Here is a 65,033-nt window from a genome sequence, read left to right on the forward strand (position 1 = left end):
TTTTAAAATCTTAATTTATTTGGGATTTTCTTTTAATTAAATATTTTAATTAAAATTGTCATAATTTTGAATCATAAACTATATTTAAAATATATGCCTAACTTATTTAAAAAAGAAACGGATTCTTAATTTTTGAGCCATGAAGGAAGATTGGATATAGAATTAGAAATTTTGATTTCGAGAAAAAAAATAAATGTTTGTAAAATAATATTGTTCTTTTTAATTTTCTTTTATTTAATAATAAAAAAAAATTATTTAATAATTTTTAAATAAAATTTATTTAATAATAATAAAAAAGTTATTATATTTTATGATTTTATGTTTTACATTTTAGATATTGCAATAATATATACAATTATTTATAGAAAATTTATAGCTTATTTGAAGCAGAACTACAGAATTTGGTTGTGTGAAGATATATCAATTGTTATCACATTTGAATCATGTTATTAAAAAATAAAATTAATCTTTTAATGAAATATTTCATTTTTCTATAAAATGAAAAATAATCTCACTAATATTATTTATCTTTTAAGCTTTACATTAACAAAATTTAGAAATCAAAGTATAAACCAAAAATAATCATTATAGAAACAATAATAATTTAATAATCTAATAATAATCTACTAAAAATAATCTAATGATAATATTAATCTGATATTAATCTAATAATTATATAAATCATTAATAACATCAAACTTAATATAATTAATTAATCTTCTAATTAAAAATTATTATATATAGAAATTTGATTTCGGGTTAACATATGATTATATTTTAATGTCTTATTTAATGTCTATTTAAAATAAGCCTAATTTTTAAATTCAGCAAATACTGAAAAATATAATGATGTAAAATGTAAAAAAAAAAAATGTAAAAAATGAAATACAAAAGCAAAATTAAGAAATAGATATAATTTATACTTTTATATTATATTTAAATTATATTAAAATTATAATTTAAATTAAAATTATAATATTTAAATATATAATTTGTAGAAATATTATTATTGACTTATTATATTATTTATTTTTAATTTTTATTTTTAATTTTTACTTTTTTTTTATTTATTATTAATATGTTTATCTGATTTATAAATATGTATTATTGGCTTTAAATGATCGAAAAATATTTATTTACTTGGTATGTATTAAATTCTTATATGAAATCATATTTTCATATATTCCACTAAAATATTTAATAGATCACGCGAGGACAATAATTGAAAGTACGATTTAATTATATTCATCTTGAAAATATAATTTTTAGAACATGTACTTCCAGAATTTTATATTAAAAATGTTAGAATTGTTGAATGTTGAATGTTGAATGTTGAATGTTGAATGTAGAAATGTTGTCTTAAAAATGTTAGAACATCCGTAAACTAGAGATTTTTGAGATAATTTTAAAGCAATATTTTCCTTTGCAAAAATTTTGTTATTTTGTTGTCGTAAAAAAAACACTGGTCAATTATGAAGCGTGAGCCGAAACAGTAGCATTTTAATTATACCGATCACAAGTTCAACAACAAGTTCAAACAACATCTCAAAATATAATAAATATTGAATATAATAAATATAATATAATGAATATAATAAATATTTTTTTATCCATAAAAAATTATATCGAATTATATTACGAACAATGAATAAACTAATTAATTGTTATTGTGGTATAAAAAAATTGATAAATATAATATAGAAAATTTTTTATAAATGAATAAAAAATGAATCAAATTATCAATACATACATATCAATATATATTTGGATAAAAAAATAAATCGTGCATTACAGCCATTATATATTATTAAATTAAAATAAAATTCATTAATAGTAAAATAAAATATATAGATAGAATCAATTACTTACCAAAAATTTAACTTAAGCTTTGAAATATGAATCATCATCTTCTAAATATCTTTTCTTAATATTAATGGACGAATTATTTTTGAACAAATTTATATAGATATTAAATAGATTATAAATAGATTATATATTAAATAGATTATAAATAAAATATTATTAAAAAATAACATACATCATTGGATCAATATCTATCGTTCATTTCGTTGCTCTTATCATCAACATTGATCAGCTAATCACTTGTAATTCAGTAATTTCAGAAATGATTTTTAAATTATCTCTATGTTAAAAATTGTTGGTTCTGAAAAGGACTGATTTTCTTATGATGAATAAAATTTCATGTATCCTTTCTTTGCTATAACTTTGTTGCTTTTGTATTCTCTTTAAAAATGTGATATGTTATCATGCGATACTAAAACAAAATGATATTTATTATTAAACAAATATTTTTTAAATCAATCGATAATTAACTACATTATTTTATAATTTAAACTCATCTTCTACATAACTAATATTGTAAATGCTAATAATTTTCTTCTATATTATTAACGATCTATAATAACCATGCATCGCATGGATTTTCATAAAATAAATAATTAAAATATCCGTATAATACTAGTAGACAATGTCCAAATTCTTTCTTATATAATTATAATGTGATTATTGGAATTTAAATTTTTATGATCATTTTATTTTTTAGTTTTGAAAGATAAATCATGGATAGCTGAAAGTTTGATAAAGTCATAAAAAATCATAAAGTCCAAAAAATTAACAAAATACTTTCTAATGGAACTTTTGATCTGTCAATGGTTGATTCTCAGACCTAGATTTGACATATATTTTAAATTATGATGAAGTAATTGTAAGCGCTTTCAATAAGAACTTATATCTTTTCTAGCGTTAGCGTTCTAGTATTAGCATTCAGTTATTAGCTGATGTAACGCTTAGTAACATATTGTTATGCTGCAAAATCAAGTTTAAATAGTTTAATGAAATAATATATTTTGAATACATTTTTAAAATAAATAAAATTTTAAAAATATTTAAAATAAAGTTTAAATTAAATAATCTTTATATAAAATTAGTTTGTATAATAATAAATAATTAATTATTTTTTATAATTAATTATAAATAATTTTATTTAAAAAAATTAATATGAATAACGAAAAATATCACTAGTATACAATAGTAACATGAAAAAAAATGCAATAATTATATGATTTCTTTTTGGATATGTGGATATAAAATGTAATATTAATATAATATGATTAAAATATAGATATGAATTTAGATTATTATTGTTTTCTATTTAATAATCTCATTCCTGAAAAAAAATATTAAATTTAAATGAGATAGAGAGGTTTCTCAACCGTTGTATTAATCTCTAGAATTCAAATTGATTCAAATGTCATTAATGATTTTTTTGTATATAAAAATAAGCAAATTTATGTATAGAAAAATACATTTAATTTTTCTAATCTGAAATCTTATAGGAATGTATTTTGATTTGTTCTTATGAATTTCGATAAGTAGACAGATTGAGTATGATTCAATTATAGATTTATACGATTTATTTAATTGAATTAAAATAAATAAATATATAATTGGATTAAATTATTGGATTTCAATAAAATATTAATATATTATATATTACAATATAGTATTAATATTCTGGAATTTACTAAAATTTATTATAGATAAGTTTTTGTTAAATAAGGAGTTACATAATATGTATATTTTAAACACTGAAATTAAAAAATAATCATTTGTATATAAAATGTATAAAAATAATATTTTCATATAAAAGATTTTTATATCATTTTTATATAAAAGAATATTATTATATTTGCTTTCATTGAGATTCTGTTATGTAAAAGACATTGGAATATAGTATATGTGCATCCAGCTAAGTATTCTTGCTTTTCCGCGTTTTTTATTTTTATTCTAGTACAAACGTAAAATGCTCATAACTCGTTAATTAAATCTTATACATATATATATGTAAATTTTTTTTATTATTTTGATATCTAAAATTCACTCTTCATATTTTTTATTGTAATATATTTTATATATATATACATTTCATTTCAGAAAAACAACTAAAGAATTTTATTAAAGTACTTTAAATATTCTCCACTATTAATGAAAAAAAATTTTTTTTATATAATTACCATCTTGTCAAGAAATTATTGTCATATTCAATAATAATAAATAATAAATGTAACAAAAGTATATATTAGATTATAGATTATTAAATAAAGTGTTTGAAATGGAGATTATAATAAAAGCAAATTATACAAGATTTTCAGCTAATTTGATTAAATAATAATAAGTTTGAATAATTGTTAAATAATGAAAATATGGAGATAAGGAAGATATGGAATTTAAATAATTTTGAAAAGTATATCTAATAGGATATGTGTTTTTTTATAAATAGATTTTTCCGAGATTTCAAGATCATGATTTTTTTTAAATAAAATGATTTTTTGTATTGTAATTTGAGAATATCAAATTCTGAATAAAAATTTATTAGCTTAAATCTTAACTACTTAACAAATTTTTAATACCTATTTATCATTTAAAAGCTAAAATAGATACTTGAAATAATGTTTTTCACTTTCAATATAACGTATTCATGCTTGTTATGATTTTATCATAAATTTTTGCAACAAATAAATAAAATGATTAAATATTATATAGAAAAAATAATTCTTTTCAGCAAAATGTTATATTTGTATATAAGCCTATCTGTATTAATCATGAGCATATTAATTTAAAAATGTGTACATAGCATCAAAGCATTAAACAAAGTGAACACTAATGACAATATAATATCAAGGTATGATTTATATGTATTCAACAATAAGTGGATATTTCTCATTGATGGATATTTGACAAAACGAAAATATACAAATTTTTTTCATAAAAAAATTTTTTTATATTAATAAATTTTGTCATAAAAAAAATATTTGTTTATCAATGTAATTTCACTATGATGGTTATCCTATATATTATACAAAAGGATTATGATAAACATTGCAAAAACATTTTTTCAATAAATCAATCGTTGTGAAAAATTTTTATGATACTGCTATTTTCATCAGATTTTATTCAACTAAACTTTTTTTTTATAAAAATTATTAAAATATATTAAAAAATATATATTAAAAAATTATATAAAAAATATATATAAAAAATTAAAAAATATTATATTAAAAAATATAATAATCCATGACATAAGAAAATATCAAACAAAAAATTCAAAAAATATGTGATATATTTACTTTACAAAATTTAAAAATGTTGTTTTTTCATTAAGAAATAAATTATTATATTGAAATTGAAGGACATCAGTTAAATACTTACTTTAACTTTTAGATATAAATATATATTAATAAAATTATTTTGTTAATATCTCGTAATATTTGATTTAGAATAAGTATTAAATTTAATTCAGAATTTAATATTCTATTAATTTATGATATAAAAAATAAGTCATTCCATTTAAAAAAATTAAGATGATTTGAAAATCTCCAGAACATCTCTACTCACAAAAAAAAACATGTACTTTATAAAATATATATATTCCAAGTCATTTAAATTTCAAATTTTCATAAAGTTCTTATTCTTTAGCATTTATTTGAAATGATCAAATTAAATGAAATATTTTGTACTTGCATATTATTAAAAATAAATAATTTATTATGTTTAATTAATTATTAATTATTATAATGATAAAATTAATGTTTCGGAAAAATAGTTTCAATAATCTTAATTTTCATATATATTGTCAAATTCTAACAGAAAGATATAAAATAAATTTATTATTTAAATACACTGTCTTTTTCACAGTTTCAAAGAATTCGTATTTTGTTTATGATTTAAATCATTAGAATCATTAGAATATGATTTTAAAATCCGAATTAATTATGATTGAATTTATGCTCTTTAATTATTTATATTTAATCTCATTTTTCGTTAAATTTCAAAATAAAGCAATTTGCATGTATCAAAACATAATAATTTGCATGTATAAAAACATAATAAAATGCTGTTTTATCCAATACTTATATTTTAAATTTTAAAATCTCTTATATTTTAAAATGGTATATTCTTATTATTTTTATTGACATCTCATAACAAATTATTTATATTCATTCGATGTTATCTTCTACATGTTTCACAATAAATATGTTTTATAAATCTAGTTTGTTATCTAAAATATTATAAAATACTGTTTTATTTTACTCTATGTTTTAAATCAAAGAAATTTTATCTATATTTGTTTATTTTTAATTTTGTAATAGATAGATAATTTTAGTTTTATGTTAGACAAATAAATTTTATAAAATGTTATCTTTATACATTTTGTAATAAGCTATTTATATAAAGCGCTTTTTATTTGCTATTAGTTCTATTATTATTGTTTATATTACATAATGATTTTCTTATTTGATTTTATGTTAAATTATTTATACAAAATATTAATATAGTGGAATATTTTTAGAAAATTGATATTTGAAACATATATAATTCATCTATAATTCATTTATTTCTATCATTTTAATTAATTTTTATTACTACATTTTTATATACATTTTTATATATTATTATGCAATGCGCATATATTTTGCTTAAATCGCTACTAGATGAAAATAAATGACAATAAAATGATAATAAATAAATGATAATAAATAATAATAATTATATAATGTTTGAAGAATTATATACATATTATATATATATATATATAATATAATAGCATAAGTTATATATAATGTATATTATATATTATTTTATAAATGTGTTATATAATATTATAGTGTACATTTTTTCTGTTGCAGTCAAATTAATATAATGTCTTAAGAAATATTAAAAATAAAAAAAATAAATAAAATAATAAAATAAATAAAAATAATAATAAAAAATGAATAATAATTATTTACCATATTAAAAAAATATTAAAAATTATTTACCATATTAAAAAAAAAACTAATTATTATAAGAATTTAAATTTAAATTAATTTGAATTAATGAAATAAAAAAGTTCCAAAAATTAAATGAAATATTCCGATAAGGGGATTTTCGTGAGATTTTTTTAATGATATTATCATAATATTATATCATAATATCATAATACTATCATAATCATTTATTCAATGAAAGAAATTATTAGAAAAAAATTTATGATTATAGGAAAATTTAACAGAAAAAGATTATAATAATTTAAATGTTATATATTTTAAAAAAATAAAACTAAATTGAATTATAAAAGTAATAATGATTCTAATAATAAAAATATATAGGGTGTTCGAAAAATATTGAAATATCCATACTAAACTAAAAATTCTTAGAGTAATTTCAAGTAATATTTTTCTTTGTTAAAATTTTTGTTAACGAGTTATTAACAAAAAACATTAGCGTATTATTAGTAAAAAAACACGAAGCATATAGCCTAGTCGGGCTGCAACAAAAATTTTGGCTTGAATTGGCTAATGTTCCGCTAATTGAACACGAATAAATCAAAGCAACATTTCTCAAAGAAAACGAGTTTAACATTATGTTATTTTGAAATTATTTAGGAATCTTCAATTTACGGATGTTCCAACATTTTAGGAACATCCTGTATAATATTTTAATTTAATTTAAAAAAATAAATTAATATAATTAATAATGAATTTGATTGATTTCATAATAAAGTTCAAAATTGAATTTACGTAAAAAAATAGAATATAAATAAGAATATAATATAGATATAATATTACTAAAAGAATAAAGAAAAATTACTTATCTAAATAATATCAATTCTATTATTAAATATTAAATATTAGAAGAAAATTTAAAGAATCTAATTCAATTAAATTTTGAAAATTTATTAAATTTCTAATTTTTTTGTTTAATCAGGAAGAGTATGCACAATGAATTTAATTTTGATATTGGAAAGATTACAATTTTAATTAATTAAAATTTTTTTAATTCGATAAACTTAATTTCGTGAATTTAAAATTGTTAAATAAAAAAGGAAGAGTAAAATAAAAGTGAAATAAAATAAAAATTAATGAATTATAAACGAAATAAATTAATTCATAAAAAATATACATGAAAAAGATTAATATTCAAGTTCTCGAAATCAAAATGATAAAATAGTAAAGATTATGCTTTACTGCATTTATCTCACAAGGAAATTGATTGACAAAGATTATTTACCAAAGATATTTATTTTAAAGACAATATGTGATAGTTTTAATATATCAAAAAATATTGATATATTAACAAATTAAATCTTCTAGAAATTAAAAACGTAAATAAAAAAAAATTAAAAAAAAAAATTATCTCATGATATTTTAGACATGTTGATTATTAAATATTAACAATTAAATATAAAATATATTTTCGAAAGATGCACACGAAACATTTGCAGGTTTTACCTATTTGCAACTGTAGCAAACTATGAAGCAATGTGATTCGTATCAATGCATATTGAAATAAAAAACGAAATAAAATTAAATCTCTAATCATGCAGAATGTTAATTTTTGAAATGAAGAAATATTCACTAGTTCCATAAAAGTCAGAATTCTTTGAATATATAAAATATAAAGATGTAAAAATATAAAATAAAAATATAAAGATAAAATATGAAGATAAATACAGAATAACCGTGACAATAGCGTTGATGTGCCACCGATCGAACATAAACAAATGTAAATAATATTTGTCATAATGAATATAAGATATAATATATGAATTATATATTATATATATTTTATCGATAAAAAATTATATCTTATTATATCACGAAATATTCAATACATTTTCTTCGACATATGTACGTGACTAGGTTACGCATTCTATTGGCCAATATTTCTTGTTAATAATTCGTTAGCCGTTAACGAAAGTTTTTGCAAAATAAAATATTGTTTAAAATTACTTCAATCTCCAGTTTACGGATATTCCAATATTTTTGTAACACTCTGTACATTATTTACGATTTTTATATAATAAAAATCTGGTTATTTATTTCTGTAACAAGATATTGCAAATTGTAAAAATCAATGCATTAGTTAAAAAATCATGTTAAAAATTAAAGATCTATATAAAAATATTGTAATTGTTTATTTAAAATTTAGAATTATTTAAAATAGAAGATAAAAATAAATAAATTTTTCAAATATATTTAAATATATCTATGTAAAACCAGATATAAAACTTATATAAAAAATTATATATAGAAAAAATTTTTTACACCATTTTAAATTTTCAGAAAAAGTGATTTATTTTTAGAAAACTTAAAAGTTTGTTTAGGCCCATAATAAAAATAGTGTTAATGATGAATAGAAGCTCGATAACCTCTATAAAATAGATGTTCTATAGAATGATTTTTCATTGTCAGCTGAATATTTATAACAAATGAATTTCTCAATGATATATATTATATATGATTATATATTACAATGTCTATATGCTTCTTTATACGAAATCTGAATCTCTCGTAATATTATAATGAATTATAGTATCAGATAATGCATAAGTATAAAGAAAACTATTTATTAATCATATCTGACAATGTCTTTACAATGAAATATTAATTAATCTGATTTTTATTATTTTTTAATAAGAATACCCAAAATACTCAGAAATCTCTTTTACAGGTTAATAGAGTAATCGCGGTTTCTTAATAATAACAACCAATAGAGATCAGTTTATTATGTATTTGCAAATTTGAGAAAATATTTCAAACAAAGAATTGTACAAAAATACAATGATCATCAAGAATTAATTATATATTTATCATAAATTTTCTTGATCATAAGATAATATTGGTCGACATTGAATCAATCGTATCTGGAATATGTCATCCCTGGATATTGATATCAAATTGCTAATTTTTAATCAAATTAGAATATCTTAAAATATATATAAGTTCAAATATTATTTAAATATTTTCTCAAAAATATTCTATATTAGATATCAGATTATCAGATTCTTTGTTAAAGCCAATGACCGATAAAAATGAGAAAAGATTCCACATAAGAAATTTTTCTGAATAAAATCATAAATTTTATTACTCGCAAATAAAGTTATTTTTTGCTAATATATGTATATTAGAAAAACTGTGCTATATAATAAATAATATATATAATATTATTTTTGTTATATAATATTGTTTTATTAAAAAATTCAATAAATTGTCAATATAAAAATAAAATTTATTATTATTAAAATAATTGAATGATGAAAATTAATAAATAAAATATTATTATTACTAAAAATATAAATATATGATCATCATTATAGCTACCCTATCTCCGAAGAGGATCAATACAAATTCCATTTATTAAAATTATTATTGCACTTAATAACTAATCTGCGAATTTACTATGTATATGTGATTAAGATTTCTTAATTCGTTAATTTGTTAAATTATATGTACGTAATTTTTTTTTTATCTAACTCTACTTATCTTTCTTATGATGAATAACTTTCTCTACTCTTATATAACTCACAATTTTATTATTATTATATAACAGAAAAGAAGAAATAGTTTATTTCTTTAACAATTGATATGTAAAAAATTTTCGATAAAAAAATTTTAGATAAATTTTATAAATATTGTAATGGACGAATTTTAATTAACATCAATTAAAATTATTTTTATGAATTCGAGAAGAAATGTTCCACAATACTCAGCATTTATAATAATAAAATAATAAAATACATACAATAGTATAAAATCAATAATATGAATAAATGATATACGTTTCTAAGTAGTTCGTATTGCTAAAAAAGATAATACACAAGATTTCAAACATCAAAAAATCATTATTATCTCCGAATTCCACATTTAAATTAAAATTTGATGAAGGATTATCATAATAGATTATAGATAATCTTACAATAAAAATATAATAATAACTTATTCAGAATGTATATAATATACACAATAATAATTTTCATATTCGTTTTGACTTTTAGAATTGACTTTTTAAAGCTTATAATATATTAATATTTAATTCCCGATACATCAAACTCACAAGTAGCGAACACAAAAAGTAGCAAATGGTTAACATTAATTTTGATGAAATATTATAGATTTAAAAAATAATAAAGTAATATTTGCAATTATAATAAGAAATGAAATGAATTTCTAATTTGAGAGTTCTTTTAAGAGTTAATTCAGTGTATATTTGTGTAATTGTAATATTGGCATTATATTATATTTTTATGATTTTTTGCCACAAATGTAAGAGTTTTTATTCTCATTGTTTTTTTGATTAATAATCTTTTAAATGTTACACTAAAATAACAGAATTTCTACTATAACAATTCCTTCTCTACATATTTATCAAAAAACACAAATCATGGATTCAGTAAAACAAAAATTACTTTTTTAATTTCTTATTTTCAAATAATTTAAAAAATACACTTTCTAACTAAAGATCTTGGTACAATTAAATTATGACTTAAAAATACATTTTAGCATTTGTAAAATTAATTAGTCCCAGTAACATTCGATCAGAATCAAATTTTCTTATATTTAAGCAGCAAAAAAAATAATCTAATTGATGTTAAATTGACAATCATACCAAAGTAAATATTAAAACTCATGTTTGGAAAATAAGCCGCTTATATCAAAAACTAAATAATTCTTAATATCTTATGATTTTGCGTAATCATTATAGAATAACTCAGAAAAATCAATATCAACTTGATTTTTTCAATCATTTTTATTAAAACTAATATTATTAATCTGAAATTTATACACATTTATACACATTTAAGTTTCTGCAGACTAATTTATTCAATGTGAAAAAATAGAAAGATTTATGATTATTTACGACAATCATGAATATCTTAAAAAATTATCTATTAAAAAATTAATTTATTTTTTATATAAGGAAGAAAAGTTAAATATTGTAAGAATATTGAATCTTCTTTGCAAAATTCTTAATTGATAAAGTTCTATATCTCATTAAATTCTAACATCAATTCCAAAAATATTAATTAAGAAATGGCCATTTAAAAAAATGACTTGAATTAATTAATGCTTCTTCCTACAAAAAGAACTCTCCTGCAAAATTTATTTAACACCAACAAAAATTATAAATTCCAAAAAATATTGCAAAACTAATCAATATAAAAAATATTGTTTAAAAATAATAAAATCGGATATAGAAATAATTATCGACAAAATATCAATTTAATTTTTATCTACAAAATAAATAAGAATATCGAAAACTTAAAGATAAATAAAAAAAAATAAAATTTTCTATTAGATATAAATAACAGAATTATTAGATATAATTAAATATAAATTATCAAGTTCATATTCGCATCATTAAAATATACAAATAATCGCATTGAATTATATCTCAAACTTAACTATTATCAATATTATCACTATTATCAATATTAATTGAAATTACTATTAATAGAATAGCTAAAAAACCGCATACAGAATAAATAAATAATTGGAGAACTCCAATGCAAATAAATCTTCTATTAAATGCAAATGATCCAGCTCAAATGATATCTATTTAATTGTTTATAAAATTCTTTTTATCATAAATAGCAAATTAATTAATAAAGAAATATATTATAGTAATTAAAAGAAATTTTTACTATTTCAAATAATGTTGATATCTTTATTTATATATCATGTATTTTCCTAATAAGAATTTTCAATATTTTTCTGACTTTCAAAAAAGTTGTCATTCAAAAAAGATAGAACTTATTCAAGAAGAGAAGAAATTTTTATATTTATACAAAAGAAAATAGTTTATTGAGAAATTACAAATTTAACAACACCAAATGATTCAATGTTTTATATAAAATTAATGAAACAAACATAATAGGACATTATTTTCCGCAATATCACAATAAATAATAATTTTAATGCATATCTAGAATTAATAAAAATCTAGAAATTAAAAATTAATCTAGAATTAAAAAATTAGAATTCCATTTGAAGAAAAGATTTAAAAATTCCACTATGAAGAAAAGATTTAAAAATTCCATTAAAGTTCATAATTTTTTCTTACACAATGAATCAACAAAAAATCTAAGTTTCGTATTCTGAATTTCTCTTAGTTAAATAGAAGCAAATATAGTCATATTATAAATATTATAATTATCATATTATAATTTTAGAATTCTTATTGAAACATTTTATTTTATTCCAAAAAGAAAGATTATGTTATTTCTAATTTAAAAATTCAGTATTTTAATGGGACTCTGAATGCAATAAAATTAAAAAAACTTGTCATGCATTACTCAAAAAAAATTTTAATAATTTAATAAATTATAAAAAATATTTTTACTCTATTTAAAAATATTTTTAAAAATAAGAAAAAAAGAACATTTCAAGAAAAAGCTAAAGTTAAAATATTAATTTTCATATAAGTCACAATTACATTTTAAATAAGTAAAAAATAATTTTTAAAAATAAATGAATCAAAACAACTTTAACAATTGAAAACTTAATTAAAATTCAAACGGAAATATGTTTAAAAAAAAAAAATAGATCCAAATTATAGATTTTCTATTAGTAAATTAAATGTTTAATTTAAATTTTTAATAAAAATAATTTCTTTGATATTACTAAATTCAACATTGTTCTAGAAAATTCTATTCAAAGAAAAAAAAAATAATAAAATCAATTCCATATATGGACGGTATAAATTATAAAATATTAAAACATTTTTTTATAAAATTCAAGATATTCTTAGTAGATATTTTTAAGTTATAAGTTTAAATAATGATTTTCCACAAATTTTCCATTTTATAAATAAAGTAAAAAATAATTCGATCTTTCTGATTTCTTACAACTTTACATTTCTTTGTAAAGTTTTTGATATTATAATCAAAAACTACACATTCCAATAATATTAATCTAAATATACTTCATTAATTTTTCTAAGCCAACAAGTTTTAGGAAAGGAAGATTATAGTCCAATAATTTAATGAATCTAACACTAAAAATTAAGAAGAAAAGAAATACTAACTTTTTTAGATATGTATCATGCATTTTTTAGTACAAAAATTCTAATTAGAAAGTTTTGAAATAATTCAAAATACTGAATTTATATTATTAGAAAAACATTATATTATATTAAAAATAACATTATGTAACATGCATTATATTAAAAAAACAATCTCGTTAAAAATTAATTCTTAAAACAAATTTTAAAATTAATTCTTCTTAAAGAATGAGTTATACAGTTGTAAAATAAATATAAAGTTATTCTAATAAACACTATCTTATAGAAAAACTAAATAATTATTCTAATATTATAATCTCAATATTATAATTAAAAAAAAGAAATACTTATTTCATTCGCCATAAATGAAAATAAAATTTGTGGTTTTAATTATGTCTATTCGGTTTGTATTTGTCTTAACCGTAATATAAACTTAAAACGATCAGTTAATCTCAATACATTTATGTTCATTTCCGGATGTATTATTTTAAATAATGAATTTCTTGATATTACGTTAGTTATTATCAAAATAATAACTTTTTTAGGATTTAGTTCAATCAATGAGTAAATTATTAAATTTAAATTTTATTATAAACGAAAATTTAAAAAAAATTTAATAAAATTTAAATAAAAACAAAAAATATTTTCAAAGTTTTTTTTAATAAAAAAAATTTTTCATCTTGGCATAAAAAAACTTCAGTAGAGATACAATGGTTACAATTTATAAAATATTACTTAATTTATAAAATATTACTTAATATTATTACTCTATAATTTAGCTTCTTAGTTCATATTGATATTATAAATGTTAAATTAAAATATAAATGTAATAAAAGATAACTGCAAAGATTTAAATTGTTATACAGAATCTCAAAAATATGGGAATATTTGTTGACTGAAAATTTCTGATATAATTTTAAACAATTTTCTTTTGCAAAAATTTTTTTTATTTCTTTATTAATCTACTCGAGCCACGATAATAACATTGATTATGTATTGCTAATCGAGAACAAACAAGTCCAAATAATATATATATAAGAAAATATATTGAATATTATAGTTTATTTATTGTTTATGATATAATTCGATGTAATTTTTATTAATAAAAAAAAGGAAAAGGAAAATCTTCAATTAACGGTATGCACATTATTATAAACTTATATAACTTAAGGAAACCAAAGTTAATAAAATCACATTATAAATTAAATTATAAATATTCAATTATCGCTAAATACCAATATATTTATAGTTACATCAAAGCATATTTTATACATTTTATAAAATATTTTTTTTTCTCAAATATTGTAATTTACGCATTTACAATATATAATATTATCTGATATATATTTGAAAAATTTTTCTTTACTTGTATAGTTAAATAAACTTATACTTATATAATTAAATAAATAGAAAAAAATTTTAATTTTTAATTTTTAAATTTAAATTGTTCTTATAATAAAAAAAATATATTTTTAATTGTTTGATTTTCATAAATTTATGAAATTTTGTTTTGTGATATATTTTAATTTCTTCCTATATAAATCTTTTAATTCAACTTAGAAACTTTATTTATTATTAAGCTTTATTATATTTTCTTTTAGCTTTTATATCGGAATTTAATATTCATAATATCTATTTTCAATCAATATATTTATTCTTTTTGAAATCAAAAATTTTTTTATTATCAATCTGTTATCAAAATATTTTTATTTTTTCATTTAGTCGCTTTAAATTATCATCCTGCATTTTTACTTTTATAACAATTTCTTCAATGTTTATAAAAGGAATATGACAAGTTTCTTTTTTAACTGCAAAAATCGTATTTGTATACTATTCATAAGTAATTAAATCGAATAAAATATCATTTAAATTATAATTTGCACTAATAAGAAATCAGTAATTACTTTTTGCTATTACTTTCTACTATTTTAATGCAAAAAAAAAAAGATAGCAAGAAGTAGAATTACGAAGTTTATGTTACTATTTTTATTTATATGTCTTTTGTTCGCAGTTTATTATATGACAAAATTTTATATTTATATTTATAAATGAAATTAGTATTCCTATATCAGTATTATTATACATATATAATAATTCATTGAAAAACATTGCATCAGACAATTAAATTCACTAATTATAAATTAATTAAAATTCAAATGTAATTAGATAAAGAATAATTTATACAATTGAATAAAATAATCACATTTGAAAAAATCGATTGATTTATGATATATTATAATCTATTATATAAACATTATGGTATATATTATGATATATCATATTATGATATATCATTAATATATTATATATTATAAATAAATATAAGAAATTAAAAATATAATATTTTTGAGATAAATCACGGTTCTAGTTAATTATTTTTTTATATCTTTATGAAGATAAATACATTTTAATATGAAATTTTATATTTTGTTTACGTTTACAAAATAATTTGTTTTATATTTTATTTGTGATTTTATATTAAAATATAATTTTAATTTTCTAATATAATTCTATTATCCCCAATTAATAATATTGAAAGTGACAAAATGATAGGGAAATTCTAAAAATTATACACAAAATATTCTAAAAATATGTTTCAACTATATGTAATTAACTAATGTTTGTTATTAATAATTCGTTAACAAAGCAATAACGAAATTTTTTACAAAGGAAAAATTACTTAAAATTATTTCAGGAATTTTTTAAATTAATATATATTCCCTATATGTAGAAAAATAATCATTTTATGGATTTTCATAATTTTTAGTCATAGACTAGATATAAGAATATTAATGTTGCATTGTATTTTTGTGTCAAATTTTTAAAATTTAGAAGTTTCAATATCATTTTTATGACTCGCATTATTATCAACGGAGTTTGATTCTAAATATTTATTTTGAATCAAAATTATAAATATGAATCTATTTTAACAAATTAAATGATGAGACATGAGTGAAAAAAAATTTATATGCAATTTAATAAACATAATAAAGCAGCATAATAAATTTTAAACAACTTCTGTTTAAAATTTTTTAGATATCTTTCATTGTTCTTGAAATATCTATTTCCTGAAAAAGAAAATTTTGAATTTTTTCCAAAAGATTATTTCATTATAAAACCAAAATGTTTGCATTAAAAAAAAATAAGTTTATTTTTTATTATATAGTATTATATAGTATTAAGAATGATTTTTTTATTATTTATTTTACACGAGGTTTCATAATTTTTTGAATTTCCGGATTGTCTAATCTTCTTTGTAAAATTATTTGACAGAATAGCAATGAAAAAGAGAAATCCATGTTAATGAAATTCTTTGAATTTTTTTTAATAATATTGTTGATTACTTAATATTTATTATTATTATTTATATTATTATTAATAATAATTATTAATAATAATTATTATTAAAGAATTTTAAAAATTTCATTAACATGGTTTTCTTTTCTTCTATTTTGTTAAATAATTTTAGACAATTGATCTTTTTAAATCTTTGACAATTGAAATTCTTATTATTTTAAAGCATATGTCAGATTCGTATTTTAATTTCCGCCAAAATTCTGATATAATTAGATTCTGTTGGTAACGATGCGAATGATATGAAAATGATAATGAAACTTTGAATATAATTAGTTTATTTTTATATTTATTCTGTATCTTGAGCATGGATGAAAAAATACATTGTACATTATATCTATTTTATATTTCATCCATTGAAATAACAAAAAATTCAATCATATTATAACTTTAACTTTCTTAGTCTATCCTTAACCTCTTAAATCTATTTTGTCTATGATGTTACGTCTATCCTGTCTGTCGTTTAACATTTGATCGAGATATCTCGAAATAACATAATCGAATGTATAAGATGGCGACCCATTGATGAGTTCATGTGTGTGTGTAATTATTTTGTGCAGTAATTCTATAATTTTTTCTTACCAACAATTTATAAACTATAATTATGGGGTAAGTCAGAAATTTCATTGCACCTTTCTACAAAATTGAAAAATTATTTTTAATATTTAAAATGATATATATAAAAAAAAGTAGTCTGTTTACATAGCATATACCTATTTAATCTGTTTATTTTCGAAATAAATTTATTATATTTTTAATATATCTTTTTTTGATATCGTTTATATAATAGTTGAATTAATTTATTTATTTAATATTTATTAGCAATAAATTTTTTTTACGATATAATTTTTAAGTCAATTTTATTGAAAAAAATTAACCTATTTTTTCCTCTCATAATTTTGATATTTCATTTAATTTCATTCGAAACAATATAATTATTATATCATATTAATATTAAAATATTTTTAAAATTAATGATTTCTTATATTGAAGTTATATATGTATTTAAATTTCTAATATAAGAAATAAAATTTTATGTTTATTTGTAATATTTTAATTTATAAATTAATATTTATATATATAAATTTTTGTTATGTTCATTATACAATAATTAATTACTTAAATATATTTTAGCACATCAGATTTAGAATGTATAGAGTCTAAAAGAGACATGGTTACTATAGATTCTGAATCCGATATGTTGATTGACCAAAGAAAGAAAAAGAAAAGAAAACATAAACATCATAAACATAAGAAAGATAAATTAATTGAAAGAGAAGATAATAGAATAGAACGTCAAGAAAAGTATGTATAATCTTTGCAATTTGTATAATTTTTGCAATTGCTAATACATTATTTTCTATATCATTAAATTCATTTTAGGAAAAGACACAAGAAACATAAACGACCTAAGAAAGAAAGGGAAACTGAAAATGGATCAATGAATGATAAAACATCACGTGTAATTCAAAAAGATTTAGGTATAAATGGCAAAGTAAAGAGTTCTTTATTAGAGGTGGTTTCTACTGAAGAAAGTGAAGATGAGAAATTAGTAGATTTAGATTCAGATGAGGTAGATTGTACGATTATTGAAGATGATATTGATCTTGAAGAATTAATGAAGCAAAAGGTAAAATTTTATATTTAATAAAATTTTTATAAAAAATAAATATAAATGTTTGTCTTCATATTTTTACAGGAGAGATTACAAGCATGTTTAGTTCAATATCTTTCAGATGAATCTGAAAAAGAAGATAAAGAACCAGATCAAGATGAAATAAAAACCACTGAAACACCTGATGTTATACTTGTAGAAGATGATAGTGAAAATGACAACATACCTCCCAAAAAACGAGCTAGGAGTAAGTCTGGTAGTAGAGAATGCAAAAAAATAGCAAAACCCGAAAGACGTGTAGTAGTAGATATGACTAGGGATCGTAAGAATCGGGAAGAACATAAAGATAAACGAAGAGAATTAGAAAGGAGAAAAGAAGAAAAAATTCGTACTAAAGAGGAAACTAGAAGAGATGATAGTAGAAAAGATGATAGACAAATACGGAAACCAAATGATAGACACAGAGAAGATTCCCGAAAGGAAGATAGTAAAAGGCGATTAGAAGATGATAAACGTAGAGATTCTATTAAAAAAGATGAATCACGTAAAAAAGAACAAGATAAAAGGTAAGTTAAATGCAAAATATCTAAATTTCAATACAGAATTTCAAACTTTTAATTGTAGAGAAGAAGAACGAAGACGAGATTCAGATCATTATAATTCCAGATCCCGTAATGAATGCAAATCATTAGATAAAACTGATAAATCTCGACGCGAAAGTCGCGATAGATTAGAAAATCGAGAACGACAAAATAGTCGAGATCGACATATAAGTGGTGATAGACATATTAGTCGAGATCGTCACATTAGTCGAGACCGACATATTAGTCGAGATAGACATATTAGTCGAGATCGTCATACCAGTAAAGATCGACCAACTAGTCGCGATCGTCGTAGTCGAGATAGACCTGTCAGCAAAGATCGACATAGTCGTGATAAAAGAGACAGCAAAGAGCATTATACTGATCGCGATCGGATTAGAGATAATAGAAATAGTCGTGATCATAATGATCGGCGAGATAGTCGAAATCATGACAGAATTAGGGAACGTTCAAGAAGTACAAGAAGATCTCGCAGTCCTATTAGGAATAGATTGGATAGAGATCGAAATGATCGATACAAACGATCTAGATCACTTTCTCGAAGTAGAAGAGATAGAGATAAACATAGAGATAGAGATCATGATAGAGATAAAGAAAAAACTACTAAAAGAGAACGTAATGATAAATTTAAAGATTCTTTATCAGAAGGACTTAAAATAGAACATTCAGAAACATCAAGCGAAGAGGATATCAAAGATATTGATATTGAAGAAGAGGAAGATGAAGAAGTTATTATCGAACGTAGAAGAAAACAAAGGGAGGAACTTCTAAAGGTGTATTGACTTTAATTATTAATTAATAATTAATTAATTATTTTTATTTAATATTTCAAACTAATAAAAATAAATTTTTATTTTTATTCAGAGGTTAGGTGGTCCAAATGAAGATTCAAATATGTCTACTGATATTAATATTGTTCCTGCAACTCCACCTTCTGAAAGTCAATCAAACGTATCACAGAAATCGATAGAAGTTCCATCTAATAATAATGAATCTACTTCAGAAAGTCATACTCCACCATTGCCCGAGAAACCAAAATCACCACAAATTAAAAAAAGAAAATCTAGATTTGAAGATGTTCTACCAGAAGAAATTAATAAAAATGAAGATATAAAATCAACAGAAAAAATTAAACAAGAAGAAAAACAAAATTCGAAAAAATCGAATGAGTGGGACATGTTTGCTGAGGCAGATAATATTGGTGATTTTAATGTATGTTTTTTAATTTCCTTTTTTTTTTTTTTTTTTTTTTTTTTTTAATTANTTTTTTTTTTTTTTTTTCACTTATTTCTTCAAATGTAATAAACATGTTAAACATTAATAATAAAATTTACAGAGTCCTACAGTTGAAGGAAAACGACAAGGTGGACCAGATAATCCAAGTTTAACAGACAATTGGGACGATGCAGAAGGATATTATCGGTAATTTTTATAATATTTTTATAATATTTTTATAATATATTCATAATTTTTTATATATTTTTATATATTTTTGAAAATTTAAGATATTATTTCTTAATTTTAGAGTACGTGTGGGAGAAACATTAGATTCTCGATATGTTGTTTATGGATATACTGGTCAAGGTGTATTTAGTAATGTTGTAAGAGCTAGAGACACTGCTAGAGGCAATTTAGATGTTGCTGTAAAAATAATAAGAAACAATGAAATAATGTAAATAAATTATTACATTTTTAAAATATTAAAAATCTTTATGTATTCATAGTTTTTTTTTCTTTCTTTTAGGCACAAAACTGGCCTTAAAGAATTAGAAATTCTTCGAAAACTTAATGACGCCGATCCTGAAGATAGATTTCATTGTTTAAGATTATTTAGACATTTCTTTCATAAGAATCATTTATGTATGGTTTTTGAACCTCTAGCCATGAATTTAAGAGAGGTAAATATATACATATATTGTTCATTATGTTACACATTGATTTATTATATATTATCATTCATTCATAAACAAATTTATCGAGGTTTTAAAAAAATATGGAAAAGACGTTGGTTTACATGTTAAAGCGGTAAGATCGTATACGCAGCAACTTTTCCTTGCACTCAAATTATTAAAACGTGCAAATATTTTGCATGCTGACATCAAACCAGATAACATTCTAGTCAGTGAAAGCAAGCTAGTATTGAAATTATGCGATTTTGGATCAGCATCTCATGCTCATGAGAATGAGATAACACCATATTTGGTATCAAGATTTTATCGAGCACCTGAAATTAGTAAGTAATTGATATTTTTTTTTTTTTTTTTGGTAATAATTTATATATTTATGTATTTTATTAATCTCGTATTGTTTATAATTTTATATTTTAATTAATTTTTCTAAATTTAAATTTCACATTATAACTCAAAAAATTGATTTTTATTTATTTGTAGCTTATTTATTAAATTAGTTTTTAATCATGTTCTTTAAAATATAATATAAACAATTTGAAAATACAGTACAATTTGAATATTTAGAATTGTATATTAACGTCAAAATTTTGTATGAGTACAGTATGTTAATTATTATTGCATTATTTTTTGAAAATTTAATAATGTTTCTATATGGCAGCTCAAATACATTGATCAAACCTATATTGGGGAGATCTTCATAAAGATTTAATAACAATTACTATGTGTCATATAATTAACATTGACATTTTCTAGTTCTTGGTATACCATATGATTTCGGCATTGATATGTGGTCTGTGGGATGTACCATATATGAATTATATACGGGAAAAATAATGTTCTCGGGCAAAACAAACAACCAAATGTTGAAATTCTTCATGGACTTGAAAGGCAAAATGCCTAATAAGCTGATTAGGAAAGGCTCATTCAAGGATCTACATTTTGACTCTAACTGCAATTTCCTATATCATGAAGTTGATAAAGTCACCGAGCGGGTAAGTCGTCTTTCTACTGTTCTTTCCAATCTTGATGTTTTGCTGTGTGGTAAGTGATTTAATGATAAGATGTATATTAATAAAAAAAAATATATAAATGATAATATTGCTAATATATAATAAATTTTTAGGAAAAAGTTGTAGTTATGTCTACTTTATCTGCTACTCGTGATCTAAGCGCAGAATTAGGTGGAAATTCTTTGCCACCAGAACAAAGTCGAAAAGTTGGACAACTTAAGGATCTTTTGGAACGAACATTGATGTTGGATGCAGGAAAAAGAATCACTGTGAATCATGCCCTGGCACATCCATTTATACAAGAAAAAATTTAGGTAACCCTGTCCGGGGTCCATCCACATCGGAGAATTTGACGTAATTTTGCAGAAAAATGTTTGAAACGACACCGCTAACGATTCGTTGTATATCATAAAAGCATTACTAACATAATGCGGTGTCTATTTATATCGAATGTCCTATATCCGTTTCAGCAGAAAGAGGCGGTGCAAAATTTTACATTTCACTTACTCCATCTGAATAAAACAGGAAAACATATATAATGGGACGAAAAATTATTTGAATCACATATTGTACTCTATCAATCTGAACTGTATTATTTAATTAATGATAACTATTGCAGGTCAATAGAGTGCAATATCTTTATATTAATTAAAAACCACTACATAAAAATGATGCATAAAATATTGGAGTTCGCCATTGATGCATTTATCGACGATTGTAAAAACAACGTGTTTGTATTCTACAGTGTACTGTATCAGAGAGCGTAATGATTTTTTCGTGTAAATTTGTTTGAAATGAAAACCACGATTTGGTTTATTTCTTTTCTTTCTTTGTGCACAGCAGTTATAAAGTAATAAATCCAACACGATGAATACTAGAGGAAGAGGCTTGATGATATATGCGGTATACAATATTCTTCCGTGGACGAAAATGAAAAACTGGGAAAAGTGACCGCCTCTTTCAGCATGAACTGGCCATCGATACTTAGCATAATGGTGGTACATAATATTTTTCTTTTCATCAATTTTTCGAATTTTAAAGCGCGATTTTCTTTACAAATAACAATTCATAATAAATTATTATATTACAAATAAATGATAATGCGTTAATTCGCGATGAAAAATCCCGTTTGCGAAATTGTAAAACCTCTACGAATTTAATCGTATAAATCACGAACTTTTTATTCTTCTGCCATTGTGCCATTGTGCCATTGTGCAAATCGGCATCAAAGTTTAATTAACAAGGAAACTTGTACTAAAAAAAAAAACAAATTGTATAGTAATTAGGTTGTTGAAATAAAACGACGCATACTTATCAGAATGAGAAACAAGCCCTGTATTTTATATTTTCAATCTTAATCGCGTGCTATTTTCATACAAAAAATATGCACGTATCAACAATTATCGTATATAATATAATAGAAGAAAAAAAAATATCAATTGTAATCATTTTGTTATTTCGTAATAAAACGATAGGTAGACAAGTTGTTATTTCAGGAAATGATGAAAAATATATTGTTAACACTTCATCATGAATTGTTAGTATCACAAATAATTATTTTCAAATCTGACAATTTGCATTTATTTAACATTGATGTAAAAAAATATGAAAAAATAATATATATATATATATATATATATATATATTTGCATTAAAAAAGAAATAGAAATATTGAATTGCATTACATAGAATGAAAATTGTTTAATGCTTTATATTAATACACAAATATAAAAACATATTTATTTCAACAGATTTATATAGTTTGCGATTTTAGCTTTGTAAATTTTTATTTTTATCCTTCATTTTATATTGCATTATTTATTTATAATTTACGACAGAACGTCAATGCTGTTTGAATGGTTCATGGTATATGTAATTTTTACATGACAATATTGTACGAGATTGCTTATGTTTCAGATATGAGTCTTCGATTCAAAGCATCGATAAGTGAGGGTGGACCTTTCAAGGGCTTTTAACGCTGATCCCGTTGCAAGGTATTCATGGGGGACTACCTTATGGGATATTTAGTATATCTATTAATCATTAAGCTATATAACATTAGAAATCAAAACGTGCATAATTGTACCGTAAAATAAAATCAATTTGTTCTAATTATCATCTTTTATGTCTTATACTGTTTAGAAAATCAATTTTATTTTACTATATTATATTTAAATTATATGATATAAATTATTAAATCGATATTTTAATACATAACTATAAAATTATATTCTTAATAATGATGAATAATATGTTAGATATTAAAATTATATAAAATATTTTAATTTTTTCTGATAATAAGAGACATTGAAAAAATTTTGCTAAATTCAAATAATAAAAAGGGGAAACTAGATGTTATGGATACATTTCAATACAGAAATAAAATGAATACACAAAAAAACTTAAACTAATTCATATTTTTCTAATTGGCTATTTGGTAATGTTTCACTTGTAGCCCTCCCTGTGTGGAGGGGAGGCAATGGAAGAGATGAAGGAAAACGGGGCGAGATTCTCTCGACCGCAAGCAGCTTGACAACTGTATTAAATTGCCTATCACAGAGAAGATCACCAAATATGTAATATAGATTTATATCAACAGGAAGGTTTGTCATGACATTTCATTGAAATTAATGAAATTGTAAGTATTTAAAGGTAAAGTATTTATACATAAAACATGATTCAATTTTTTGAAATTATCAAAAGTATAGATAATATTAAATAAGCATGATAATAATATTTACGATTTTCAGCTTTTAAATTACTAAAAAAGAAAAATAATTTCAATGCAACAAATAAGTTATTTATAAAATATATAAAATAATATGGAATAAATCACATATTTTTATGTCAGTTAAATTTATTTCACATTATATTTTAATAAAAATCATCTTACATTTGCACATATATATATATATGTATGCATCGGAGAATTTATATATATTTATAATTTATATTATATTATATTATATATATATAAATTTTCATTATATTTTTTATTATATAGTAGATTTCATTATATAGTATCGTTACTACTTGTCACATATAAATGTGTATTATAATATAAATATAAATTTAAAATTATTTTCTATACATTGTGAATTTTATTTAAAATTTTCATGTAAATAACTTAATAAATAGATATAATTTTTCGAAAGTTTGTATCTATTTTGATTTATAAACCTTTAATATTCTTAAAAACAAGAACATCAGGATTTATTATTGATCAATATTGATTGATATTATGATCGAAATTAAATCTTATTCAAAAAAAAAGAAATATAGATTTTTATATACATCATATGTATGAAATTCATGCATTTAACAAGGCCTCTTTTTGAAGATCTTTTTATGATTTTCTATATATTTGATAATTTGATAATTTTTAATCTCGTTCGGGATAATACTGAACTAATACTTTAGCTAATTTTTGTGCCAATTCCATTGTTGATGCACATAAAACTCTTCTGCTCATGACGTCAAACGGTCCACCTAAAAATAAAATACACGTAAACAGAGAGAGAGAGAGAGAGAGAGAAATAGAACTATAAGTTTTAATACATTATTTAAATTAAATAATATTTAATATTAAAAATAAACGAAGATTTTCTTAATGAATATTCTAATTTCAAAAAAATATTTTAGAATATTTTAAAAAATATAGATTATTAATTTACAAATATTATAAAAATTACCTGCTGGATCTATGCATACTCCACCAGCTTCTCTTACAATGATATCACCAGCTGCAACATCCCATGCATGAATACCAAATTCGAAAGAAATATCCGCTCCACCCAAAGCAACCATACACATGTTTAAAGCCGCAGATCCCAGAGCTCGTATCCTAATATAACAGATATTTAAAACAAAATTATAAATTTAAATTAAAAAAAAAAAAAAAAATGTACTAACTAAAAGTGTATTTTACCCATGAACATGTGGAGCAAGAATATTCGCATTTTCCAATACAATTTTCATTTTTTCTGGATCTCTACTTGTACCCATTTCCATCATTATAAGAGCTTTACGTAATTCTACAAAAAAATATTTAATTTATTAATAATTTTGAAAATACATTTATATATTTTTACAACAAAATAAATATAAATTAAAATAAATAAATATATTTAAAATAATTTAAAATAATCAAACATATTCTTAATTATTCTTCTTTTAAGACATAAGATTACAAATGATTTCTAAATATTTATAATACAAGACAAGTGAATTTTTATACCTTTCTGTCCAGAGACATGAAGAGGACGTCCATTTAGGAATGCACCTTGTCCTTTACGGGCAGTAAAAAGTTGATCCAAAATTGGATTATAAATTATACCAATTTCAATAATTTTATTAATAAGCAATGCGATTGATATACAAGTATGGGGCAAACCATGCACGAAATTCATCGTGCCATCGATTGGATCAATGATCCATGTCGGTGCTTCTGTAAGTTCTATTTTATTACCAAGTGAACTAGTTTCTTCGCCAATAAATCTGTAAATATATACATCCTTTCTATTATTCTATAATTAATTCTATAATATTTCTATAATTTACGATATTTATAATAACAATCGATATTTTCATTATTATTAAATTTTTTTGTAAGTATTATCAACTATAAAATTTTGTAATATTTTTTTGATTTTCTAAAGAAGTTACAAAAACATTTATAATTTAAAATTTTTAATTTTCATAAAATTAAATGCAAATATTTATTTTTGTTTTCTTTCTAATTTTTTAAATTAAAAATAACTCATTTTGAATAAAATTGTATATTCTTATTCTTTAAAAAATTAAAGAAACTATTTTATTTAGAATAGAAAGTTTTGTGTATCTAACGAGGCTTTTCGTGACTGACGATATGATCTAAACATATAACGAGCTTAAAAAGAATATAGCATATTGAATGATTCAGTACACAAGGTCAAATATAAATCTATTGAATTTATTACTCTCTTTGATTTAATGGAAAATAAATTCGAAATAAAAAAAATTAATCGAAAATTTAGTATTGATTACTTGTGATGTTGTTTATGGATATTCCTTTCTTTCTTTTTCTTTTTTCTCTTTTTTTTAGTTAAAAATACATAGTGTGTCACTGTAATCAAATAATTACAGTTTTATTACAAAATTATAAATGATAAAATAAATAAGCAATAAAATCCTATATATAATAAATAGATCTATAAGCTATGAAATTCTATGTAACGAAATGCTTTCTAATTATGAAATGATTGAAATAAAGCAAGAAATGAAAACTCGATTAACCAACTTAAATGAAAACCAAAAAGAGAAGGCCAATTAGAAGGAAATAAAAATGCATTTTATAATACAAAGTTTTTCTTTTATAACTCTTTTCAATATTTACTTCTAATTAAAATTATATATATATATATATATATCAGTTATAATAATAATTATCTCAAAAAATAATAAAAAAAAACCTAATGGGAAGAATTGATTATAAAGAAATAGAAATTCAAAAGAAGACTATAAAATTGGTATGAGGGATGCGAATTTAAGAATAAAATTAAAAAAAATTTATATATTTTAATTATCGAAAATTTTTTTTATTAATGGATAGGTTGAAAATGAAAATTATTATTGAATAATCATTTTAAGCGAAATTAGTTCTCTATTGAAAAATAAATTCAATAATAATTTTCTAAACTAGTTAATTAAGATCTCATTATATATATATATATTATTAATATAAATCAAATAAAATATCAAAAGGATATTAATATAATATTTGAAATTATTTTAATATCATCATAATAATATCACATCGATAATGTTTTTATCGATTTTGAATAAATATTAGAATAGAACAATTACAAAAGAAAAAAGATTTTATGAATTTACAAATATTAAATAAATTATTTTATTACATAATTTATTAATCTTTTACTAAAGTCTTAAATCATTAATCTTAATCTTAATCTTTAAATCGTTATCTGAAAATTATGAAATTGATATATTGATATATTTTTTATTTCATTATATTAAAATCAAAATTGTTATTAATATTAAATCAATATAAATTATTTATCATTTTAATATATTTTGCTAAAATAGTATATATTTATTAAACGTTTATATTAAACAACTTTTGATCAAGTAAATTCTATATCAAGTTATTCGGTCATTCATATAAACTAAATTTCGATTGGACTGCAATTTGTTTTATAAGTTATATAATATAAATCTATTTTATAGACAATATAAAAGAAAATTGCTAGAAACCTTATTATTATTATTATTATTATTCTTTATAATATAATTTTTTATATATAATATATTTATAATATATAAATTTTAAATTATAAGTTATTTGTAATATAATTACAAATAATTATATTTAAACTATTGTATAATATATTGTATATAATTTTTATAAAAAAAAATTTAGATATTAATCTCGAATTAAATTTGATACATATATTTTAAAAATAAATATATTAATGTAATATTAGAATATAAAGAATTAAATGATTAAATAATTAAATTTAAGAATTTAAAAAATATTAATATTTATATTATAATTTGTATAATTTATATCATAAACATTTTTCAATATTAGTTCGAATAATTTGAAATATATATAATATTATATAACACATATATATTATATATAAAAATATTTATTTATTTAATTTTTTTTTAAAAAGAATGAATAAAAGATGAAATTATTAAATATTTTATATATTATAAAACATACTTATGATCTGGAAATTTAGAAGATATTCCTTCCATTAATAATTTCTCGACATTTTGATCCCATTCGGTAACAAGATCGACTTCACAGGATTTTGTCATTGCATCCTTAGGTTGATTAATTTTTTCCCTCACAATCTATAAGATTCACAATTGAAATATAATTATAATTTTTGCATCAAGTAGATTTAATTAATATTAATAACAAAATAATATTAGATAAATAACAATTGTTATAAAAGTTTATTTATTTATTATAAGATAATTATATTAATTATATTAATTATTATATCAATACGTGTTATCTATTATATATTTGAAAAAATTCTATATAAATAATTATCTAAGAATAAATTCATTTAATTCATTCATTTTTATAAAAAAAATTTGTATTACAAAAATGTTAGATATTTAAAAAAACTTTATTAAATAATTAAGAAAAAAATTTTTGAAAAATTTGATTTATCATTATTTATCATTATTTATTTTTATCATTATTTTATGATATTATTATTTATAATAGCTAAATTATTCAATTCTTAATAATATATTTTATATATTAGAAATTAATTTAATATTCAAATTTTTACATTGTATAAATTAATTTTTTTGAATTATGATCTATAAATATTAGAAAATAAATTATTATAATTATAGGTTATGTATAGAAATGTATAGAATATATAGAAAATTATGTATTGAATTATCATTATATGTAGTGTATAATAAAAATTTTATCAGTTCAATAAATTTCCTTGAAAATAAATATATTTATATCTATAAATCAATGATATTATCTATTATATTTTTCCTAGATAAAAAAAATATATAATACTTTATGTAAAATATTCATTTACATTAGAAAAATAGATTAAAACAATACATTGATTAGTTTCACATCATAATTAACATTACATTGAATATGAAGTGATTTTAAAACAATTATTAAAATTATTATTTATTTATTATACAATATTTTGCATTCTTGAATACTGCAAAAAAATACTGTAAAACAGATATATTTATTAAATAAAAATTTAATTGAAATATAAAAATCAATAAAGCTTGTTAGCAAGATTCAAAACATAAAATATAATAAAATATAAATTGCTCTAATATTTGTTTAATTTCATCAAAAAAAAAAAAGATCACTTACCGAACCAGCTTCTAATACTAATCGAAGAACGACTGTGTAATATTTATCAGTATTCGACATGATTTGTCAAAATATTTGAAATATGTAATAAAAAAAAAAAGCACAAATTTACACTTCAATCATAAACCGGTGCAAACTATATCGTCATATACACAATGACAATGGTTAGAGTCTAACTGTAACTGACGTAACCTTAACATCTTGTCAGCTGCTTCTAAAAACTATTTTTCCGTTACGGAATTACAAATAAAAGCGACAGTGGCGCCCTGGACTTTGCAGAAATATTTATTCATAATATATAATAATTCCTTCATAATTAAAATATTTAAAATATAGAATTAGATAAGGGAAATAGATAAAGTATCAGATTAATTTTTAATTATTATTTTGTTTGATTTTAAATCTAAAAAGTTGATAATATGTTTAAAAGATGAAATTTAAAAAAATAATTAGAAGAAGAATTATTATTTGATCGTTTATTACATTTAATAATTAAATTCCATGAATTATGATGCAAAATAATTATGATTATATATGAAAAAATAAACAAAATATAATATAAACAATATAACAAATTTGTTCATACTTTATTTATTTTTAAATGATTTTTAAAATTTTATAAATTTTATAATTTTTTATTTACAAAATGTGTTTTGCAGACAGAGTACAAAATTTTTCTTCGATATTAGCAATATAAATTTAAATTTTATATTTTCTCAATTGAACGAAATGATTTGAAAGAAAAAATTGAATATACATGAAAAAATGAAAAGAATGAATTAATAGAATAATTTCATATAAATAATAATAATTATGAGTTTTTTCTTGTTATTTACGGGCGACTTTATATGTATTTATTTGCAAATTTAATGAAATCTAGGTTAAAAAATGTATATGAAGTAGATAAATAATGGCAGATAAATAATAGAAAAGATTTACTTATTCTTTAACATGAATATATTTACATTTCAATTTTGTATTATTTTGTATAATTTATATATATATATANAGTTACTTTGTTCCGGAATGATATGTATGTGACATGCCTTTATTAAAAGGCAACTTCTCTATTAGATACAATATAACTCACTTTAGATACAATGTAACAATTATAAAACCAGCCTTCTAAAAAATTACAGAAAATGCAAACTTTCTTTTTATAAAGTGCGTTAATAATCGTGCGTATATTTAAATTTTCTATTTCATGTCATAAAAAAATTTTTTTTAAATTAAATAATTTGTTTTTATATTTTCATAATTTTTTTTTTTAAATATATTTCACATATTCTTAAAAATTAAAAATTAAGGATTGAATTGATGAACTAACTAAAAATCTTATTTCTAATAGAATTACAGATCTTTTTTTACAATATTTTTTTAAATATGACATGAATTGCAATACTTTCATAATTCCACTTTTACTTTCAATTGTAGATAAATTTTTTTGTAAAAAAACTAATAATTTTGAAATAAAAATAATTAAAACGTATATGAATATTACAGGCATTTAAAATTTTAAAAAATAAGTTTATGAGATCTAAAAATGATTTACAAGTGGTTATAATTTAAAAAAAATTTTTAAAGATAAACTGAATTTTTATATTATAATATTTTTTAATAATTTGGAATATTAATATAATATATAATTAAAATTTATGTTTTTGTAAAATTTTCAAATTTTCAAGTTACTTCATTATTTGTAAAAATGAAGAGAAATTATTTAAAATTATTTAAAAAATTATGCATCATAGAGCATATTACAAAGTAATTGTTTCTTACACATCTTTCGATTTTTAATATGCTTTTATATTTATAAAATATTGCTGCTAGAAAATCGACCAGTATGCAACAATTAACATACAATTATAATTGATTTTTGGAAAAATTTTAAATAGATTTAGCATAATTTCAACTCTTTAATAAATATTCTAAAATATTTTATAACTTCATGATTAACCTTTTTTTTATAGTTATGTAAAATTTATAATATTATTTTAACATCCAGTTGTATTTTAAACTAATAAAAAAATAATAATTGAATCTTTTATATAAATTTTTCATTTTTAAATAATACAAATGATAATTTATTAAACTATCTTTCAAATGAACAATATATATATCGATGAAATTCAGTTAAAAATAATATTGGTACAATATTTATACAACTATATAATAATTCATTATGAAATAATTCATAAATAATACTATAAATAATTATTAATAAAAAAAAAAGATCCTAACATATAAAATAAATATCTTATTCTTAGAAATTGTTTAAATTATTTTCTTATTAATAAAAATTTTTTCTTTTTTTTCTTGATAAATTATACATTTCATTAAATTTTAATATGTGTTTCTCATATTTACTTTTTGCAAGAATTATAAATTAAAAGTCATATATCAATTATTTATCGATCATTGGAAATGTATTATCATTTATTTCTAAACTACTATGTTCTCATTGAAAATTGCTACATTGATTTAAATTTGATTTAAATTTGTGGCCTTAACTCGAAAAGAGTATTGACAATGTTTTCATCAGCTAATGTTGATATATCGCCGACATTTCTATCTCCTGCTGCGATTTTTCTAAGTACACGTCTCATAATTTTTCCTGATCGAGTTTTTGGTAATCCTGGAGCAAGTTGAATAATATCCGGTTGAGCAAAAGGACCGATTTGTTCTCGTACTATTGATATATTCAAATTATTAATTTTATTAATTTCAATTAATAAATTTAATTACTAATTTTATAATAAATACATAATATATTACATTTATAATTTATATATTGCATATAAAAAAATTTTATTAAAAATTTACGAAATTTCAGAATAAAGATTTTTTAAATCATGTATTTATTTATATTTATATATTTTATTATATATTTATAATTACCTTTATTTTTGAGATCATTTTGAAGTTTTTTGTCAAATTTAACACCTTCATTAGGAGTAATAAAACAATAAAGACATTGTCCTTTTATAGGATGAGGTTTACTAACTGCTGCAGCTTCAGCTACTGAAGAATGTTCCGTTAATATATTTTCTACTTCTGCTGTAGACATAAGATGACCAGAAACATTTAACATGTCATCAATACGACCCGTTATCCAGAAATAACCATCTGCATCACGTCTGGCACCTGAAATTAGAAAAAATGTACTCTTATTTATGTATAGAAAAAAAATATATAGAATGTAAAACTAAAATCCAATATAAAACCCATATGTGAGATATTAATTTCAGAAAAAAAGAAAGAATAATTCTTTACATTCTATGAGGAAGGAAAATGAAACTATTTAAATTCACATTAAAAAATTGAAAAGGAGAAATATGCATATGTTAAATTTCAACTGTTTTTGTTTAAAATGGCCACAACCATAGTTCAATTTATATTTTCATTAAAAAATTTTCCGTAGTAATCATGTATTTTCGTCAACTATATTAGAATCTTTCCAATCTTTCTTCCTTCATAAAAATTCATATCTTAACAGATTTTAAATAAATATTATATATAAACAAATTTGAAAGAATATATAAAATGCCTATTCAGAAGGTTAAAGCACGTCAAATTTTTAACTCTAGAGGTGATCCAACTTTAGAAGTAGATGTAATTACAGACGTTGGATTATTAAGATCTTCGGTGCCATCTGTACTAGTACCAAATCCTAATCAAGCACAAGAATTAAGAGATGGAAACGAAGCCATGTATCATGGACGTTCAGTATTCAGAGCCGTTGATGTGGTCAATAACATAATCGCACCGCAACTTTTGAAATCGAAATTGGAAGCTTGTCAACAAACAGAAATAGACAGTTTATTAAATCGTTTAGATGGTACTGAGAATAAATCAAAATTAGGCGCGAATGCAATTCTTGGTGTCTCTATAGCTTGTTGTAAAGCTGGTGCTGCGAAAAAAGGACTTCCAGTTTATAGGTAATTTTTATAGAATCTTATAAAAAATTAAATTGCATAATCAACTTTAAAATATATTCATATCTTAATTTTTCGGATGATATAGATATATTGCAGAATTGGCTGAAAATGGAGATCTTTATGTACCCGTTCCTAGTTTTAATATGATTAGTGGAGGTAGACATGCTAATAATACATTACCATGTCAAGAATTTATGATTATACCTATAGGTATTCTTATTTTTTTAAAATTAAATATATTTTAATATATTTAAATATATATATTTGTAAAACCATAGCCAAGCTTCAATATTAAAGAATAAATTATTTTAAAATTTCGATACTAATATAAAGATTAATATTAATATAAAGATATAATTATATATTTTTATCTAAATGCCTATTTTTCTTCCCTTATATATTTATATATTTATATATATAATATGATATATATTTATATATATATTATATTTTATAAATATATTAGGAGCTGAAAGTTTTGCTGATGCTATGAAAATGGGTATGGAAGTGTATAGAGTACTCGAACAAAAGATTGCGACTGCTCAAGAAATTCAATTACCTCTTCCAGTTAGCGATGAAGGTGCATTTACACCTCTAGAAATTGAGGAAGATAGAGAAGCTTTATTATTGTTAGATGAATCTATTAAAGATGCAGGTTACGAGGGAAGAATTAAAATTTCGTTGGATATGGCAGCCAGTGCTTTTTATAAAGAAGGTTTAGTTAAAAATTAAAATTTATAAAATATATATTACAATATTTTATATTTTATATATTAATAATAATTTAATAACATTTAATAGAATTTTGTATATATTTAAAAAATAAAAAAATTATTTTAAGAATTAAATATCTAATGACATTTATAAATATATCTTTTTTCTACTAGGAGGATACGATTTAGCATTTAAAACAGAAGAATCTGATCCTGACGAATATATGGAGGCAGAAGCATTAAAAGATCATTACTTAGAGTATTTTACAGAATTTCCATCTGTAGTCTCAATTGAAGATCCATTCGATCAAGAAGACTGGGAAGGTTGGCTTACTTTAGCTGATCAAGATATGCAAATCGTTGCTGATGATTTAACTGCAATGAATATCGACAGAATTGAAGAAGCAATTGAAAGACAAATGGCCAATTCTCTTATATTGAGATTATCACAAATTGGAACTGTGACTGAGACAATCAATTGCGCAAAAATAGCCAGGATCAGTAATTGGGGATATATTGTAACAGCTTGTGAAGGAGAAACAGAAGATAATTTTGTAGCTGATTTAGCTGTAGGATTATCTGCTGGGCAATTTAAAGCTGGAGCACCTTGTAGAAGCGAAAGAACTGCCAAATATAATCAAATATTAAGGATTGAAGAGGAACTAGGAAAAGATGCGAAATATGCTGGTCTCAATTTCAGAAATCCTTTAGCTAAATAATTTTTTGTTCCATATTAATTTTTATTCATCTGAATTTAAAATTAAAACTCACCATCTCCAGTACAATAGTATCCATAAAATCTATCAAAATATGTGTTTTGAAAACGTTGATGATTTCCATAAAGAGATCGCATCATTCCCGGCCAAGGTTGACGAAAGACAAGATATCCCTCACCTTCACCTTCGATTAATTGACCATCTTCATCCAGAATTTCTGGCAAAACGCCAAAGAATGGGAATGTCTAGCAAGAATAATATTAAATGGATTAATTATATAATTTATCAAGGTTTGATAACAAGAAATTCAAGATACAAACTTACTGCAGAACCTGGTTTCATTGGCGTAGCACCAGGAAGAGGGGTGATTACATGGCCTCCAGTTTCTGTTTGCCAAAACGTGTCTGATATACTGCATCTACTATTACCAATAAGATTGTAAAACCATAACCAAGCTTCAGTATTTATTGGCTCTCCAACCGAACCTAAAACCTAAAAAAATAAATTATTTTAAAATTTCGATACTATAAAGATTATATTCTATATAATATATATTCTTATAAATGCCTATTTTTCTTCCTCTTTTTTTTTTTTTTTTAATTCAAATTTACCTTTAAAAAGGATAAATCATGTTTTTTCACCAAATCATCTCCAAATTTCATTAATGATCTAATTGCAGTCGGCGCAGTATAAAATTGTGTAACTTTGTACTTTTCGATAATTGTCCAGAATCGATCATTTTTTGGATAAAATGGTGTTCCTTCAAACTAAAAATCATAAATTTATTATTATCAACTTATTATTGCAATATGAATAATTATATTAATTTTCAATCGAAAAAAATCATTAAACAATTACAATAATGGAAGTAGCTCCATTTGCCAGTGGACCATATACAACATAAGTATGACCAGTGATCCAACCAATATCAGCTGTGCACCAATATACATCGCCTGGGTGATAATCAAACACATATTTAAACGTTGTGGCTGCATAAATTAAATATCCAGCAGTGGTATGAAGGACACCTTTTGGTTTTCCTGTGGAACCACTATAAAGAAAAACAATACAAAATTATACATATACGAGGTATATTATACTTTACATACACACACGCATGCGCATATATATATATATATATATATATATATATACCGTTTATGTTTAACAAACATTTTTCAAGGATTTTCGATAATATAATAAAAAAATGTTTGAAACAAAACTTTCAATTTCTGATCAATATATGTTTACTTAAACATTAAAAATTTTCAAAAAATTTATTTATATAAAAACCTATTTACTTATATTTAATTATGTGATTTGATTTAATAAGAAATATTAAATAATTTTTCATTAATATTATAGTTATATTGATCAAATCTAAATTTGTATCATTATCTCAATATAATAGTAAATCATTGAATTTATAGTACTGGAATATTATGATACCATTTAAAAAAAGTTAAGGTAATCGTATAATCCATTTTTTTTTTAAATTTTATTTTTTACATCGTCAAAAATGCTTGAAAAAATTCTAATTAAATGCTAATATAAAGTATATAAATAATTACTCACTCTTTTGTTGGAAAGTTTACCTTGTATATAGAATAAAGAGTGGATCTTCTGCATTCATCCAAACTGGATAACATTTATTCTCAGCTTCTTCCATTTCGTCGTGCCACCAAACATCACGATTATTGTCCCATGCAACTTGAGGAATGTCGTAGTTATATCCATCATTTTTACTGTTCACTCCATTTGTTTTCCCTTTAGCATAAATTTAAAAAAATTACTTTCTATTGTTTCTTCTTTCTTTTTCTTTTTTTTATTTTAATCATCTGCAAAAATTATGATTTCTCAATCTTGAAAAAATTTAATAGAAGAACAATATTTTAACTGTGATATTTTTTATTTATATTAATTATCTTTAGTTATATCTATCTCGATTTTTATGATGTTAATCATTATTAATGATCATTATATAAAAAAAATTTTTTTTCATACCTAATATATCTGATTTAGCATTTTGTGGATTAGTTAATCTTTTTAGATGTGACACTACTATACAACATTCAACCTCATGACCATTCTTTTTAGCCTTATTCAAAGCCTCATTACAAATAGTCTTTAATAATAAAAGTTTCTCGCCTCTCCATACTCCATCAGTCGTAATCAAAATTTTCGATTTTGAATCCAAGATACGTTCTGCTAGTGAATCCGCCGAGTATCCACCAAACTAATTAAATATATGTATAATATTAAAAATTTAAAAAATATCGATTTTGATTAGGTTTATATATATTATATAAGATTATATATATTAAGACATATATATATGTATATTTTTTATTTTGTGTCATACCAATAATTTCTATATTTATAAAGAAACATCAAAACAAATTTTGTTATAATTTTATTATAATAAAAATAAAATAGTAATGTATTATTATTATTGTATATATTTGATAAAATATAAAATAAATATTATTTAAAACTTTTGTTTATATGTATATGTATTACATATATCTATATGACTTGTATATAATTTAATTTATTTTCAATAAAATAATATAAACTTATATGAAGGAATGTTACTTAAATATAAACAAAATATATATTTTATATATTTATAATTTTTTTAATAAAACTAATCATTATATTATTTTTTCATTTTTACTTTTATTAGCATCAATAATTATTTAATAAAAAAAATTATATACCACTACACTGTGAATAGCCCCAATTCGGGTACATGCGAGCATGATGATAGGTAATTCTAAAATCATAGGCATGTAAACGGCGACACGGTCTCCTTTTGTCACTCCTTTCGACTTCAAAACATTTGCACATCTGCATACTTCTTCCAATAATTTTCTGTATGTTAATCGTGAATAATCATCTGGATCATTTCCCTCCCTGAAACAAAATTATACATGTTTATTATTTAATAATTTTGTTATTTATATTTATTTATCATATATTTACAAAAAAAGATTTATAACTCGCAAATTTAAAAAATTTTAAAACTTTCAAAATATGTAATGTATATATAGATATAGAGGTTTATACAATTTTGTTTTATTATCCACATTCATCACAATAACAAAATCCATGAAAATTTTTTTGAGTTATAACTCGCAAATTGTAAGAGATAGACAAAAAGTTTTGAGACAAAAGTTTTTTTAACGAGAATTATCTAATAAAAAATTTATGTTTCACGATAATCTGGAAGAAAAAGAATTTTATATACAAAATGATAATTTTGTTTCACGTATAAAATAATGTTTCGATCATAGAATATTTATAATATTCTTATCTAAAAAGTTAACCAAAGAATTATTTAATGAATATTTAAAATTCATTCAAATTTATTTCTGTTTTGTCATTGGACTGATATATCCATAATATAAAATAATATACTATTTAATTAACATAATAAAATATTTATAATCTTAAAGAAAACGAATGATACAATCATTTGAAATATATATATATAGTTTCTGCATATGAAAAAAGTTTATACGAAAATTATCTGATTTTATAGCATTATACAATTACAATATTAATTTACATGCACAGAATGTAATTATACTTTAATACTTTAATAATACTTTTATTCATACTTTTATTCAATCAATTTTCATCACGAAAATATATATTGTACTTGTATTGTACTTACTTATACATATATATGTATATGTATTGTATTTACTTATACAAATAATGTCCAATAGATTTGGCTTTTTCAAAACAAGATTTCGTACATTTATCTCAATGTTCCATTGTTGTGGATAATAATCATGCTGTACATCATATAATGTACATAGTGTAATAAATTTCTATGTTTTAAACATTTCTTTGATGAATTTCATTAATTGAGAATAATTTATATACTATATATATTTTTTTAAATATATTATTTTGATATTATTAAGTGAGCAAATAAGTTTCTTTTCCTTTTTTTCTACGATCATAACTTCTATCTGAATTCGAATTACTTCCCGTGTGCTATGAAAAAATGTTCTTTTATTTTTAAAAAGAAACATGATGAGCGCTCTAAGAGTTTCCAGTCCTATGCAACAATTTCAAACAATATAGCATGTGAGAAGTATCATTTGCATCACTGCTTACTTTTTGCATTCCAGCTTAGGAAATCAGCTGTGGAATCAGCTACTGAAATGGTTTGTGTTGCATTGGGAGAGAATGCCGTATCTTACAGAACATGCAAAAAGTAGTACCAAAGATTTAAAGCTGGAAATTTTAATTTGGAAAATGACAATCGTTCAAAAACATCGAGAAAGTTTGATGATGGAGAGTTAGAAGAATTGCTCAACGAAAATCCGATTCAGACATAAAAAGAATTGGCAAAAAGATTGGGAATCACCAGACAAGCAGTATCTGACTGAAACAATTGGGTAAAATTCAGAAGTTAAAACGATGAGTCTCACATGAATTAAGTGAAATGAATAAGGAAAACAGACTCGAGATTTCTGCTGTCTTGTTTTCGGCATAAAAGAAAAAGTTTTTTGCATAAAATTATTACTGGCAATGAAAAATAAATCTTAAATGATAATCAAATGACGAAAATTATGGGTTAATCCTGGGGAATTGTCTTCAATGGTAAAACTTGCATTGCAAAAAAATTTTGCTATCTATGTAGTGGGATTTCCGAGAAATCATTCATTATGAATTACTTTCTTTATGTGTTAAGATGGAAAGTCCTATCATATGCGATATATTTTTTAGACCTGACTCCATCAGACTATCATCTTTTTCAAAGTCTGCAACACTAATTGGCGGGAAGCACTTCAACTTGGAAGAAGATATACGAAAATATATTGATGACTTCATAATCACCAAGCAATCGTCATTCTTCAACGATGGAGTTTATAATTTACCCACCAGATGGAAAAAGTTATAAAGGATAAGAGTGAATACATTGAAACGTATTTGATTTATGTAATAAAATCTTGAATTTGGCAAAAAAAAGGGGAAAAAATTTATTTATACACTTAATATATAAATAACATAAATTAATTATAATCAAATTGCTTATTATATTTATGCATGATCTCATTTACTTTATGAAAAAATAAAATAATTATATTGAAAATAAAAAATTCTAATAATGATGAGATACATTAAACAATTTTATTTTCTTATATTGACTTGTTTCAATATTTAAAAAATTTTTCCAGATTATCACAAAAAATAGAATAAAGTTTGAATTTGAAAAAAAAAAATGTTTTTTATATTGTTTTGTAATTATTCATTATTAAGATATGATTATTAAGATGAAAAAATAAATTGAAAAAAATTATAATTTTTTTATTTATAATTTTTTTCTAATTATATAAATAATTAATAAATTTTTTGTTAAGTGATATTCTTCATTAAAAAAAATAACTTTTATCTATTTTTCTCTATCTCTTTTTCTTATACTTTCTTTCTTATACTTTACAAACTATGCGAATTATCACATCAAAAAATAATTAATCTTTTATGGCTCAATTTTACCATTTTAGAATAAATTTTAGAATAAATTTAGATAGCAAAAAAAAAAAAAAATGCAATATATATTTATATATCTCTAAAGTTTTGAAATTTTTTGAATTTGTAGATTGAAGATTTTTAATTCCTTGTTAATTCCTTATATATAATAATAATAATCAGTGATCTAACCGAGAAGATGAATATAACCGATGATTTTACAAGGTACCGCAGATAATGATTACTTCAAAAAAAATTAAACAACACATTTTATTATTTTATAATTTATTATTTTATCATTTTATTGTAAAATATAGAATAACTTTGATATCTCATAAAGTATGTGCTTTTTTTAGAGATATTCAGAGATTTCAAGATTATTTTGATTTTTTTAAATGAAATAAAATTTTTCGTATCATAAATCAACGAGTGTCAAATTCTAAATAAGAATTTATTGATTTTCATATAAACTTAGTAGTTGACAAAATATTAATGAAATAATTTTTTTAATACGTATTATTTATCTGGAAATTAAAGTACATAAGCAGTGCTTATTCGAACTATTATTTCATAATCTATTTCTTAATGAAGAAACAACATTTTTAATTAGTTGTACTATATACTGTTTGAATTTTTTATATTGACATTTTTTTTGTCATTAATGAATTAAAATATATTTTGTTTTTTAATGTTTCTCACAAAAAAATCTAACGAAATAAAATCTGATAAATGCAATGGCCATGGAATTCATCGTTTTAACAAATTATTAACAATTTTTAACAAATTATCTTTGTAATACTTGTAATTTTTTGATAATATAGGTAGGATAACCATAATATTAAAATCATATTAATAAATTGATATTTTGTAACAAATCTAATAATATAAGAAAATTTCTCTGTAAAAAAATTTATATATTTTATATATATCCTGTTAAATATCCATCAATGAGAAGTATGATCCAATTATCTTATCATTAAATATACTATATTCGCAAATCGTCAATCTGTGATGTCAATCTTTCTATCAATTTTTAAATTATTTTAATCTATCTATAATCAATAATGTATATTTTAAATTATATTAAATAAATTATATTTTTCTTCTTAATACGATTAATAAAAATATTTTTATCCAAATAAAATTTTGTAAAAAATAATTATTTTTGTTTATTTATTATAAAAGTTTCTAATAAAATGATAATAATTTTAACAAAACTCGTAAATGCATTATATTAGTTTGAACACTTTAATTTTCAAATAATAAACACATATTAAAAATTATTTCGTTAATATTTCGTTAAGTATTAGATTTAGATTGATTATTAAGTTTAACACATTTTTATTCAAAATTTAATACTTTTGATTTACGATACAAAGTCATTTCATTTGAAAAAATTATGATCTTGAAATCTCTGAAAACTCCATCTATAAAAAAGCACATACATTGAGATATGATCCTCGAAGCTATTTAAATTCCACATTTTTCTTATCTTTATATTTTCATATCATTTAACAATTATTTAAGATTATTATAATTTAATCAAATTAGCTGAACTTTGTAAAATTTATTTATTATAATCTTCAGTTTAAACACTTTATCTAATAGCCTACACAGTTTTTTTAAATTTATTATATATAGTTATATATATTTAATATATTATTATTATATAGTTACATTTATTATATTGCATATAACAATAATTAGAAGTTAGAAATGATAATTACATAAAAGAAAAATTTTTTCTTATCAATGTTCGAAAATATTTAAATTTAATTATTCTTCAGAAATAAAATCTATATGTATAGAGTGTATAAAAAATATATAATATATATAATATATATAAAATATATATAATATATAATATATAAAGATCATTACGTAAAATATAATTCTAGATCTCTGGATTTATTGCAGATTGAAGATAATCATTTATTTTTTTTGTTATCAACTATTATATTTCAAACATGTGAAGATTAATATATTCTTCTTATAATTTGATATTTTTTCACATTGATTTGCGATATAAAAAGTAAGTGTTCTATTTAAAAAAGAGTGGTCTGGAAATCTCATTTCCATTCACAAAAAAGCGTGTATTTTATAAGTTATATCCCTTGAAGTCATTTAAATTTAATATCTTATAATTTTCATGTATAATAATTATTCGAATTTATTTATTAAATATAGTTCTTAAGTTAGCAAAGACACTCTATACATAATAATATATAAATATAATTTATAATTATACATATATATATTTATTATATATATATTATCAAAATTAAAAACTTTTCAAGTATAAGTAAAATTATTAATTCTAATTGAATAATTCTAATTCTATAAAATTATTTTATATATAAAAATAAATAAAAAGTAAAGTATACAATAAAATTGTATCCCTTAAATTTTGATAAAATTCAAATTAGAGATATATAATCAAAAAATAATTACTTATGATTATAATTATATATATAATCGAGAAGTATCGTTAGTAATCGTTAAATTTTTATATTCAACTTTCTTGAAAATTAGTTTTTAAAAATTTTATTTTTTGTTTATTTTTATATTTAATATAACTTTTTATAGAGATTTTTAAATATCTTGTATGTTTTTTTATTAAAACGCCGGATATCTCCAAAATATAAGAAGTAATATCATATAATATTATATAAAATATCCATTGCATTTCATCATATTGCGTTGCAATCAGTAAAAAAGAAATTTAAAGAAGTTCGAAAAAAAAAAAATTAGATATAAAAAAATCGTTATTAATCTTAACAATAAAATATGATAATTTTAAGTTCATATTTTGAAATATAAATAAAATTAGGTTCATGAAATTATGAACATCAATAAATATAATAATATAATGAATAAAAATTTTAAGTCTTTTAATAAAAATGGATTTGAATGAGGAATTCATTTTTTATTAAAACTACAATTTGAAACATTTTATCAAAACAAGAACGAAATTATTCATTAAATTCTAAAGTTTTATGAGATAAATGAAAGAAAAAATAGATTTTTTATTTAACTTAAAATCGACTTTTGAAAATATTCATAAAGATTATATAAAAAATTTAATAAAAGAAATATCTACACAAGAATTAAGATTACGAGCATTAAAAAAGATTATTATGTTAAGTTTATTTTTATAGTATATCAGTAATTCATCATAAAATTATATTATAAGACTATAGTATAGGAATGCATAGCTTGTAATCTTTTATTTTTTATAATATAATATTTTGAAGAATTTTAAAAAATATATATAATAAATGATAGTTTGGTTTATTTCGTTTAAAAATTTCAATGTTTTTTTTATATAAAAACTCTTATCTAGTTCAAAAAATACATTAAAATGAAATTTTTCCATTAAAATGAATATTATAAAAAATAATAACGTATAACGTATAAAAAATAATATATTACGTTAATACGTAAAAATAACGTTAAAATAATAACGTAAAATTACGTTAAAATAAAGTAATAAAATTTTCAATTTTTAAATAATTTTTAGACAATTATAGAGCCTATATTTTAAATATATAAGTTATTCTATGAAACTGGAATAATATATATATTTATCAATAGAAGTAAGCAATAAAACAATAGAAATATAATATATATATTTAATCAATTAGAAATAAACAAAATGTTGTAAATCAAAATGAAATGATATTCAATAAAACACAATATATATCTATTTTATGCAGTTTTATATAATTATATATATTTTATTGATATACTTTTTTTCAATTTTAAAAATTTTTTTTTAAATTTTTGATAGAATTAATTGAATTTTTAATTTATACAAAAAAATATTAATACATTTTTGCTTTATTGATTCAAAAATCATTTCAGTTTAAATTAATTTAATTATATCAGACATTATGGATTATGCTATAACAAATATTTGAATAGTGGATATACTATTACAATCTAAATTATTTTTTCTTTTTTAACATTACTATTTTAGAATTCTTTTTAAAAAAAACGATGCAATGCATTTTTTTAGATGCATCAATGCATAAAATTACGTAAAATTATATCTAAATTATGCATATTAAATATTATAAAATTTAATTTTAATTTTTTCTATTTCTAACTGTTTAAAATAATATTTTTCTTCTGCAAAATATTCTTTATATTCATATTATTATTTATTAAAAAAATCATAAGTAATCTATCTTAAATAATAATAATATCAGATTAAGTTTTTTTTTAAAATTTAATATTTGATTGAAACATTTTTAACAATTCATATTAAATAATTATAAAATATTAAATTCATATAATGATGTTACATCATTATAAGATGATGTAATTATAATTGACCATAAAATTATTGGGATATTTTAATTTAAATTATTAATTTAAATTATGAAATAAAAATAACAATTCTGATATAATAATTTATTGAATATTTTTTATATTTAATGATTTCTCTTAAACTAATATTATGAATTATTAATTATTTTTTATAAAAAATCTCTATTGATTTTATATATTTTGTGCATTCTTTTGTTATACAAGTTTTTAATTTGTCTTTATTTATTTATTGTTGTTTTATGGTTTCTATGGCTTATAAATTTTATATCAAATTCGAAATTAATTATGAAAAAATTATATTCTGTTTCTAGCGTGTTCCAAAAACAATTTAAAAGTACGTTTATAAACAAAATTTTAGATTATTAATCGACCGATCATAATCGGATATTGATTATCATCAAATATTTATATATATTATATTATAATATATATTAAAATATAAAATTATTAAAAATAATATATTAATATATAATTAATATATAAAATTATTAAAAAAATCAGTCAGGCGACTATCATATGTAATCAATTTTTGATGATAGAAAGAAAAGATGTAAACAAAAGTTAATTAATTATTCTTAAATTTAGTTCAATAAAAAAATAATTTTATAATTTGAACTTAATTTTTGAAATTTTAATTTAATTTAATTTAATTTAATTTAATTTATTTTATTTTATTGATATTAATTATGCATAATTTAATATATTTGAATCATAATTCGTAATTAGTTATTTTTCAAATTTTGTAAATTTTTCATTTATTTAATAAAATATTAGATTATAATTTAAAAAATAAACTTCAATTAGTTTCATTTTAACCTTTATATATATTTCTATAATCGATTTTTCAAAAATGTCAGATATGTTTGTTAATATTTTATAAAATATTAAGATATTAATATAAAATATATATATATATATATATATATTACGTAATATAGATCTGGGAAATTTCTTCCATTATCAATATAGTTTTCTCAGCATTAATTATTCTATATTTTTTTACTATATTTTATTTCGCATGACTGTGAATATACATTTATGATAATATAAATCTTTAATCCCATTCCATCTTCTTTTCAGGAGTAAGGAATGAAAAAGAAAGTCACATGTGATTAGCGAGCTATTATTCTGCCGAGATCTGATATAATGATTTAATATAATATATCTGATATAATGTATATTAAACAATTACATAATTATATACATGTTTATAAAAATATAGAATCTTTAAAAAATCGATTTTAGAAACCAAAACTATGAAAGAAGTTCTTATGCATTCGTTAAGATTTATTTAATAACAAACAATTGCATTAAAAAATGTGATTGTACTAAAATAAAAATCTCTAAACCGGCTAAGCGTACGATAATATTATCATATATCATAATAGCTCATTTTAGATATATGATTAACTATTTCGGAATTTTAATCTAATAGAATGTACATAATATTGTGCAAACATCCAATATACTGTTATCATATAACTGTTATTAAACGAAAGCTTATCTCTAAATACAAGTTATTGCATTCGGTTATTATACTATAATTCAACATGTTACATATTTATCATAGATGAATCGTTGAATCATAATTTGATTTACTGAAATCCAAATTAGAATACTTTCTATAAAATTTCAAATTAGAAAGAATATATTTGAATGTATTTTCCTACATATAAATTACACATATCTTTTAATTATTTTTATATTTACAAAAATGTCGGCATAAAAAATTATCAGCTAATTCATTGATCAATTAATTTATTTTTGATTTGTTTCATTAGACGAAGACACAGAGTAACGAAGAGACCTGTCTCTTTCTTGTCTCTTTCTTTCAGTCTCGTTTTGTTTAACTTTAATTAGCTTATAAGTTAATAAATAAGCCTCAATTAATATTTTTATATATTAATTTTTGTGTTTAGTTTAGCTTCTAAAATCGAATTTCCAAAATTATCCTTCGAATTAACATCTTTTATATAAATAATATTATATATATGTATATATATAATATATATATATATATATATATGTATATATATATATAGTATATTAAATTATAATTTATATATATATTTATAAAAATTAGTATGTAATAAATATATGTAATTTATATATTATATTATATATGATGTTATAATCATCTTTCTTTATTTTCATCTTTATGAAAATCAATTTTTTATGGATTATATTTTCTTTTATCTTTATCGATATCATATACATAGTAACATAAAAATTATTTAACATATAAGCAACTTTAAAAAAAATATGATTTAGAAAATAAGAAATCTAAAATATTTAAAATAAGAATTAGGAATCCGAATCTTTGTCAATATATTTTAGAGATAAAAAAAAATTAAAATTCCAGATAATATAAAATTCATAAAAGAAGTTATAACAAAAATATAACATGAACTTGTTAAGAAAGATATTCATCGACGATTTTGATAATTTTTAAATATATTATAAAAATTCACATTTTGAAAACTTTTTTTTCTCAAAAAAAAAAAAAAGTGTTTTAGTAAAATATCTTAGTTTAGATATATTTGAAAAAAGAATTGTTGTTATTATATAAAATATTTTCGTCTTTACATTCGTAATATATGCGACTGTCAAATGTTATATTACTAAATAACATTATGGCGATATCTAAAATATATATCGGTTATTATAATTTCAATCGTCCAAGATTTATTTTATATTTTATTTTCGTATGCAAAGAATTTATGAAATATCTTCGTATTCGATATGGATAAATATACATAGATAGAATATATAGATAACTATAATAATAGATATTATTATAGATATATTATAAATATAATAGATATGTTATAAATTATTCATTGTTAGTTATAGTTTCATATAGTTTGATATAATTTTCTATCGATAAAAACTATATCTTATATTCAAATACTTTCATATAATATTCTTTCTTGGTCGGTGGCATATAACCAACCATTTTGACTAGGCTACGTGGTCCTTGATTGACCAATGATTTTTATTAATAAACATTAATTAATGTTATTTTAATGTTAATTTGTTAATAAAGCTATAACGAATATTTTTGTAAAGAAAAATGTTGCTTAAAATTACTTTAAAAATCTTCAATTAACGGATATTCCTATATTTTTAAAACACTATATACTATCTACTATAATAATATTAGTTCATATTATACAATATTATACATTTAAATATCAGCTATATAATGTGTTTATATAAATAAATTAATAAATGGTAGTTACATATTAATATATTTTTTGTTATAGATATATTACTATATATAGAAGAATTTTATATATTATATATTATATACCAATATTTTTTTTTAAAAATATTTTGGAAAATAAAATCACATTTTTTATGTAAAAAAAAAAGTTGATCAGAATATTGATCTTTACAATATATTCAAAAATCATCAAAATTGATAATGAATATTTTTTTAAATAAATTTAATTTTTAATAAGTAAATATAAAATATAAAAATATTAAATATAAAAAATAAAATTTTCAAATATTTTATATTTTAATTTTGAAATGGTTTTATTATTATACTTATTTTAATTATTCAATAAAAAACTTGTATCGATTTACATCAATAGAAAACATAAATTAAATAATATTATAAATAATAAATTAATTAAATATCTTTTGCCTCTTATTAAACTCAGAGAAGTAATATTTTTAATATTTCATATGTTTATATTACAAATTTTTAATAAAATGTTTATTGATTTTTTATTACATAATATTTTAATATTATTTTTATATATATATTGTATTGTATAAAGTAATTTATGTATATATATATTAATATTATTTTTATGTATATATATATTGATATTTTTATGACATATTGATAAAGTTAAAAAAGAAATCTAGGATATTTTGTAATTATATTTATAAAGTTTTTAAAGAGAAGTTTTATAATTATTGCTATAATAAAGAAAATTTATAATTATAAATGACAAAATCTATGTTGACCATTATACATATATAATAAAATATATAATATATATTTTGAATACATCTATTAATATAAATATACATATATTAATATAATTATAATATATATATAATTTTTTATCTATCATTTAATATTATAAAAAATAAAATATAAAAATAAAAATAAAAAATAAAAAATATTATAAAAATTATTATACGAAAATCTTAAAATTCTCACATTTTCATATTATGTAATCATATTCGAAATTTATCACGCGAACTTTGATTTTAATAGTAACTTATTAAACAAGTTTTAATAGATATAGAGTCATATTACCTAATCACGTGGATTAACATGATCGTACCACGTGTGCAAAACCAATCAGAATACGATCGCTAAACATATGCCAAATTTTGAACGAATAAGAAGGCATCGTATGACAGAAAAATAGTTGAATAAAGATAATGATTGTCGGATACATTCATCAACTGTATGATATACAGATTTAGAGGCATAAGATTTCACAATCAATTTTTAGCTTCTGTCTTCTTTTCAAGAAAAGAACTAGAAAATTAATGACTCGTGATACATGTATAAAAAATAGTCAATATTAAATATGAAATTATAAATATATGGTATTGAATATATACGTATTTTTTATAATTATTGTGTGTTATAGACTATTACTGACTTTTCGAGAAATATTTATTAATATATTCCATACGTATAAAAAGAAAATATTAGGAATGCCCTATGTTTATTTTAAAGCTTTCTTAAAAAGTTATAATAAAAATATAATATAAAGAGAATAATTTTTATTAATTTTAATTAATTTTTCACATTTTATATTAAAAACTTTATACTAAATAATAGATGTGTCTTATGAATTTTAAAAATATTTTCCAAATATGTTACAATCAAATTATCTCTTTTTGCTATAAACTAACGCTATGAAATAGAATTATTTCATACTTCGAAAAATTTATTTCCAAATAAACAAACTTTTAAACTACATCCTTACTGAAATATTTTATTTTATTGAAAAAAATTATTATATTGTAACAATATCTATTAACACATGTATATTTAATATTAATAATTATGTCAATATTATAATATAATATTATATAATATTAATATAATAATATAATATAATATTAACGAATAAATGATTTTTATTATTAATATCATTTTTCTTATATTATAATAAGCAGATTCATTATCATTTTTTTAGAATATATTTAGAATACTTCATGTTTTTTTTTAAATATTTTAGTAACATTCAAATAACTTATATAATATTCTTACTTTAAATAAAAGTATAATGAAATAGTTTGATCAAAGTAAAAAGAGGTAAAATATTTAATAATTTGATCAAAACAAAAAAAGATTAAGATATCTAGAATAATGTTTTTTTATGAAAATCAGTAATAGATTCGAGTAAGAAAAAATTCTAATTGCAAAATTAAATTAAAAGAAAAGAATAATATTTTTTTAATTGATTTCAATTTTTTCTTTTTTTAAAAATCAAGTTTGAAAAAGTCAAATTCAAAAGATTTTAACTAAGTTCTGATTAAATATGAATTATTAATGAATTACTGATATTAAAAATAAAATAATATAAAATAAAATAAGATATTATTATATATACAAAAATAAATAAAAAATATAGAATAATTTTTTGTTTATATAATATTATATCTTTTTTTGCATTATTTTTACATCTAAAATTTTTTGCTATCCGATTGTATTATTCATCCGACTATGTATATATTTTAAATGAATATAATTTTTGAACTAAATAAATATTTTTTTTTCGTCACGTTTATTTTTATTTATATTGAAGCAAAACAATTAAAAATGTTAAATGAAATTATAAAAATATAAAAATGATATTAGAATGAAATATTATAAAAAAATACATATTTTATTGCTTATCTTATATATATATATATATATATATATATAATAAGAATAATAAATATTATTTTAATAAAATATTATTTTAATTATACTATTTTAATAAAAAAAATTACTTTAATATTTTAACATTTAAATTACTACATATAACACCTATTATATTCTTAAAATTTTTATTTCAGAAAAATTTTAAATAAGATTTACAATTTTGATTGGATTGAGCATCATATATATAATATATAATATATAATATTTATAATATAATTATATTTATGTTTTAATGACTCAATAAATCTTATATTATATTTTTTATGAACTACTATTTATTATATACTTCTTATTCTATATCTTATATCTTATTATTATATATCCTAAAATTTTATTTTATAAGATAAGATTTCTTTTATAATAAACTTCTAATTTTTGGTCAATGTTATTAATTTGCGTTAATTTTAAGTTTTAAAAAAAATTTTATAAAATACTAGCAGAATTTTAAAATTGATTTGATAAACATTACAAGTGAAAAGTAAAAGTATATAATGAAGTTGACAGAAAGGGGATGAAAAAGAAAAGAATGTCCCAAAAATATAAGAACATTCGTGGAGATTCAAAATAATTTTAAGCAAAATTTTTCTTTGCAAAAAACTTTTATTAATTAATGAGTTATTAACGAGAAATACTATCAGCTAGCACATAACTTAATCAAACTGCAATAATAGCATTAGCTACGCGTTGTCGATCAAGCATGAATAAATCCAACATATTTTAAAGAAAATATGTTAAATATAACAAATATTTTTTTATCAATAAAAAATTATTATATCGAATTACCAATAAACTATAATTAAATAAATGAATAAATTATAATATTCAACATATTTTTTTAAAGATATGTTGCTTGGATTTGTTTATGTTCGATTGATATGTTTTAATAATTTGTTAACAAAGCTGTAATGGAAGTTTTTGCAAAGAAAAATGTTGCTTGAAATTATTTCAAGGATCTCCAAATAACAGATTCTCATATTTTTGGAACATCTTATATATATTTATAATTCAACAATCAAAAAGATTAATTTAAGAAAAAAATTATCAGAGAAATAAATAAATATAATAACAAACATAATTTTTTTTATTATTCATAAACAAAAATTAATTATATATATAGAATTTATGATTAGAATTAATATATTATAAGAATTAACATTAAGTTAAAATTAAAATATTATTATATTCATATTATAAAAATTATGATTTTTTAATTTTATCATATTTCTCTAATAAAAGAAAGATTTTATTCTGAAATAGTTAAATGACCTAAATGAAAAGAATATATAAATAAAAAAAGAATGCTATAAAAGTTTGCAATTTCATTTAATAATTTCATCGACATTTTTCAAATCATATTCAAATATAATGTGTAACACTACTAATGAAGTAAGGAAAAGATTGTATCATTTATGCAACTTGAATGACTTGCGTCTATAAACGACAGTATATTTTGCATAGCAATGAATCACTGAAAATAGTACTGTCCAAACGGAAATAATGATATTAAATAATGATATTTAAACGATTTAATTCACAAAGAGTTCATTACAAATCAAATGACAATCCCTAATGAACGTAATAAACATAAAATATATATGTGTAATGCTTTATAATCTTTCAATACATATAGATATTAGTTAATTCTAACAGATTCTAATTTTTTTAACTATAAATAATAATAGAGTTAAACAGATTTTAAAAATTTTATCATAGATGTTTATTTTATATTAAATAATAATAAATATCAAATATATTAAATAAATAAAATATATTAAATATTTAACTTGTGGAATTTTTATATTTTAATAGAAAAATTAATTTAATAATTATAAACATAAAAGAAATATTTTTTCATGGTAAAGTAATTTTAAATAATCAATTGTGAATGAGTATTTAAATGAAAAATGATTATTTAAAATAAAAAAAAAGGAAATAATTTTTTTATGTATCATATTTCAATTAATAATGAATAATATAAAACATATATATATAAAATAAACTTCTCAATATCCTATTTTTATCTTAATTCAGAAAATCACTTTTATATATTAAGATTTTTATAAAATTTATAATATTCGTGAACCTTTTAAATATTTTTCATATCGTATAAATAGCATAATTAATTTTTTTTCACTAAATTAGAAATAATATCAATGAATTAAAACATTTTTAATAGTTTTTGCTAACAAAATAAGATATTCATTTTTACATAAATTTTTAAATATAAATTTCCTTTGAAATTTTAAAAAAAAAATTTGGAATAAAATTTATAGAATAAAATTTGGAATAAATTTATAGAATAATATAAAATTTTTTTATATAAATATATAAAAATAAATATAATATATATGTAATATATTGTTTATTGTATACATAAAAATTATGTTATTATATTATTTATTATTTACTTATATTTTATGCTATTATATTCATTATTCTTAAATATATTAATTATTTTAATTGAATTATAAATTATTATTGATTATTTTAAAATTTTATCATATTAGATATAAAACAAAATTCAATCAAATAATGTTGAAATAATTTAACAATAATTTTTAATAGAAAATGAAATATATTTATTAACTATTTTTATTATAATTATTTTTATAATTTTTTACTGTTTTGGATTTTTTTTTATTAGATATTCCAATTAATTGAGTATATTGTTAATTACATAATAATTTAAAATTTTGCAATGGGCATCGAATGATATATATAAATGATAAATAAGAAAAAAAGTGCGTTATTTTACCAATAGAATGCAATTTTTTCGCCGTTTCCACTTTTCACATTTTTATCCAAAAGATTATAGCTTATATTTGTCGAAGCACCTTCCATCCATTTTATGAAAATATCTCCTTTGTTTAGATCGAAGTTGTATGAGAAGAATTTGTTTTCCAATGCTGGTGTTTCCCAATAAAACTGTTTTGCAATTTCATTCCAGAATTCTGTTGGATTTTTTACAGATCTAAAAAACAAAAAATTATATAATTTCAAAAGAATTTTTTTTTAATATAATTAAAAAAATATTCTTTTATATATAAAAATACGTTTGATCTGAATAACAATAATATAATTTTATATTATTATTTTATTTATATTATTATTTTATCTATATTATTATTTTATCTATATTATTATTTTTAATATTTTAATTCTAATAAAAATAATATATATAAATTTTTAACATCTTTTAAATTGAAAATTATCTTTTAAATATTTTTAATACTTAAAATTAAATTAATTAAAATAATTTAGATTAAATATAAGATTAAAATAAATAGAAATAACTCAGAAAAAAGAAACAAAAATAAAAATAAAAAATTTAAATAAATCTAAAATTATATAACATATAACATATAATAATAATATATAACATATTAAGTTATATTGATAATTATATTAATGTAATATTAAATTTTATACATTTATTTGTTTTAATTATCTTTAATATTATTTTAAATATTTTGATGATTATATTGAGTTAAATAGCATTTTACATATGATATTTATTTCGAGTTTGATCAAAATTTATTTGTAATTAAATTTATTAAAAAAAAAAAGTAAAATTCTGCATATAATAATTACAACTAAATGTTGACTATAACTAAAAGATATAAATATAAATGTAAAGAAATATATTAATACATTATAAAAGAACTATTCATTTCAGAAGAAATATATGAAAGAGTCAAAAAAAAATCTAATACTAAAGATAAGAATAATATTATATAAATTAAAGATTCAGTTATTACTGCAATAATCAAATGAAGCAGCATAATAATTTTATTTTATTGAAATATTATAGTTAAATGTAATACAGTTTGGAGACATTTTTTCTATAAACACGAAAGTTAAACATTTTTTTATTTCATAAACTTCTAGAAGTTCTTTCATCTAAATTAGAAGATGAATAGAAATTATTTCATAGCAAATTGTTATAAGAATCAATATCATTGTTCTATTTTCATGATGTACATCATACTATTAAAATAATTAAAATTTGCAAAAAATCAGTCATATTTAAAACGCATATGCAATCTAATAAGATTAATAATGGAATAACTTTTCTTTAACATATATTATTTTTAATAATTTTTGAAATTTTTGATAATTAAAAAAAATTTTATAAACTATAATTTATTAATTACTTATTATTAAAAACTATAAGATATTAAATGATTTATATATTCTTTATATAAATTAAGTGAAATTAATAAAAAAATTAATGGAATATTATACTTATATTCAAATAATAATAAATCAAAGCATATATATTATATATCTTGTTAATATTTTTATAATTTTTAAAAAGTCATTTTAAAATAAGAAATTTAATTAAAAAGATGATTTAAGTCTATTTAAAATCTATTAAATTATTTATTAAATTATTTAAATCTATTATTCTTAGAATTAATTTTTCTTAAATTTTTAATCTATATAAAAAGGATACATTTAATAAATATATTTGATATTTTGTACAATTAAAGCACATTTTTATCAATCAATATTTATTTTTTTTCTCCTCGGTAATTCTAACACAGCCACATTTAATTACGTAAGTCTTAAAAAAAATTATTACGAATCAAGATCAATATTGAGATTAAATTTTCCTTCAACAAATTGTCAATAATTTTTAATTAAAAATTTTAACAAATGATTTTGAAAATAAAATTTTATTTTATAAGATAAGATTTCTTTTATAATAAACTTCTAATTTTTGGTCAATGTTATTAATTTGCGTTAATTTTAAGTTTTAAAAAAAATTTTATAAAATACTAGCAGAATTTTAAAATTGATTTGATAAACATTACAAGTGAAAAGTAAAAGTATATAATGAAGTTGACAGAAAGGGGATGAAAAATATTATTCATGAGATGTCAAAAGTTACATCGATGGTAGATGTGTTATCCCTCCTATACCGACTAAGCTTTACAGAATCTACCCTATTTCAGATAAACTACTCACTTCTCATGCATCCTTTTATATTGTTCGAAGCTATTACAGTGTGCTTTTTTCACTAATTCTGGATTGGGGTAGTATAATTTATCCGCCATTTTCAATAATTTCAAGTTTTGACCTTTTACAATTCCACAATCTCTTAAAAGAGATTCGTGTGGTCAATCAATAATGTATATGCTCTAAATGTGATAATCACACTTTAACACTTAACTTTAACTCGTTTTAAATTTTTTATTTGAAATGAATTTATTGGAAAAATTATGGACAGATATCACAATAAGATTTGGGGTGAATGGAGTAGACACAGCGTTTGCTCGAAAATGTGCACCTCCGTTCTCTTTTACGTTACAGCTCGGCTGATAAACTGTGACTGGATAGCGATTTAACAATACATTCCGTCGTCCAATGATGGCGTCGTTAGTATCGAAAAAAGTATTGCCAGGGACGTATTCTTAAATATGAAAACAATTACAATATTTATACAATACATAAAACAAATTTTATACTAAATTCTTTTTATTTAATGAATAAAAAAATATTTAATGAAAAAAAATATAAAAAAATTAATGATAATTTTATTTTTTAATATTATTATAACTACATCACTAAATATTAGTTTTTAAAAAATATGTAATAATAAAATAACAAATATATGTATAAAATAATATAAATAAAATAAATATTAATTTTTTTAAAAAATATAGAATTTATCAGAATTACAAGTTTTAAATAAATGTTTAGTTAAGTAATTGTATTAAATCAATTATAGATAGAAACAAAAAATATATATTTTTTTGTTTTATATTATTAATAAATTAAAAATTTCGAATATTTATAACGAATTATGTAAATAGTATTTTAAAAGTTACGATATATTATAAATTATGTAATATTATAAATACATATTTGTGTATGAGATATTGTTATAATAAATATATAATATATAATATGTAATATATAATTTTATAATTTTAAAATAAAATTTTAAATAAAATATTTAATTGCAATCCATATGTGCACAAATGAAATATCTATTTCAAATTTACCGACACAGGAAACTAGGACATAGGAAACTAAACCTAACCTTATTAAATATACTTATTTTAATTAAATTATTATTACATTAAATAATAGTATGATAAAATAAAATAAGAATAAAAATATTAATATTTTTTAAATAAATTTTGACTTGAATTTTTAAAAAAAATTATTTTGATATAATAAATATGACTATATCATTTCTAATCTCATATTTATGTAAATTATCATAACATTAAAAAAATAAAGAGATGATGTTAAAAGACGATTAAAAAACTAATGATTTATTGCAACAAAATTACTAATAAAATTAAATTTAATGTATGATATGATTAAAATTATTTTGACTTGAATATAATCATATTATATTGATCACGTAACTATAATTTCAAATGCTGTATAAATATATGTTATATTTTTTCTAATATTAAAAATAAGAACAATAAAATGTTTGTTTTACTTGATTTTATGTAATTTTAATATATTTTACAGTTATAATAATATGTTTTTAATTATAAAATTAAATATACCGTTTATATCATTACAATTTACTAAATATTTTATATATATATAACTATATATTAATATATTATTATATATTATTATATAATTCACATCATTATATCATACAATGAAATAATATGTTTTTAAAGAAATTTTTAAAAAATTTGTAACGAATAAATATAACGATATTATTTTTTCTTATTTCATACATATTTAAATAATTTTTTTAATGACATTGTATTTAAAGATATAAATAAAAAATATGAGAATTGTTTAATATAGAATATATAAAAAAGATTATCTTTATTATTCGAGTATCAATAAATTTTTTAATTTTTATGAATTTTATAAATTTTTATAAATTTTATGAGTTTTCGATTTATTAATTATTTAATTGTTGATAAATATTTTACTTGCAATTTAATATTTTAATTAATATTAAATTGCAAAAATAAAAATTATTTATCAAATGATTAAAGTGAAAAAATAGAAACTCAAAAATAAAATTTATAATTTGCAATTGAGATCTTTACAACATTGCTAAGATAAAATTAAATGATAAATTTAAATCTTCAAGCTCTTAACAATCAATTAAACAAAGATTTCAGAATTATAAGTATAATTAAGAAATAATTTCGATAAATTTGTTTCAGCATCAGTTTACATATATTTATAAGAAATATTATTAGAGTTTTTATTCTTTTATTACACATGTATAATATATAATAGATGGTTTTAAATCAAACAAGAATTTGTTTATTTGTAAACGATTTATATAATTAAGAATAGCAACAATTCGATACAAGAATAATTATAATTAACTTAAGAATTTTATATTTTTATTTTAATTATTTTTTTATATCAATATAAAATTTCAATATTTTTTATATATAAATAATATAATTAAGGTAAATATCATATATATATTTTATTTTGAAGATTCGAATTATTACCAAAAAGAAATTTGTTTAATATTTTCACTATTACTCTTAAAATCTATAAAGTTGCAAATAAATTAAAATTTTCATAATATTTAAATTCTTTCGTTAAATTTTTTTTATCATATCTATACTTATATCAACAAGATTTATCAAAAAAAAAATTTTTTTATAAAAGATTTGATGAAATACCTTAAAATATATTTGAATCAAATAACAATCATACTCAATCATAAAAGCTGTAAGTTATAAAAACATTCATAAGTTATCTTATAAGGAAATTTTATGTGTTTTGATATACAATAGATTACATGAATATAGTTATTTATTTTTTAACAGAAAATCTTTTTGTGGATGTCTGAAATTTAAATTTTTACGTATTTTTTACATAAACTTTCAATTGGAAATAGGATAATAAGATAATAGAGTAAAACTTAAATTTTTAAAAAAAAATTATAAAAATAGATTAAAAAAATAGATAAGAATAGATAAAAATAGATAAAAAAAAGATTATAAAAATTTTGTATTTTAATATTTTGCTCTATTTATATCATTACAAAGTTATATTTAAAAATAATATTAAAACTTTAAGATGACTTTGTATCCTTGAAGTAATTCATTAATAAAAAATAATAAAAGTATAAAAAATTACTAATATTAATTACATTTTACACTTTATTGTGTAATATTATTTATATTTAATCTTTTTTACTTTTATTATAATGAAATTTCTTATTATAAAATAAATATTTTAAACTAGTTTCTTAAGATAAAATTGAACGTATGCGATAATATGATTTTTAAAATTTTTCATATCTTATCTATTTGTATTATCTTCATCTTATTTTTAAAGTTTTAAAGAAATTAATAATAAAATAAATAAATAAAATAAACAAATATAATTTAAATAAATAATTTATAATTTAAATTATTATTATATTAAAATTAATTTATTTATCTAAAGATTTTTTTCTTATATTTTCACATTTATATTATAAATAAAGAAAGTATATTATATTAAAAAGCATTTTAAAAAGCATTATAAAGTAATTTTACATCTAAATAAATGAAAATCTGTAAATAAAAATGTATACAAAAATGATGACTTTGATCTTGAAATTGAAACTCGAATTTTTTTTTATTGCATCGTATTTTACTCTTAAGATAAAAAGAATTATGAATCGCAATTTAATCGGTTCTCTTGAAAAAAAAGTTAATTTATGAATTTATTTTATTTATAATTTGTTTACATTTTTTGTTCAGTTGTAAGAAAAATAATATTTATTATGGCATATAGATAGCTCAGATCTGTCATTATATTATATATATATATATATATANAATATAAATAATATAATAAATATATATAATAAATATATATAATATATATAATATATATATAATAAAATAAAAAATAAATGATTATATATATATATAATATATAATATATGTATAATATACATAAAATAAAAAAGAGAAATGAAAGAATATATATATATTCCATATTTTTCTTTTTTTCATTTCTTATTTTTATTTTTTTTTTTAAATATCGAAATCAAAAATTTCTGTATGTTAGAATATGTTGCAATGCAATTCAAGCAAATTAAGTTAATCAAGAATGAAATGTCATTATTATTTTCTTGTATCAACTATTGATTTAACCCATCATTAAATTCATTATTAAAAATTTTTAAAAATACAAGTTTGATATTATTTAAATTGTAGTATTATTTAAATAGTAAGAAAAAAAAAGAGAGAAATGAATAATTATTTGGAAAAATTATCTCACTAATTTTAATGATATGTTATAAAGAACAAAATTTTGATTTAATTTTTTCTTTTGCATTATTACTGCTTGGCTTTATTTTTCGAAATATTATATAACGATAAAATAATAATAATATTTATTTTAATTTCTATCATTGTAATTTCAGTCACTTACAAATTGTTTTATTTTTATTATTATTATCATTTTTTGAATGTCAAGCATTCAGCATTTGAGATATTTTAATCCATTGTAATACATAAGAAAATAAATTTTTGAACATTTCATTCATTATACATTTAATTGCTATGTGTTTATATTAATAGAGAATAAATGATGATTTATTTATATACTTACATATACTTTGCATTTATTCATACATTTGTGTACATGCAGACATATAAGAAATATAAGATATAAGAAATATATAGATATAAGAAAAATTCTATATAATATTAGCAATCTTTTTACAAATATCTTCAAAGTAGGATTGTTATGATTGCATAAAAAAAAAGTGTTCAAAATCTTATTTTTTACAACATATTAAAAACTTATCAAAATCAATAAGAAAGGAAAAAATTATTAAATATCTATAATTATATTATTTGCATATTTTTTACAAATTTAAATTTATATTACAATTTATTAAGATTTCGATAAAATTTATGATTGAAATAATTTATTTTATCCATGAAATAAAAGAATATGTATAGAAAAATTTTTGACGCAAATTAAAATGATACTTTCTGCAAAATTTTGTTGGATTTCATTTTTTAATTACTTTATATCGTATTATTAGTATTATTTTAATATATTATATTATTTGTATTATATATTATTTATATTATTATATATTATTATATATTATATTATATATTATATTATTTATATTATTTGTTATCTATAATGAGCTAAAAAGCTTCAATTAATATATCTCTTTGTTTTTTTTTTCTTTTTTTTTATTAAAATACGTTTTATTGACATATGATTAATTGATTATCAATAAGTGTGATAATTGCATGATTAATGACAAACTATGAATCTTTAATAAAAAATTTATATATATTGTATTTTCTATTTTTATTTTTAGTAAAAAATTAGAAGATTATTGGGAAAAATAATGCCGATTTAAATAGAAATTAAAATTTCCAGTGGATACTTAATAACTTAATAAAAATAAATCTAATAAAAATTGTTTGATTTCATTATGTGAAGAATAATTAAATAATGAATGATTTAATAATTAATATATTTTTTAATATCTAATTGAATATATTTTTTTTTGGCCATAAAAAAAAAATAAGAATATGGGATATATTTATATTTTATGTTTTGATGTAGAAAATGTATCTATAGACAGAAGAATAATAATAAAAAAAAATTAAATGAAAAATTTTTAGGAATTTATATGAAATATACTAACTATTCATATAAAAATAAATAAAAATAAATTTTTAATTTCTTTATTTTTTTTTATAAGGCAAAATAGTATAAATTTATTATTTTATAAATTAGTATAAGTTCAGATTATAATATGACTTATTGTTTTAAGAGAAATAAATTATGAAATTGTATTAAAATAATTAAATAATAATAGAAAGATTTTATTAATATGAAAGTGTGATAAATAATATCAAATATAATAAAACAATTAGACGAACAATTTATTTTATTTTGCAATAATCATATATGTAAATTATATATTCTGTCACACAAAATATAATATAATGATAGATTCATAATTAGCATGGTAAATATTTCTATAATTTCTATAAATTTGCCTTTAAAATTTTAATTATATTACTATCAGTCGAATATATTTCTGATTTATCATTTTTCTTATCACATAATTAAAAATATGAATATTTTTATTAATATACTTAAATAATATGTAGTATATTATTATAATATAACTCTTTTATTTTTTTAAAAATCATAAAATAAATTAAAGTAAATTTTATTTTAATAAACTGTCTAAAATCATTTTAAATAACTGTGTCTAGAAATATTTTATTACAAAAGTGAAAACATAAAATATTAATTAAATAAGAAAAAAATAATTATGAACAACGATTTGTTATAGAAGAATATTTTATATATCATATTGTGAAATACAATTATTCAAAACTATTAACTTATTACTAGATTAATTAAATCAAGATTTTGATATTCATATTTAAAGCCTATCTTATATTAATAAAATCTTTTCTTCTACTGATAAATTAGAGATCATATAGATTTTAAAGATAATTTCTTATATTAAAAATTAATTTAGATATATAGAATTTAAAAAGATAGAAAATTCATAATCAGAAATATTTAAATCAATTTTAATGATTTTGAAATATGTTCTTTATGATATGATTTTGAACAACTTTATCTTTTATGTATATAGATGTAATATGTATATTCATGAGACAATTTTAAAATATCAATTTAAAGTACAAAATAAATACAAAAATTTAATATATATATAATAATATATATATTTAATGTATAAAAATATTAAAATTTATTATTTTATAATAATTTAAGTTATAAAAAGCGAAAAGAGAGCAAAATGCAATAGCGATGTAACGGAAACAGAGCAGTTTCACTTTTTTTTTTCATTTCACTAATATAAATTTGAATTGTTCAATTATAATTTAATAAATAAATCTTAACTAATATTTTTGTATATCAACTTTTTGTATTTGTATTTGTTTTAGCCTTTAAAATCAATTTTTCAATATTAATTTCTTTAGAAGAAACAAAATTTTGTTATAATATAAAAAAATAAAAACATAAATTGATTAAACATATATATATACATTTACATATATAACAATAATACGTATATAATGTATTATCTTCATCATATACTTTTTTTACATTATTTTCATCAATCATTATCATCAATTTTGATATTTAAAAAATTATTTATATTTTATAGTGTTTATATAATTATAGTGTATTATTTACATTTTATTATTTACAACTATAGTAATATATTGATTTAATTTAAAACATAATATAAATACTATATATGATTTATTCAATATTTTCAATTCACCATATATTATAATTTATTTTATTAATTTATACACCTATTTAAAATCATTTACAAACTTAATAATATAATATTAATTTCAGATATAATTGCAATACTTAACAATTTTTAAAAAGTGTACAAAATGATAAAATAATATCTTTTTTTGCGATGACTATAATTTATAATTACATTTTAGTAAAAAAGAAAAATAGAAATTAAATATAAACTGTGATGATAAGAAGAAATATTTCATTAAAATTATATAAATAAATAAGATATATTTAATAAAATAGATATATTTACTTTAATCATATCATTAATGATATGATTACTATTATGATAACTATATGAATAATAATGATGAAAATTACAATAATGGATTTCAATGTGACAACATTAACAGGTTGATATAGATTTTTCTTGTGCAGTAGAAAACATGAGTTTTTAAATGCCTAGAAAAATAAAGATATAGGTAGAAAAGAAAAAATATGAAAAAGAAAAAAAAAATAAGCATGTAAAAAAAATTGAAATTAAGAAGAAAAAGATTGTGGAAAAAAAAGCGAAAAGATTTAACTATATCTGATTAGCAATTAATAATCGAATCTAAATGAAATTTTATAAACAAAAATAAAGTTAAAGCTGGAGAAAATAAATAGAACAAAAATTATTAGAAGAAATAAAAATAAAGAAATAGAAAATTTGTGTGGATTTAATTACAGAATCCTGAATTACAAGAAATTCTTTAAAAATGACATAAATTTGGTGACAATTTTATAGTTGTCCATACCATAATATATATTCGAAATCATTATGTTTTGAAATTGATATTCACAATTCACTCAATAATTTTGTTTTAAAAATATTTAAATTTTTTAAATTCTATTTATTGTTTGAAGCAATAAAAAAAGATGATATTAAAACAAAACACCTGGTTAAAATATACCGAAATTAAAAGTTGTCTGCAAATGATTGTGAAATTCTGACGATATTTCAAGTGATGAAATTGTCAAGATAAAAATGCTCACTCAAAATAAATCTGATATTTCAGATTAATTGATTGATAATACGATTTTTGAATAATGATCTGATAGAAATGATTATTGGTGTCGTGTGCAATTGAAACGTTTAAATATAGAGATAGATATGCTGACAATATAAACTTCTTTCGTGAAGGCATAGGGTAAGATCACTTATTCTATTTTTTGTTCATTAAGTAATAATTGATATGTTAGCCTCAATTCAATTTTTTTTTATTATTGATATTTTATTTTAGTTTAATACTTAAATTTGTTTTATTTATTTTAAATTTAATAATAATTAAATTTATATTATTATAATTTCAATATCTTATTTAAACTATAATGAAATCTTTTTATTTTATTATTATTTAATTATATAATTAATAATAATAATAATAATAATAATAATAATAATAATAATAATAATAATAATAATAATAATAATAATAATAATAATAATA

At 19.1% G+C, this 65,033-nt stretch overlaps 4 protein-coding genes across 14 annotated transcripts; 2 read left to right on the forward strand and 2 right to left on the reverse strand.

The window, feature by feature from the left end:
• The first annotated feature begins 17,688 nt into the window (after positions 1-17,688).
• On the forward strand, positions 17,689-25,073 carry LOC122719671 (serine/threonine-protein kinase PRP4 homolog). Of its 9 annotated transcripts, XR_006347674.1 has the most exons (16): positions 17,689-17,805; positions 18,331-18,501; positions 18,580-18,826; positions 18,896-19,377; positions 19,436-20,186; positions 20,278-20,625; positions 20,750-20,835; positions 20,939-21,085; positions 21,158-21,311; positions 21,394-21,646; positions 22,077-22,315; positions 22,447-22,647; positions 22,953-23,079; positions 23,177-23,331; positions 24,251-24,327; positions 24,789-25,073. XR_006347674.1 is itself a non-coding variant. In XM_043945681.1 (12 exons), exons 1-12 carry the CDS (start codon positions 17,801-17,803, stop codon positions 22,645-22,647), a joined length of 3,084 nt encoding a protein of 1,027 aa, XP_043801616.1. In that variant the 5' UTR covers positions 17,689-17,800; the 3' UTR covers positions 22,648-23,865. The 9 variants fall into 9 exon arrangements, 1 of the variants encoding a protein (XP_043801616.1); XR_006347670.1 differs by having other exon boundaries at positions 22,447-23,079; XR_006347672.1 differs by having other exon boundaries at positions 22,447-22,687; positions 22,953-23,331.
• Positions 24,060-30,393, reverse strand: LOC122719672 (inositol monophosphatase 1-like). 3 transcript variants are annotated; one of them, XM_043945684.1, is made up of 7 exons: positions 30,213-30,393; positions 29,061-29,194; positions 26,571-26,830; positions 26,262-26,367; positions 26,026-26,177; positions 25,749-25,822; positions 24,060-24,883 (listed from the first exon to the last, which is right to left on the reverse strand). In XM_043945684.1, exons 1-7 carry the CDS (start codon positions 30,270-30,272, stop codon positions 24,875-24,877), a joined length of 795 nt encoding a protein of 264 aa, XP_043801619.1. In that variant the 5' UTR covers positions 30,273-30,393; the 3' UTR covers positions 24,060-24,874. The 3 variants fall into 3 exon arrangements, with proteins under 3 accessions (XP_043801619.1, XP_043801618.1, XP_043801617.1); XM_043945683.1 differs by having other exon boundaries at positions 25,743-25,822; XM_043945682.1 differs by lacking the exon at positions 24,060-24,883 and having other exon boundaries at positions 25,520-25,822.
• Positions 30,394-32,619: 2,226 nt separating this feature from the next.
• Positions 32,620-56,604, reverse strand: LOC122719664 (acetyl-coenzyme A synthetase). The gene is made up of 11 exons (XM_043945668.1): positions 56,284-56,604; positions 54,068-54,283; positions 38,300-38,495; positions 37,584-37,815; positions 37,175-37,346; positions 36,438-36,630; positions 36,191-36,346; positions 35,904-36,071; positions 35,635-35,824; positions 33,111-33,356; positions 32,620-32,901 (listed from the first exon to the last, which is right to left on the reverse strand). The coding sequence occupies exons 1-11, from the start codon at positions 56,370-56,372 to the stop codon at positions 32,705-32,707; spliced, it is 2,055 nt and encodes a 684-aa protein (XP_043801603.1). The 5' UTR covers positions 56,373-56,604; the 3' UTR covers positions 32,620-32,704.
• LOC122719665 (enolase-like) lies at positions 33,364-35,582 on the forward strand. Its single transcript, XM_043945669.1, has 4 exons — positions 33,364-34,150; positions 34,236-34,360; positions 34,617-34,865; positions 35,038-35,582. The coding sequence occupies exons 1-4, from the start codon at positions 33,756-33,758 to the stop codon at positions 35,580-35,582; spliced, it is 1,314 nt and encodes a 437-aa protein (XP_043801604.1). The 5' UTR covers positions 33,364-33,755.
• Positions 56,605-65,033: the final 8,429 nt, after the last annotated feature.

Source organism: Apis laboriosa, unplaced genomic scaffold (genome assembly GCF_014066325.1).
Source record: "Apis laboriosa isolate Shangri-la unplaced genomic scaffold, ASM1406632v1 scaffold93_cov139, whole genome shotgun sequence".
NCBI lineage: Eukaryota > Metazoa > Arthropoda > Insecta > Hymenoptera > Apidae > Apis > Apis laboriosa.

Coding starts and splice junctions, on each gene's coding strand:
- LOC122719671 (XM_043945681.1), top strand. Junction 21,086..21,157: donor ATAAGAAACAATGAAATAAT/GTAAATAAATTA, acceptor TCTTTCTTTTAG/GCACAAAACTGGCCTTAAAG. Junction 22,316..22,446: donor TTGATAAAGTCACCGAGCGG/GTAAGTCGTCTT, acceptor ATAAATTTTTAG/GAAAAAGTTGTAGTTATGTC.
- LOC122719672 (XM_043945682.1), bottom strand. CDS start 30,272: ATGTCGAATACTGATAAATATTACACAGTCGTTCTTCGATTAGTATTA. Junction 29,195..30,212: donor TAGTATTAGAAGCTGGTTCG/GTAAGTGATCTT, acceptor TGAATCTTATAG/ATTGTGAGGGAAAAAATTAA. Junction 25,823..26,025: donor AGTATGCATAGATCCAGCAG/GTAATTTTTATA, acceptor TTTTATTTTTAG/GTGGACCGTTTGACGTCATG.
- LOC122719665 (XM_043945669.1), top strand. CDS start 33,756: ATGCCTATTCAGAAGGTTAAAGCACGTCAAATTTTTAACTCTAGAGGT. Junction 34,151..34,235: donor AAAGGACTTCCAGTTTATAG/GTAATTTTTATA, acceptor CGGATGATATAG/ATATATTGCAGAATTGGCTG. Junction 34,866..35,037: donor CAGTGCTTTTTATAAAGAAG/GTTTAGTTAAAA, acceptor TTTTTCTACTAG/GAGGATACGATTTAGCATTT.
- LOC122719664 (XM_043945668.1), bottom strand. CDS start 56,372: ATGGCGGATAAATTATACTACCCCAATCCAGAATTAGTGAAAAAAGCA. Junction 38,496..54,067: donor GAAAAAATTGCATTCTATTG/GTAAAATAACGC, acceptor ATTTTGTTTCAG/GGAGGGAAATGATCCAGATG. Junction 33,357..35,634: donor ATACTATTGTACTGGAGATG/GTGAGTTTTAAT, acceptor TTCTAATTTCAG/GTGCCAGACGTGATGCAGAT.